The sequence below is a fragment of the Primulina huaijiensis genome, chromosome 7, assembly GCF_012295235.1.
Source record: "Primulina huaijiensis isolate GDHJ02 chromosome 7, ASM1229523v2, whole genome shotgun sequence".
Taxonomy (NCBI): domain Eukaryota; kingdom Viridiplantae; phylum Streptophyta; class Magnoliopsida; order Lamiales; family Gesneriaceae; genus Primulina; species Primulina huaijiensis.
In genome coordinates, this window is record NC_133312.1 from 18,010,163 (window position 1) to 18,082,251 (window position 72,089).

The window sequence follows — 72,089 nt, forward strand, 5'->3', positions numbered from 1 at the left end:
TTTCATTTTTGTCATCATCTTCCAAACTGATATCTGTAAGTCGATCAACTAGCTCAACTTGATCAGTTGGCTTATTAGTTAGTTCAGTTTCATCGAAATCAACATGAGCAGATTCTTCAACATTTAGGGTTTTCTTGTTGAAGACTCTATAGGCTATACTAACTGATGAGTATCCAAGAAATATTCCTTCTGCAGATTTAGCATCAAACGCTTTTAAATAATTTTTACCATTATCAAGAATAAAACATCTGCAGCCGAATATTTTGAAATAAGTAATTATACTTTTTCTTCCATGCCAGATCTCATATGGTGTTTTCATATGATTCTTATTAATCATTGATCTGTTCTGAGTATAACACGCAGTGTTTACTGCCTCTGCCCAAAATCTTTGAGAAATACCAGAATCAGCAAGCATTGTTCTGGCAGCTTCTTTAAGAGTCCGATTTCTTCTCTCAGCTACACCATTTTGCTGAGGAGTTCTGGCTGCTGAGAGCTCATGCTTAATTCCAGCATTTTCTAGGAAATTTGAAATAGTTTGATTGATGAATTCAGTTCCTCAATCAGATCTGATTCGATCAATTCCAACTGATTTTTCATTTAAAAGTCTTTTGAAGAGCTTTATTAGTTGCGAAGCAGTATGATCTTTAGATTTGAGAAAAATAACCCAAGTAAATCTTGAAAAGTTATCTACGACTACCAAGGTGTATTTCATTCTTCCTAAGCTCATGACTGGTATAGGACCAAAGAGATCCATGTGCAACAGTTCTAAGCATCGGGATGAAGATTTACATCCCTTGTTTTTAAAAGAGGATCGTACTTGTTTACCATACTGACATGCTGAGCAAAGTTTTTCTTTTGAAAAGTTTATTTTGGGCAAACCAGTTACAAGTTCATGTTTAATCAGATCGGCAATGGATTTAAAGTTTAAATGATTTAGTCTCTTATGTCACAACCAGTTTTTAGATGATTTGGAAGCAATAAAATAAACTGGTGCATAAGTTTGATCATTCCAACTGACTTTATATGTGTTTCCACAACGTTTGCCAGTTAGTATGATTTCATCAGTTGAAGTTTTGACTAAACATGAGTTTTTGTCAAATTATACTGAGAATCCACTGTCGCATAACTGGCTGATGCTAATCAAGTTATACTTCAGGTTTTCTACTAATAGAACATCTTTAAAAGTAAAGTTACCATGGATAAGCTTACCCTTACCCACAGTTCTACCTTTGGAATTGTCCCCGAAGCTGATGTTTGGACCAGTGTATTTGATCAGTTGGGATTACGCACTTGCATCTCCTGTCATATGTCGCGAGCATCCACTGTCCAAATACCATATTGAGTTCTTGTTTGTACCTGTTACCTGCAATCACACATATAATATAACTTAGTACCCATATCTATTTGGGTCCTGAACTGATTAGTCCTTTAGGAATCCACACTTAGATTAGTCCAACAGACTTTCCAGTAGCTGTATTCCAAATGGTTTTTCTCGGCTTTTGTGTGCTTGGTGTGTAGTGTACAGATGATACAATATTTTTTTTTAGCTTTTTTCAACTGATTGTTCAGTCTATATCTCTTCTGAACTGGCTTGCAGTTATAGTAATTGCAATAGCTATTCGAATAGTTCTTGTGAGACCTCTTTGATGACTGACTTTGTGAATCAGTTGAGAATTTTTGACTAGAACCAATCTCATATCTTCTAGCCTTGTTCATATTCTCAGTAGGTTGCTCAATCAGTTTACTGGGCTCAATTTGTTCTTGTATCACTGTTGTTTTGACAAAATGAATGTATTTTCCTTTGTCTATTTTTGACTTTGGTTGAGTATCATTTGGATATAATTCTCCTTGAGTGTTGAACCCTAAACAAGTTTTATCAGAAACTGATTTTTGTGAATTCTGCATTTCATTCAGTGCAGTAGATGACTTGTTCCAAGACTGAATGAGCTCAGTCTGTTTTGAGTTTGCAAGAATCAATTTCTGGATTAATGACTGATTTTTGTTTCTCTCTACTTTTAACTCAGCAATTTCCCTTTTAGACTCAACCCATCAACTGATTCATCAGTTTTGGTTTTATTGTCTGTGAGATCAGTTTGCTTTGCTTTGATTTTTTCAAATGATGATGCAAGCTTTTGATACTCATTTGCCATGTCATGTAGTGTTAGAATGAGTTCTTCTCGTGTGAAATCAGTTGAGCTGAAATCAAATACCTGTTGGCTATATGATTCTTCTTCTGCATCATTAGCCATTAAGCACTTGACTTCCTCATCATCACTAGAGCTGCATGAGCTTTCTGGTTCTGACTCCTCACTGTCAGTTTCTGCCCATTTAGATTTGTTTTCTTCAGCTAAGAGTACCTCATGTTTCTTTCTGAAGGACTGCTTATCTTCCTTGGGTCTTTTTTTGTGCTCAAATGATTTCTTTCTTCTATCAGTTGAGCTTTGACTGTCCTTCTTGGGTTTAGGAAAGTCAGCCATAAAGTGACCTGATTTGCCACAGTTGTAGCAGGCATTTGATTCATCTTTAAAACTGTTCCTTTGGTATGGCTTCTGGAAGTTTCCTTGATTCTTTCTCATGAACCTTCCAAATTGTTTGATGAACAATGACATAGCATCACTGCTCAACTGATCAGCAGATTTCTCGACTGAACTGATTGATTCTGTTCTGACAGCAGCTAGAGCAGTTGTGGCTGCAGGGTTAGATGGTTCTCCTTCTCTGGTCTGCAGCTCAAATTCATAAGCCTTTAAATCAGCAAACAGATCATGAAGTTCAATCTGGTTCAGATCTTTGGACTCCCTCATAGCCATGGTCTTGACATCCCATTCCTTGGGAAGGCCTCTCATTACCTTCAGTGCAATATCTTTGTTGGTATACACTTTTCCAAGTGCATTTAACTCATTGATGATACTGCTTACTCTTTCATCATACTCGTGCATTGATTATCCTGCTTTCATTTTGATGTTATCAAACTTTTGAACAGCAACAGAAAGTTTATTTTCTTTGGTTTAATCATTTCCTTCACACAGCTGGATTAGCTTTTCCCAATGTATTTGTTTTTAGAATCTTCATGGGTCCATCAGTTATGACATACCACATGTCATCATCTTGTGCACCTAAATGAGCCTGCATTCTGATTTTCCAATCATCAAATTCTTCTCTGGAAAACATAGGAATTTTGTTGAATGAAGTCATGCTAGCAAGTTCATAGATCAAAAGTATTCAAGAACAAGATTCAACCGCTCTGATACCACTTGATAGGATAGATTAACGGAACAAGAGTGTTTAGAAAGGGGGGTTGAATAAACATTCACAATTAAAACTGATCTTTTCGAGTTTTGAGTTCAGTTTGGTGAGAAACTGATTCTCGGAATCTTGCTGGTCAATGACAATCAGTTAAACTGAAGTAGTTGCGGAAATTAACTGACTGAAAGATAGAATACAAAACTGAAAAAAAATACACAAGGATTGTTTCTGGATGTTCGGAGATTTCAATTACTCCTACGTCACCCCTTCTATCTCAAGGATAGGATTTCCACTAAAAGACTTTGATCGAATACAAGACTTGTACTGACCCACTTCAGGTTGGACTTATCACTGCCAAAAACGGAAACTCTTAGTATTACAAAATGTTCTCAGTGCGTAACTGATCTTAGCACTATCGAATTTAACGATTATTACAAAGTGCTAGTGAGCTCAAATTGTAGCCTTGACTGCTACAAATAAATCAAGTAAGGGTGAGCTGAGATTTTGACAGAGTAATTGTGTAATATCCCAACCGTTATCATGTTAATCTCTATGGTTTATTATTGTCATGATCATGTTTTATGATTTAATGGTTGAGATTATGTTAAATGGTTATTGTTTATGGTGTTGTTTATTGAAATGGAATTAGAATGGTTATGGTTATGTGTATTGGAATAGTTGTTGGAGATATGTTATATAATTGTGATTGGGAATGATAATGAATTAGTAGACTAGAAGTTGATCTTGAGCCAAATAGGAAATGGAAGTGCAGAAACGGTATGAAAAATGTGGCAGTAGTTATGGTTTTTAGTCTAATGTTTTGTATATTGATCCAATTTATGTGAGGCTACTTTCATTAGAAAGATAAGATATAAGGCTATAACTTTCATGTTTTGAGTTTTGTTCAAATCATTAAGGAAGACGAGCCAAAAGTGGCCCGAAGTGTGTCATGTGTTTCGTTGTTCCTACACTGACACATGTTGGGAGAATGGGCATAACTTTTTACTCAGACCTCCAAATGACTTGAAACTAGTGGGAGATTCAAGAAAACACATAGGGCTACAACTTTTATGTTGACGACTTTTGCTAGTTCGGAAGAAAAAGTGCAGTTGTGGCCCTTGGACCGAGGGTACACGGCCCTGTACACGGACCCCTACACGGGGTCCGGGTCTTGCCAAGAAAAATGAGTGATTTCCCGTGTGTACACGGACCTCTACACGGAGGGGGGCACGGGGTCCGTGTATATGGCACAGAAAACACGTTTTTGGTGTATTTTGAAGGCTTATTTATGGATTAGTATAAATGTTTCTACCCAAGTCATTCCGTTCTTTTCCTTCTCCCATCGTTTCTTGCCTTCTCCTTTCAAGGTTTTCTTCCCTTCAATCTCTACTTCAAATTCAAGGGTTCTTATAGTGAAATTATTGTATCTCTTACCTATATTTCAAGCTACAAGGTAAGAATTTTATATTCTTAAGTTGATAGAGGGTTTAAGGAATTGAAGGCAATTGATGGTTTGGTTGATGGCTTAATAGTTGAATTCATGTATTATGTTATAGGAACTCCTTCAAGGTGATCATAACAACCAAGTGCTTGTGGGTTGTAAGTAGAAACTTCTCCTTGTGCTCACATGATGAATATATGTATATAAGCCATGTTTATTGATAATTAGCTCCTTTCATTGGTATATAGTTAATCTATATATTGTTATATGTTCATTGTTCAAGCATTTCCATGACAAAGGAGCTAGTAACTCATTGTTCCTACCAAGTGTTTGATGTATTGCCTCAATGAAGTTTCCTATAATTAAAGCCAAGGAATGATAGTAATTCATGCATGTCATTGGCCAATCACATGATTATGAAGTATCTCTCACAGTTTTGATATTTATATCAAAGAGATACTTGCCACAGGTCACATGTCACAGGTCACAGCACTGTCATTTCCTTCATTTAATTCATGACATGATACCCTTTAAATTGATTTGAGACTTATAATTCATTCTTCATTGTCATTGCCAAAAACGCCATTGCCATAGCCATGTTTTAAGCCAAAGCTATATGTATGTAATTGCTACGTTCAGCTTTCTATTTACTGAGTTATTCTCATTCCAGTTAATGTCATGTGATGCAGGTGATAAAAAGGACTGAAATGGATTGTTCGAGGCGGGAGAAGTCATATAAAATGCCATGGGAAAGACTTTTTGGTTATGTCACTTTAAATTGTGGTGGAGTGAACATATGTAAAGTTTTAAAATATCATGTATTTTGGTAATAAATGATGGGAAAACTTTGTATTGGCTTTTGATTATGTATAGATAATATGTTGTGACTAGTAATGTTGCTAGTTTTAAAAAAATGGTTATAATGTAAATGCTATTTAGGAATTTTGCCTTTTTAATGAAATGCTTCCGCATACGTTATTTCTATTAAATGTTATTGTCATGGGAGTGGGTTGTTTCAAATTGCAAGCTTTTAATAGAGTGATCTGTATCTTCTCTTCTCTTCTCTCAGCTGTTCTTATGTCATATTTATAAGCTTCCCTTCCAACGGTAACTAGAGATATGTTTGAATCTTGCCACTTCATCATTCATTGGGCATTGTTTGCTTCATTTATTATAATGCGGAGTCTTAATTGCTTTAGCCGAAATGCGTTGTTCTAAGCTGTATTGATTGAAGTGCGGCGTTTCATATTCAGTTGCAATCTGCTATGTCTCTTTGTCGGTTGAATGTTCTTTCCCGAGACATGTTTTAAGGAAGCATACGGCTGAATATATCAACTGATCGATTTCCAACTGATCAGTTTAGATCTGTTGATTTCAGTTTGCTGAATATAATTGCGTGTATCAGTTGGTTGATCAGTTTGTCAAACTCAGAATTTAGAGTTTGGTTCATATTTTGTCAAACGCCGGAATTTCGTTTCCAACAGATCAGTTTTTTTTATTAGATTTGCTGATTTCAGTTGTTAAGTCCAGTTGCTGAATATAATTGTGCGTATCAGTTGGTTGATCAGTTTGTCAAACTCCAGAATTTAGAGTTTGGTTTATATTTTGTCAAACGCCGGAATTTCGTTTCCAACAGCTAATTCCATAGCATGGAACAAATGGAACTTGGCATGATTGCTAAATAAGGAAGGAGAGTGTAACTGCCTGTTTTGTGAAGGAGTTCACTAAAACTGGCAGCTGCCAAAGATGGTAACTGTCATATTTGGTAAATGAAAATTTTGATCTTCGAAATTTTCGATTTTCATTATATGAACAAGACTTGTATCCTTGATATATCGGCGCTCTCGGATCGTCGATCGGAGTTATAATGAGTTCAGAATCATTTATTTAGTGAATTTGAAATTTACTAATTAAATGATTGTGCTAGTAGTGATGACTACTAACATGCACAAATTCACATAAATATTCTAGAGGAGTCTAGAATTACATTAACCATGGAGTTAGTTTATAAATTAAATAATGGTTATTTAATTTGATATACATATACATGTATATATTTTATATGGTGATATAAAATATGTGTATATAATATTATTATATCATGTATTATTAAAGGTTAATAAATACATTATATATTAATAATATGAGAATTTAATTATAATGAAAATATAGAGTTCTTGTGGGATAGGGACTCCTAATTAGATTAGATTTGCTTAATTATGGATTAAGAATCTATAATATTTTTTAATGATTGATTGAAAATTAATTAGCCAAAAACCCATGATTTTGAATCATGTAACTCTCGGCCAAGACAAATTGATTGGAAAAGGTTTCGCCCAACTCCCTTCTTCCACCGCCGCGCCGCTTCTTTTCTGGATTTTGGAAATTCGGATGCTACAGTCTCAACGCACAAATCGTTTGTGATTTCTAGTGCAATCCAAGAGAGGAACAAAATTTTCGATCGTGGACCTAATTAGGCGATCAAAGGAGAAGATCCGTTCGTAGGAAATTACAAGAAGGGTTATCTCCGCTCATACCGGAATAGTTTGGAGTCCAGCGTTGAGAACGCAAGGTATAATTCTAAAAGCCCTATGAATGAATGTTTTTAAACACATGACACCCAAGAACAAAATTTTTAAACTTCCGCTGCATCTTGGGTGCGAGAATATGATGTCCCAACAGCGGGGACATCAGCGACAGTATGATCCATCCACTGAACCTTGGCCTTATATATCATCGTATTCGTATTAGTCACAACCAACTCTCATCCTTCAAAACATGTCATCATATTCATCACTTATAAAAATCATACATATACGTAAATTTTTCTTAAAATCAAGCATGCAACGTATATTTCATATTAGCATAAAAAGTAATGTTCATGATAATATAAACATTTAAACCATGTCAAATCGTGTTTAGAGCACTGCCAGAACTGCTAACTTGACCCGCGTGCAAAATGACCATTTTACTCCTGGAAACCCTAATTGACCATTTTACCATTGGACCTCAAAATTTCGACCTGAAGCCAACCAAACTCCTTAAAACACCTAAGAACATAATTATAAACATTTCCCAAGGATAACCTCGAGCCCGTTTCGTAACTTATACGATTCGTTTTTAAACTTGTACTGGGGTCCCGGTTTTAACCCGAATCAACCCGAAACTTAACCAATTTTTTCCTAACTTAAACCGTGACTTGAACCTACACAACCAGCCCCTAAATCACTTTTTTCAAACCTCTTAGGACCTACGAACCATGCCTGTAAGTTGCTGGAATTTCCAGCGCGTACAAATCGTAACCATAGTTGCACCAAACCCCCGTTTATTCGATCCAAAACCTAACCATTGAGGACCAGACCTGAGACAACTCTCCCTAGCCCACCTCTGGACCTTCTTGGACTGACCTAACCCAAACCCCCATCCCCATCCACGCTGTGGAGCACAACAACCCGATAGCCCCTCGCACGAGCCAACCGAGCCACCCCTCAACCAAACCCCTTCGATCGGCTTCAAGACCACGTCAGCTATTCACGGCCCTCTCCCAGCCCTGTCACGAACCCAAAAGGGTCAGCTTCCTGGCTGGAATCTAGCCATGCACGGTTGCATCACCCTAATCTCCCGATCTAGCCACATGGACTCTAGGTTCCTCAACACAAAGCCGATCGGCCCTCACCTAAACTGACCAAGCATCAACTCCAGCACTTAACCCCCTTCATTCTCGACATGTTCGGCCCCTTGACACCTAGCCATGGCAGCCTCTTACACAAAATCCAATGAGAACGTGAGTTATGTATGAAACAATGCACATTTCGTGTCAAAACTTTGCAAAAAGAATATTATATGTTAAACCAAATAATTTCTCATGCAAACACACACAAAACAGCATATACATAGCGTGAATGATGAGAAAAAGAGATACACGGCGTGTCTTAACGTTTATACGCTCGAAAACTTGAAGTCACTTGCGAAGAACGTGCACCGGAGGGGCGGGGGATGATTTTCTTGAAAGCCTTGAGAGGATTTTCGAGAGGGCTGCTGGTTTTCTTCAAAAAAAGAGGATGTTGAATGAGGGAGGGGGCGGCCACCTTGAGTGTATTAGGTTTAGGGTTGATAGATTAGGTTTAGGTTAAGATAATAACACACTAATGTGCTCTTAATAATAATTTAAAGAGATTAAAAAGATTTTGGGCCCATCAAGCAATAAAATAAATCCATCGAGCCCAATAACACTCTCGAAAAATATTTTGTTTTGTTACGTTTTAGAAAATATTGCCTGAACCCTCAAAAATTCCTCTGAATCGTTAAAATTTGCGTACCTGTTAAAAATATGACCCACCGAGTAAAAATACCCAACCAAGGTCCAATTTCAAAAATTACACTTAAATACACCTCATATTAATTAATTAAAATTAATTATTCAATAAAAATATTTTTCCCTAAATATCCCCGGTCTCCGTTTCTCGTTCAAGCGCGAAATGCAACTTAAAACCCTAATGCATGAAGCTTTAGTTAAATCATGAAATGACATACATAATCATGTAATACTCACTTCTTTAAAGCTTTAAAATAATTAAACACTGATTTTAGTATAAACACTAGATTGCATGCAGTCAAGTTACGTAGTTCGAATTTCCTAGGCCTTACATCTTGAATTGGAACAACTCGATGTAAAGATCATGTTTTTACATGGTGGCCTCAAGGAGACCATTTATATGGACCAACTAGATTGATATACTATTCCTGAAAGTAAGGAAAAAGTGTGTTTTCTGATGAAGTCGTTATATGATCCAAAGAAAATTCCTAGACAATGGAATAAAATATTAGAGGATTCATGAAGAGCATAAAAGTTATCAAGGAATCACTTTGATATCTGCGTCTGCATAAAAAAAGAAGGACAAGAAGACAAGTCATACCTTGTGCTCTATGTAGATGATATAATTATTGCAAGTATGAATAAATAAGAGATAGTTAAACTTAAAGAACAACTAATCTCAGAGTTTGAAATGAAAGATTTGGGAGAAGCTAGGAGAATTCTCGGAATGTACATAAGGAGAGATTGAGTGAAGAAGAAATTGGTTCTAACTCAGAGTTCACATATGAAGAAGGTTTTAATTAGGTTCAATATACGAGAATACAAGGCCGTTTCAATATCCATTGGACAACACCTGAAATTTTCAGCTGAAGAGGCTCCAAAGTGTGAAAAAAAAAGGGAAGAATGGAAGATATAGTACCATATGCTAGTGGAGTTGGAAGCATGATGTATGGAATGGTCTACATCCACCCGGATTTGGCTTATGCTATAAGTGATATCTCCAGGTTTATGGCTAATCCAGGACAAACACATTGGGAGGCACTAAAATGGACACTAAGATATTTGAAAGGTGCAACCGAGGTAGGACCGATATTTGAAAAACAAAAGGAAGATACATGTCCAGCAGTAGGATTTGTAGATGCAGATTATGCAGGTAATTTGGATACAAGGAAGTCATTGATGAGATATGCATTCACAATGTATGGAACAATAATCAGCTGGAAGGCCACCCTTCAATCGTAATCACGTTATCCATGACGGAAGAAGCATTTATAGCAGTTTTAGAGGCAATCAAGGAGGCCATATGACTTGAGGGAATCATCTCTTAACTGGGATTAAGACAAGAACATGTGAAAGTTCATTGTGATAATCAAAGCTCTATACACTTGGCAAAACATCAAGTGTATCAAGAGAGATAAAAACATGTAGATGTGAAACTAGATTTTGTTAGGGATATCATCTCAAAGGGAGAAATAAAGTTCGAGAAGATAACAACTGAAACGTCTACTACTTAAAATACTGCTAGAAAATTTTTTTTAAAGCTAAATACCGAAAATGTATTTAAATGCATGCATGCAATAACTGCTGTAAAACATACATTTTAAAATAAAAAGATTCCAATACTGAAAAAAATACTGCAGTTAAAAATATGTCAAAAATCATGTCGAACCAACAACATGTAAAAAGAACAGTTCATAAAAAATATCCATGGTTCCTCCTAATTCATAAACGTAATGTACTGAAAGATATAGTCCTCAGGTTAGCGTGCAAACATCCAGCCCCGCCTACTCAGTCTTCGGCGCCTCCAGTATCCTCATCAATATGATCATCTGCATCATTCACACCTAGTGAGTCTAAAGACTCAACACACCGTAATCGTTATAATAAGTACATATACATAACATGCAACATTGAAAAATACTGTAATTAACATACATTTCATGATCTGAACTTAAACATATCGTGTCAAAGAGTAACGTGTTCAAAACATGTATCAACATATCAGCATATACGTATTCATTTTCTTTATTTGAATTCCGTTCATTAGTTGTGAGTTTCGTATCATCGTATTAATCTATGGATCCATCTACGTATAACCACGGTACCCAACGGCGGGGACATCAACGACAGTATTACCCATCCACTGAGCCTTGGCCTTACATGTCATCGTATTATCGTATCATCATATTAGTCACAACCAACTCCATTCCTTCAAAACATGTCATCATATTCATCACTTATAAAAATCATGCATATACATAAATTTTTCTTAAAATCAAGCATGCAACTTATTTTTCATATTTCAAAAAAGGTCATGTTCATGCTAGCATATGCATTAAAAACGTGTGGTTTTGTGATCAGGGCGCTGCCAGGACTACTAACTCGACTCGGGTGCAAAATGACCATTTTGCCCCTAGAAACGCTAATTGATTGTTTTACCCCTGGGCCTAAAAATTTCGACTCGAAGCCAACCGAACACCTTAAAACACCGTAAAACATATTAACAATCGATTCTTAGACGTAAACTCCAGTCCGTTTCATAACTTATTCGATTCGTTTTAAAACTTGGACCGGGGTCCCGATTTTAGCCTGAATCAACCCAAAACTTAACCAAATTTTAACCACGACTTATTCACACCCTACCAGCCCTTAAACAACACGATTCCAGCCATAATGAACTCCTTAAAGCCTGGTGCTACTTGCTGGAATTTTCGGCACCTTGATTCTTACAAACCCTAATGCACCAAGCCCTCGATTATTCGATCATAGGCCTAACCAAGTCGAACCGGCCTTGAACCAACACCAAATAGGACCAATATCAGAGTGTGGACACCCTAATGGATCAGCCCTAACCACGCATACAACCCCAAGCTCGCACAAGGCTCGATCTTGCCAAGGAGTGCCACACCTAGCCTTGCTCCCTTCACGACAGCTCTACGCTCACGACCAGCTGCTCACGGCCCCTTACCTGCCCTGTCATGGTCCCATTAGGGTCTGGTCCATGGTTGGAATCAGGCCATGCACAGCCGCACCAGCCATTTCTCCCAATCTAGCCATGAAAACCCTATACACCACATTTCGGCAGCCCATTACACAAATAGCAACAAAAACCGTGAGTTACATAAAGAAAATATGCATTTTCATAACAAAACCTTTGCAAAAACGAAACAACATAATGTATCTATGCATTCCTCATGCAAACACACACACAACAACATAAAATAGCGTGAATGATGAGAAAGAGTGTTTTAGGAAGTGCCTTTGCGTTATTACTCTCGAAAACATTGAGATATATGCGTAGAACTTGCACCGGAGAGGTGGGGAATGAGTTTTCTTTGAAAGCTTGAGAGGATTTTTGAAGGCTGCTGAATTTTTTAAGGAAAAGCAGCTGCTGATGTGAGGGAGGGGGAGGCCGAGAGGTTAGAGTAAGGTTAGGGTTTGCTAATGAGGAGTTTAAAAACCATAATAAAAGGTCTTAATGGGCTCTTAATTAAAAATAAAGAGATTAAAAGGGTTTTGAGCCCATTAAGCAATAAAATCAATCTATCAAGCCAAATAACACTCCCGAAAAATATTTCGTTTAGGTACGTTTTTGAAAATATTGTCCAAGCTCTCAAAAAGTCATCCGACTCACTAAAATTTGCGTACCGGTTAAAAATATGACACGACGAGTAAAAATACCCAACCAGAGCTCATTTTCAAAAATCACACTTAATTAATCCATATATTAAATAATTAAAAATAATTATTTAATAAAAATATTTTTCCTAAATATCTCCGGTCTCCGTTCCTCGTTCGAGCGCGAATACAACTTAAAGCCATAATGCATGAAACTTTAAATAAACCATGAACCAAACTACATATCCATGCAATAAAATAATTAAACACATATTTTAATAAAACTTTAGATTGCATGCAGTCAGGTTACGTAGCTCGAATTTCCTAGACATTACAACCACGAAGCACAAACCCGAGATATGTTAACAAAAACACTGCCTCAAACCAAATTCATACATTGTTTGAAATTGGTTAAGACAGTACTAGTGAACTAAGAACTTGATAGGAAAGAAGGAAAAACAAGATAGAAAATTCAAAGAAACCACTTACACTTGGAATTATCGTTGTTATTTTATATTGTTTGAATTCGTCGAGAAGACTGCATTTGACACTTTAACAAGAAGTTCAAATTTATCTTTATTTAGGGTTGTCAAAATCAGACCCGACCCACCAATCCGACACGGTTCAATCCGAAAAAAATCATGTATGAGTTTGAGGTTTTCGAGTTCGGGTCAGATCAAGTTGGATCCGATAACTGACCCGAAAAAAATGACCAGGTTGGGTAGGGTTCGGGTTGACACGAAAATTTTAATTTTTTTTTAAAAAAATATAATTAATAAATATTGCCTACATTTTTATATATTATATTTCTGAAAAAATATTTATTGTATATTTATATCATAAATTTTCATAATTTAATATTTATTTTGTAAATTTTTTATTTTTAAACAATTATTTATTTAATTTTGTTAATATACTTTATTTTTCTACCATTAGAATTTTAAATTTTAATCATATATATATGAGAGATTTTGTTATTTTGTGTTTAAATTAAAATATTATTTTTTTTTTGAAATTTATTTAATTTTTTAAAAAAATAAAAAAATCGGGTTAGTCGGGTTAATCTTGAGGTGTCAAAATCAGACACGTCCCACCAACCCGACATGGTTCAACCCAAAAAAAATTAGGTTTGGGTTTGAGATTTTTTGGTTCGGGTCAGATCGGGTTGGACTCGATAGCTGACCTGAAAAAAATGATCAGGTTGGGTTCGGGTCAACCCAAAAATTTTAATTTTTGAAAAAAATATAATTAATAAATATTACCTACATTTTTATACATTGTATGTCTGAAAAAATATTTATTGTATATTTATATCATAAATTTTTATAATTTAATATTTATTTTGAACATTTTTTATTTTTTAAACAATTTTTTATTTGATTTAGTAAATATACTTTATTTTTCTAAGATTAGACTTTCAAATTTAAATCATATATATGAGAGAGATTTTGTTATATGTACTTAAATTAAAATATTATTATTATTATTTTTGAATTTTATTTAATTTTCTTTTAAAAAAAATTTAAAAAATTCAAAATCGGGTTAATCCGGTTGATCGGGTTGATTCGAGGGTTCGAGTTGACTCGGATTCGGGTTGAGCAATTTTTGAATAGTACTATTGCTCAACCCGACCCGATCCACCCAACACATCCGAATTGACACCTCTAGGTTGATCGGATTAGTGGGGTTCGTGCTCGGGTTGGAAGTTTCTTGGTTAGATCGGGTTCGAATTGAGCAATTTTTAAATAGTACTATGCACCAACCGACTCATCCGATCCATCTGAATTAACACCTCTATATTTATTATTCTTTGGAGAGAATCTTTAATAGTTAATTAAGATATAAAAAATATTACTGGTTAAAATACCTCCCCACCATCCCATGACACCTCCACTTTCATACAACTTTGTCCCTTCAAAATCTCACATTCTATATTTAGTCAATGGAATTTATCTATCCAATTATCCACCTGCCCGAACCCGTGTGGGAACCCGGTGGTGTCGACATCCACTTGTATCACGGCATCCGAGGATAAACCTGTCCCAGATGTACAATGTGGTATCAAGAATAATCTGTTGTACACCATGCAAAACAAACTGTCCCCTCCCGAAACGTGGCCACTGACTCGCTTCCATGATTTCAAAAAAAAATAAAGACAGTTTTAAAAATTTTTGAAAAAAATATATATGTTTGAATAAATTAAATTCTAATCGATTTAGATTTTTGAAAAAAAAAAACTTGTATAGTTGTATTAATTAATAGCAAGAGAGGTTTTGAATAAGAATATTTTATTAATCTGATTAACTACTTTTAAATTTAATCAGTATTAAAATTAACATTTAATTATCTTTTTTTTTTTAACAAGATCGTTGTCAAGATGGTTTTATATAGTATATCGACGCACGAGTTACGTTCTTGTACAACATTTTTTATAATTCATTTGGTTTATATTTAAATGAGGATCAAAATATAATAATAAGAAATAGTGAGAGATTACACTGTAGTTTTGATATATAAAATTAAAAAATAAATAAAAAATAAAGAAAAAAAATAGCAAAGTAGGATTTGAACCTAGAACTTGATGCTTAGGAAAAAAAATCTATTCACTAAATTACATATGACTTACAATAAAATTTTAACATTTTATTTCTATATATATAATAATTAAAACATACAATAACATCAAAATTAATTATTATAAGAGTCTCAAATTTAATGATATTAGAAAGACCAAGAATAAAAATATACATACGAAAGCAAGAAAGTCTCTCTTTTCGGGCAGGAATAAACATCATCAGCAAAACTTCCAACTTGTGTCAGTTTCTCTCGGTACGTCATCGTTTTGAAATTCCAATCTCGTCGGTAATTGAGATGAGTCGTGTCGGTTGTGGGGTCAACGATTATTTGGAAGACTTTTCTAACTTGTATTTAACGCATCGACGGGATATCTGGATATGTACCCACGATTGATATGATTGAAGGGCATTGATTTCTGTAGAGAGATGGGTAGTATACTGGAGGCTGCGATACTGCATCATGTGTGCATTGTTTTGGTTCTGCTTTGGTTGCTTAATTCCTTCAACTGTTGCCACCCCGTTGCTTACTTTGTCTCCTTGATTTATTTGTATTTGGTAAGTTTGATTTGATTTGATTTGATTGATTGATTGATTAATCTTTGAGTTTTGTTGATTGTTTTTTTTTCTGAGTGATGGGTTGTTGTAATCGTGAAGGCTCATGAAGTATATGCGACCAAGTTGAGGAAGAAGTTGCAGTTTGAGGAGAAGAGAGAGTCTAATCAAAGACGGGTGAGACGTGAGTTTTATTTTGGTTATTTTTTTTCTTGATATACCTTTTTCGTTTTTGATCATTCGTGTCCGACTTTAGTTGAGCACTGGTAATGGAAAACTAATTGAAGAGTGTTTTCGTGGACCGAAAAAAATTTCTACCTTTTTTACACACTTCGTGTGATGTAAGACTTTAATTCCTCTTTGTGGGCAATTTTTTTTTTTTTTTTTTTTTTTTTTTTTTTTTTTTTTTTTTTNGTTGAATTAAGATTTCTTTCATTTATTTAAATGATGTAATGTTCCAAATCTGTTTAACTTTATTTTGTTCTCTAGGTGCTCGTGGAATCTGAAACTGTAAGATGGTTGAACCATGCTATCGAAAAGATGTGGTCTCTCTGCATGGAGCAGATAGTTTCTCAGAAAATTCTTCTCCCAATGGTTCCATGGTTCTTGCAAAAATATAAACCTTGGACGGTGGTATGGCTTAGTTGAATCCACCTCCCTTTGCTGATTGTATGATTTCGAAATGCATTTGTCGTCATATCTATAAATGGATTTATTAATTGGTTGAAAGTGGGGGACTTGGTTTGCGGTTGCACCAGAGTTTGCACCGTTGGTGATCTCTAATTCCCAGTCTTGGTTCGTATGCAGAAAGATGCGGAGGTTCAGCATCTCTACTTGGGGAGATCCCCGCCCATGTTCACTGAAATTCGGGTTCTTCGACAAACCAATGATGATGATCACTTGGTTAGTGAGACTGTCTTGAAATGGTACTCTGTGCATATTAATCGGCATTGTTACTGTACAAATAAAATATTGAGTTGATCTTCATCACGAATCCTCGTCAGGTTATGGAACTGGGAATGAATTTCCGCACGGCTGATGATATGAGTGCAATACTTGGTGTCAAATTGAGGAAAAGATTAGGTTTTGGAATGCCGGTTAAATTGCATTTATTGGGCATGCATGTTGAAGGGAAGGTAAGTGATAGTTACGTGATGCTGATCTCTAAGCAGATCGTCAGTTTTTAGTTTCTCATTTGAAGTGTTTATGGGTGGTCGTCTATCATAAAGTTTTGTGAAAGTGTTGCTTATGAGGTTGGTTGAATTTTTTTTAGTTTGATGTATCATCCTTATTTTTTTAGCTTTACTCAAATTTAGGCTAATAATGTTGCTGAAGGCTCATTTCATTCTACACTGCCAAAAAAATAAAAAAAATACATCATTTTCTGCACTCTAGCCTGGCTAATTTTGAAAATTTCTTACTATCCAATTAGCTATAATGAGATATCAAACACACATATTATCTTCTTTTATCTAGCAAATGTGAACCAATACTTGGTTTCATTACCAATTGAATGCCTGTCAATATAAGAGCTAAACTCTTACTTTCTTTCAGGTGTTGGTTGGCATAAAGTTCATTCGGAAGTGGCCATTTATTAGTCGTTTGCGTGTATGTTTTACTGGTCCACCATATTTTCAGATGACAGTGAAGCCTATTTTCACTCATGGCCTAGATGTAACAGAACTCCCAGGCATTGCTGGGTGGATAGTAAGCGCAGTCACTTGTTGTTCTTTCTCTGTTTCTCCCAGCACATATGAAATTCCTGCTTACAAGAATAAATGGAACTTAAAAAGAAGAAAGGCAGACAACAACTCTTCACTTTTCTAAACGTCTTTCTAACTATATACGAATATTCTTTATTCTCTAGGATAATCTTCTGGCCCTTGTGTTTGAGCAAACACTGGTGGAGGTGAGATGATTATCTTTGATGCTTTTACACATTATATCCATCCATATGCACTTCAGTTGGCATAAGTGTTCCATAAATTGTTATACTAAACAATTATTATGATTCCGCAGCCCAACATGTTGGTAGTTGATGTTGAAAAATTTGTTTCACCAGAACCAGGTATTGCTTATTCTAACTTTGTGATGAAGTTTTGCTGTTGTTGCTGAAGTTGGTGTTTGTATTTTTTTTGGTCTGGTTAGCTATAATTTTTAAGCCTAATAACGTGTTATCATTCTGCATCAAGTTCTATTGGTGGGATATTTATCCTCTAGAGTCGAAGTATGTCTTTATACAGCAAATCAAGAAGAAAAGAGGTCCTCTTGATAGAACCTTAGCATCCATTTTTTACTGTGTGCTGTTACTTGAAACTAGAAAGACCGATTAAATAGAAAGAATTAAGACAGAATTGTTTAATTTGAAGAAGATTGGAAATCAGGACTTGGTTAAGTAGTCCTTGAAAGATATATTTGTCATTAGTCATTACTAGGCTAAATCTATAATGGAAAGGATGACGGAAGCTCCCACATTACATGTTATGAAGAAATAATTTGTTGTTAAAACTCTTCTACTGACGCCTAATGGTAATTTACTATATTAAAATTATAAAAAATTCCTAGCTCTAATTAAGTAGTTGTTACTTTCTGATGAAATTTTGGATTGTGTCTTATTTCTTTGAACTAACTAATATATCCACTGTGGTTCATATCTCAGTAAGGCAACCAGAAGTTTTTTGAAGTTTGAACCTAGATATTGGGCAACGAAGAAAAAATTCGTTAATTTTTTGCAAGAGCTATGTATACGGGAACTGTGTGTGCCTCAGAAAGAGTTCTATCACATGACGTTGAACTGAAAAACAAACCTAACCAGATGTGCAATAATATTTTTTCATATTGATGACATGTGAATCACTTCCTATTTGCTCCACTCATGAGGTTTTTTGAAGCATTGGGAAGTTTTTTTTGTATATCAGATGTTTTTACTGTAATTTTAGTGAGAGCTATGTATATACTTTTGGACAGGAAGCCTAATTGATGTCTAAATACATAATTGGTGATATATGGACATATAGATCCTCTACTTTATTAAGTGGAGTAATTATGTACCAATTGGGGGGGATTGGTTAAATGGAGCATCAACGTGGAATCAAACATAAAAGGATTTCCTGTTTTTCCTTTTTGAGTTACATTTATTCTCACCATTGTAATGACCGCACATCAGATAATTGGTTTTCCATGGACGTCAAGGATCCTGTTGGCCATGTTAAAGTTGAAGTACTCGAAGGGGCTGATATGAATCCATCGGACTTGAATGGTTAGTTTGAATATACTTTTAACATCATGCACTTGATTCACTGGATTATAACTAGTACTGATTCTCAGGTTTGGCTGATCCATATGTGAAAGGTCGTTTAGGACCTTATAGATTTCTTTCTAAGACAAAGAAGAAAACTTTGGCTCCAAAATGGCAGGAAGAGTTCAAGATTCCTATTGTTACATGGGAATCACAAAATATGCTCTCTCTTGAAGTTCGTGACAAGGATCATATATTTGATGACATGATGGGGTGCGTACTTCCCTCTTTCTGTATTTATTCTACTGAACTGTGGTGGCCATTATCTTAGATGCTTTATTTTTTGCATAATTTTAATATTTCAAAAAATAATATAATCATACTTGCCTTCCCTGTTGATCTATTGTTTAAATCATGTGTATTTTTCTTTCTTTCTTTCTTATTGTTTTTGGTGAGAATTTGGAATTGTTTTCCTGTTTAGCCAGTTGGTTGTAGATGTGCAGCAGATATCATATTTCTGAGCTCATGCTTATTACTGAGGTGTTGAGGCATTCTTTATGAAAACTCGGGATATTTTAACAGAATGATAAATACTTGTTTCAGCTGTGTAATTGTTCAACCCAAGTAACGACGCGTAAGCTTTAGCTTTTATTTAAGTCGAAGAAAGAAGCAATCATACCCCTTAAACTTGATTTCTCTAGTGTGGTTTCTTCTTATTTAGTAATAGAAGGATAAAGCGCTACAATACTGAGTCGTACGGGAAGTCAATTGTATTAGATTTATGGAAGTTCTTTAGAAGAATGGAGGTGCTTTCTTTGCCATATTATTTTTTATTGTTACTGGTCGATAGTTTCTCGGGTGGAAATTCAGTGATCTGCCCGTGTCTAGCAGTCTTCCAATTTGGATCCTGGAGAGCCTCTTGGATTTTTGATGGAATCTGAATCTGGTCTAAATTTGACACAAAAGCTCAATATACAGGTGATAAATGATGATGAGAGACAAGTTACAAATAGGATGTTGAGTACAGGTTCTAACGCCTTTTCTCAATGCACTAGGTCTGTCATCGTGAACAATATGTTCAACTATGGGAAAGTAGAAGAAATAGTATCTTGATCATTTTCGAAAGTATCTGGCTGCGGAGAAGTGCTCTTGATTGGCTGATCCTGTACCGTGGCATGTTGGCTCTCAAGTTGAGGGTGAGTTCTCCAAGAGTAGACACGGGGGCATCACATCAGGGAGAACTGGTTCAGGTTCATTGTTGGGTGATGGAATAGGAGGAGGCTTAGAATAGGAGGAGGCTTAGAAACATTTGGTGGAACGGTGTGAGACGTAGTTGGCGAAATTATAGATGGACCGCAATTCGGAGATTCTTCCAGATTCTCCCCCTGAATCGAGGAATTGGGAAAAAAATGGTTCATATTCTAGGAATGTCACATCCATGGAGGTGTAGAATTTTCGTGACACGGGAGAATAGTATTTGTAAACTTTTTGGTTCGACCAAGAAAGATACATTTTATGGCCCAAGGTTCAAGCTTACCTCTATTTTGGTATTGAATATGGACGAATGCTAAACAACCAAAAGTTTTGAGGGAGATGTGGTGTAGAAGGTGAGAATGTGGGTAGAATTCCAAGAAGGCTTGGATTCGGGTTTTGTAGTTGAGGACACGAGACGACATTCTGTTAACGAGATATGTTACAATAAGAACCGCATCACCCCATAAATGGGGTGGGACATTTTTAGTAAACAATAAGTATCGAGTGACTTCTAGTAAGTGATGTTTTTTTCTTTTAGATAGACCATTTTGCTGAGATATGTCAACACAGAAACTATGGTGAACAACTCCTTGGGCTACTAGGTAATCACCCAAGATTGAGTTGAAGCAATCTTTGGCTAGATCGGTACGTAGGACCTTAATTTTGGTGGAGAATTGGGTTTATATCATTGTATTGAGTTGTTTAAAAATGTTAGGTATTTCAGTTGTCTTTCTTAAAAAATACCCATGAGAGACGCGCATGATCGTCCACAAACAATAAAAACCAGTGCATCCATGTGATATTTTTAACATTCGATAGACAAATATCATTGTGTACGAGGGAAAAAGAATGTGATGGCGCGTAAGGTTGAGATGTAATTGTACTTCGTTTATGTTTGGAAATTTGACAAATATCATAATGAAGATTTTTGGAATATTTATTATTAAATAAAAAAGAAACAACTTTTCCAAATACACGAAATTGGGATGACCCAGACGATTATGGTATAACAAGATGTCATTCATTTTATTAACGATAAATGAATTAGAATACGACGAAAGAGTTGTGTTTAGTGTCATACTTCTCGAAAGATCCTTCATCTTGAAAAGGTACAAACCCACACAAAGATCAGCACTGTCAATAGTTCTTCCCGATGCCAGTACTTGAAATACACATGTATTGGCAAAAATTAGTAGTGCACATCATATCACCGTTCAATTTACTCACCGAAAGTAAATTGCAAGTCAAACCAGGTACATCTGAGCGTAAAGAAATATCAGGAGATACTGGACTAATCCGGAACCTAATACCTTGGAGCAAGATCTATTGGCAATACGAACCGTGTTCAAACTATGACAGGCATATAAGATTTGAACAACGAAAAATTTCCGGTCATATGATCTGATGTGCTGGAGTCAATAATCCATGAGATTGAAAAGTTGTGACGGCAGAAGTATGCGAATGAAAAATCACCTCTATGTGCAGCAATACTTGTGCCAATAATAGACAGGTTTGATGGTGAATTGGCCGGACTAAACAATTTTTTAATAATCTCCAACAGAGGTGCACTAAACGGAGCTGGTTCTCACGGGGTAGCTGTAGCAATGGAATTTGCACGCCTTTCTCGAGCAGGCTTCCAGTCGGCAGTTTTCCCGTGTATTTTCCAACACGTCTCCAAGGAATGATTAGGTTTTTCACACCACAATCGTCCCTGACGCAGCTTGCCATTGTTTGGGAGGCATATTGTGAATCGCACATGCTGTTTGGAGTTCCAAGCATGACTTTACGCTGGCTCTCTTCCTGGCGTACTTCAGAAAATACAGCCTGAGGACTGGGTCAGAGGATTGTGGATCCGGTGGCTGATTTGGAGGATCTGATAGTGGTAGAAGAACCATCGGAAAAGGTCGTCCCCGGAGAGGCCATGCCGTATCTGGTCATTGGCTGTTATGTTTCTGATACCCCATGTTGCATGGATACGGGTACGAGTATCGTATCGAATACGATATGGATACGGCGATATGCCAGACTTTGAAAATATAAGACACGATACGGCTCGAACACGACAATGTATATGTAAATATATACAATGTACATATTCAGAGGTGTGATTGGAGAATAAAAAGAAAAAAATCCAATTTTTTGGTCGAAATGTATCTCCGCCGTGTCCATGCCGTATCCTAGTCGTGTCCAATACATATTTGACTGGCCAAACCTACAAAAAGTCAACGATACGGATTTTACCGTATCTAACACGCCTGTCAGTGTTTTATCCATATCCGCGTCTTATCCATGTCCGATACTTCAGGGAAGAAAAAATTAGGAGTATCCGTGTGCTACAGAACTGATACCATATTGTTATTGATCAAGATAGACATTGGAGGAGAAATCCTTTTTATTTCATGAAAAAAATGATAATGATATGGAAAATACAATCAGAATATATATAAATCCTACCTTCTCACCCCAATCTAGAAACAATCCTATCTATGCTAACTTTAAATTCAAATCAATTATCTACATTATAGATAAGTGCTGATCTAGTCTTCAACACTTTTTAATTTTTATCTCCCTCACCTCCTCATTTTTCAAAATATTTCCATGTTAGGTTTACGTGCTAGCTGTGATAGCTAAACCTCACTCTTTTTCATATCCTATTGGTCATTGTGTGCATCCTCAATTGTTTTGATAATGAGTACGACAAATGTATTGCTGCTGTTCTCATCGATCTTATCTTTCTCATTTTTCTTGACTACGTAGAGATTGTGAAGTAAATATCAATGAACTTAGGGATGGCCAGAGGCATGACATGTGGTTGCCTTTGAAGAACATTAAAATGGGAAGATTGCATCTCGCAATAACTGTGTCTGAAATCTGTGAAAAGGTATCTTTCATTGGTTCTGCATTCGTATTATAATTGGAAATTTTAAGATTCACTGGTTACTCTTTTAAAATCCAGTTTGTTTTCTTTTGATTTTCTCTCTGGTTCTATATCTTTAAAATGGAAGTTCATACATAGCATGAGTTTGTGGGATAGTAAATGTAAATGTATAATCGTTTTAGTTTCTAAACTTGTATGAATATTCTTGAATTCCCAATTATGGTGAGCCAACATGTGTTATTTTTTATGTAGTAATTGTATATTTGTTTATTTTCATGATAAATATTACATTAACATAAAGCTCGATTTGAATTAAATTGATATGATTGCTCGTTTTAAGGCCTTAGGAGTACTTAATTCAGTTATATATATTCTTAAAAACACACTTGGTATGAATTCTGAAATGCTGAAACTGTTTATAATTAAACCAGGTTGTAGGAGTTGCATGCGATACAGAAGGTCCTGATGGTGTTGTTGATAAGAGAATCTCCTTTGCAGCGGATTCTATTAAAAAAGGCTCTTTTTCATCATTGCCATCAGAAAAATCCCCAAAAGTACTCGCTGATGAGTTTGAGCCAATTAATATTGAAGGCTATCCAGAAACTGGGATCTGGATCCATCACCCTGGTAGTGAGGTTTTACAGGTTTGGGAACCAAGAAAGGGGAAGCTTCGACACCTTGACAGTCAACGTATTGAAGGGCAAGCTCGAGTTGATGGTGGTGATGCTTATCAAAGCTTGAAATCAACGGGGTCGAATGGTAGCCAGAATGATGGCACTAGCACAGATGAAAGTGTCGATACTAACAAGTCCCATTCAACCAATCCAGTTCGAAAGGGTCTTAGGAAGATTGGTTCGGTATTTCGTAGGAGTCCAAGAACCGAGGACAAACCAGTCTCTCTCGAGGTGCTAGACCCATCTCCACGCTATAACATTACGGAATCACATGACAAGAAAGTTGGGGTCAGGCTTGTTGTAGATGACGCCTTTGTTGCTTCATCTGCAAAGACTCCAAAAGGTGAGAATTCACAAGAACACTGTGAGATCGAAAGTCCAAATCAAGGGCATATAAAGGATAGGGCCAAGAGTATTCTGAAACATGCTGGTCATGGATTAAAGCGTGGCTTTTCGAGGAAAGCATCGAGAAAGTACAAAGCTGAGTCGGGATTGTCGCCCACTGGAAAAAACGACAGTTTGGATCAGTCGTCATCTGATGACGAGTCTCGTACATTGTCAGCTGATGTTCCACTTCCAGAATCTGTTTTTGTGGGTTCAGATGTTTCTAGTCCAGCATCAAATACCGGCAATAATTCTTTCAAGTCAAATGACCCAGTAGTTGAGAAGGCAACCCTCTCTGGTATTCGTGATTCAAATCCCCCGAAAACAGAATTTTGATCGATAGGACGTGCCGCCGAAGTTCATACAGAATCTGTCAGATTGCCCGTCTGAATTTCTTGTTTTATTTTCTCATAGAAGATGATCCAAGTTTGTCATATGTGTGAGTTTTTTATACCTTGTTTCTTCTGATGGTTTTCTTTCAATAATAATCTTTGCTCATGTAGAGGTTCGTGAATATATAAATATTTGGGGTGTCCATGTACATTTAGGGACCAATATATTAGTACATCTTAAAAATTTTACCAAACAATCTTGTTATATTTCACATTTTCTTTACGTATACAGAAGATTCCTTTCTTTCAACAAGTTAATTTTATAGATGGTTTGTTATCTTTGATTCTTAATTGCAGATGAGTATCCTTATTAAGATAGCACGGCTTTGTATGTTAGTCTTCTTCTCATCTATGCAATCTGTATATTATTAAGGTTGACGTTAAGTGTATAAGTGAACCAAATTCGAAGCTTAAAAATTTTAAAATGTTTTTCTCGAATTTGGTTCGAATTAAAGCTTAAGTTCGGTTTGAACATATTCGTGAAATATTCGAACTATTACTCTAAAATAAGTACTTGAAAAGTTCGAATTATTTGTTTAATATATAATTAATTATATTATAAAATATTAAAATCACAAGCGACTCGGGAACTATTGAATAAAATAATTTGGGTTTGAGTTTGGATTAAAAAAAAAAGTTGAACATGTTCGAGTTCAGCTCGAATGGGAATCAAATATTTTCGAGTCAACTCGAAAAATTCGTAAAAGAGTTCGATTCGTTTACTCTTTTACTCCCTCGATAGGTTTAGATTAAGTAATTATGATGTCATGATGAATATATATTATTATCTTATTAAGGTTGAATAGGCTAAAATAACTAATTTTGATTCATTGATAATTTTTAAAATATATCAAAAAATTCCCATGTTGATTTATTAAAAATGCTCCGTTTTTATTTAATAACAATATTAATAAACATATTTTAGCAAAATTTTAATTTATTTATAATTAACATGACTTATCAAAATGTTTCGAATTATTAAAAATATTTATTGATACTTTTAAATTTTCACATGACTATACCTTACCAAATAAAAAAATACGAAAACAACAAAACCATCATATTTAAATATTGTACACGCACACAAATATACGTATTATTGATTTTTCTATTCATGAAATTGAAATATAAAAAATAAGAATATTTAACCCAATGAATACAATATTTGAAATTCTTATATACATAGTCTATTATCTAATATCTTGTTTTCTTTTCATTTATGTTTATGAATTTTATGAGATGAATTTTTGATCCGATTCAATTCATAAGAATATTATTTTGTATGTTAAATTTTTTTTTCTTATTGATTATAAGAGTAGGTCTCTTGTGAGACGATCTCACGAATCTTTATCTGTGAGACATGTCAACCCTACCGATATACACAATAAAAAATAATACTCTTAGGATAAAAAATAATATTTTTTCATGGATAAGTCAAATAAGAGATCTGTCTCACAAAATATAAATATGTAAAATTTAAATTTTGTTTTCGAATTAAGACCCTACATTTGTACTGTCATATAATGAAAATTGTTCAAAAAATCCCGTCTCTTTATTATGGAAAACAAACAAGGGAAGCATGGTAGTGTGCATGAAACCAAATCCCATGCTTTATTTCCATAGATCTCTCTGTTTACTCACTATAACCACTTTGCCAGAAATTAATCTCAACCTCTATTCGACTTTCTCTACTCGAGCTCTCTCTAAACAGCCTACCAGAACCAGCAAGTTTGTCGTTTACTGCAACACCCAGATAACGAAACATGGCCAGAACGGCGACATCTTTGAGGCGGAGTCGATATTCCATCGCATGCCTGCAAAAAATGTGGTTTCTTACACCGCTTTGCTTTCAGCTTATGCGAACAACGGTAAAATCACCGACGCCCGGTGGGTGTTTGATGAAATGCCCCATAGAACTGTTGCCGCATGGAATGCGATGATAACTGCGTATGTGAGGAATGTGAAAGGATTTAATGGGATTGAAGAGGCCTATAGATTGTTTTTGCGGATGCCAAATAGAAACGCGGTGTCTTATGCTGTGATGATCAAAGGTTTTGTCAAGGCAGGTAAGTTGGACGAGGCTGGAAGGTTGTATGGCGAGACACCAAGAAGTTATCAGGATCCGTTTTGCTCCAACGTTATGATAAATGGATTTTTGAAAAGTGGGAAGTTGAAGGAGGCTGTCAAAATTTTTAAGGGTATGTCGGAGAAGAATGCCGTGACTTGGAGCTCAATGGTGGATGGTTATTGCAAGAATGGTAGAGTTGGTGCGGCCAAAAAATTGTTTGATTTGGTGGAAGAATGTAGAAATGAGTTTACTTGGTGTGCGATGATCGATGGATATATGAAAGCGGGATGTTTTGAGGACGGTTTTGAATTGTTCTTGCGAATGAGAAGGGAAGATAACGTGGGAGTTGAGCCTACTGTTGTGACAGTAGTTTTTGAGTCTTGCGGCAAAATGAATAGATTCAGAGAAGGATGTCAATTGCATGGGTTGTTCAGCCGTTTGGGATTTGAGTTTGATGTGTTCTTGGGCAATTCTATTCTGACAATGTATACGAGATTGGGTTGTATGGGTGCCGCAAGAAAAATGTTTGTTACAATGAATAAAAGAGATGTGGTTTCCTGGAATTCTCTTCTTTACGGTTATGTTCAAGCTGGAAGACTTGAAGAGGCTTGTGAAATTTTTGAGAAGGCAGATGTCAAAGATTCAGTCACTTGGACGACCATGATTACAGGATTCTCTAGTAAAGGTTTAATGGAAAAATGCATTGATTTATTCAATAAGATGCCTGAGTGGGATGATGTTGCTTGGACTGCTATTATTTCAGGATTTGTTCATAATGGAAAACATGAAGAGGCTATCTGTTGGTTCATTCAGATGCTTAGGACTGCTGTAAGGCCAAATTCTCTTACTTTGAGTAGCTTACTTTGTGCTTCAGCTGGTTTAGCATATTTGAACCACGGTCTGCAAATGCATGCTCTTACCTTTAAAATGAATATGGAACATGATTTGTCTATCCAAAACTCTCTTGCCTCAATGTATTCAAGATGTGGAAGCATAAATGATGCCTACTTGATATTCAAATCCATTACTGCACCCAACATTGTTTCATTCAATTCTATGATAAACGGATTTGCCCATAACGGATATGGAGAAGAAGCATTCGAGTTATTTAGGCAATTGATTGATGATGAGCTGAAGCCTAATGAAGTTACATTACTTGGTGTTTTGTCTGCTTGTACCCATATGGGACTTGTAGATGAGGGATGGGAGTACTTCAGATCTATGAGCACGTTCTATGGGATGACTCCAGGTCCTGATCATTATGCTTGCATGGTTGATCTCCTTGGCAGAGCTGGGTTACTTGATGAAGCCATAAAACTGATAAAGTCAATGCCATTCAAGGCACATTCAGGAATATGGGGGGCCCTTCTTGGTGCTAGCAGGACTCACCTACGTATTGATCTTGCAAACCTGGCAGCCCAGCGCATTTTAGAACTTGAACCAAATAATGTGGTTCCATATGTGGTATTGTCAGATATTTATAGCATTTTAGGGAAGAGGAGGGAGGAAGAACAGATGAGATTGTCCAAAAGATTAAGTGGCATAAAAAAAAGTCCGGGTTACAGTTGGATTACTGTGAAGGATAAGGTTAAGTTGTTCCTTTCAGGAGATATCTCTGATGTATATTTTGAACACATGAAAGCCACATTGAGGACATTTCTGTCTGAGACCACACAACTACATAGTCTTCACACTGATTGGATTCCACCATAAAAATTCAGATTCCTGAAAGTACTTGCATTGTCTTGATTATTATCGGTGTCCTGTGGTTCTCAGTTACTCATCAAACGTCACTCAGTTACTATCTTTAAGTTCAATTCATAAATGGTGGACTACTGATAAAGAATCGATTCCAAACCACCATGCTAGCAGATGAAAACTAAAACCTGCTTTTCTTCTCTCCAGCACTCCTGTGAGGAGTAGTAGTCTTGGTTAGGACGGGTTAATCCCAGTAAGTACCACATGTGTTTACAGGAGCTAAAACCATTCCTTAATGTGTCTGAGGCATTGTCCTTTACCCTTTTTAATGCAGTTGTGTTACATGGTATTCAGCTGTAGGAGGAGAGGAACTTATTCAGATGATCATCTTCCATTTGTTTGTAGATCTGCTATTTGAGGTCACTTTAAGGTTGCTGTCTCCATCTGTCATTCAATATTTAATTGATCTGAATATCTTTTGATATTAAGTTGAACTGCTTCTGAATTGTTACCAATTTTCTGTTTCAGAGACATTTTTGTTCCTCCTGAATCCATCGTCAGATAGATAACACTTGTTGAGTGAACGAAGTGGTATCTCATCAATAAACCTGATGGAGAAAGGCTGTTGCTGGGCTAGAGGTTTGGTATGCTTACTCTTCTGCTATTTCTAATCGCATATGTCTTATTTCAGCACTTTTAAGTTGAAAAAACAAGTCTATTGGGACAACAATCTTTGCCTAACTAATAACAACGCACCAAGCTTCTAAAGATCGGACTTTGCCTTGTAAGTTGAACTGCTTCTGATAGAAAAGCATGGAAAATGCAAACGCATTTTAATCATTTGTGGTTTTGAAATATTTCAGCACATAAAAAATGGAGCATAATGTTTTATCTTTAACCTTTTGCTCCATAGGTACCCATTTATGCAGAACAACTGAGCTATTGTTGGATCTGAAAATTTCCTCTCGAGGATCAGTATTTTCCCGGGAGCATCTCTTCCTTGCTAACCGGTGTTAAGACTGATAAACTCACCAGAATTTACTTGCTATTGCATTCTGAAACATGTTTATCTTGGCTCGTGTAATGTGTAATCTATACAAGCCATGAAAAAGTGCATAAAGAATAGCACTTGGTTGCATTTGGATTGAAATCCATTATTTCGAATTTATTTTCATTGTTAATTAACTTAAGTAGAAGAAACTCAAATCCTCTTTTTACTTAATACACTGTAATTATATTAATCACAGTATATTTCAAATGACTCCAATATTATAAAGATTTGAAATCTATTGAGATTGATATAATTGTATTGTAAATTGATAGGTAGATGGACTTGAATTTCTTATGCATTTTATCTAATAAATGAAAATATATTTAAATCTATGGACTTCAAATCTTTAATTCAAACACAATTTTTTTCAAATCTTTTCATTCAAAAACAATTTTAGTGACATGTATTTTTGGTCTTGTATATCTGATTTTTTTTGAAATTTTGGTCATCTAATTATCGAATTTAAGATTAGATCCAATATCTTCCAATTTGGCAAATTCAATCATTTTTTAATCTGATGTGTCATCATAAACGTCAATGTCGCATTGTATCAAATCAGTTTCACGTCGGAAAAAAAATTAAAATAGTCAAAAAATAAAAATAACTAGCTAAAACTGAAATTTGACAATATAAATGATCAAAATAAAAAAAATTAATATATAAAATCAAAAATGCAGTTTTTCGTAACACTTATTTATCCATAAACTTTTCCAAATAGACAACGTGTGATTATGTTTATATTGTTATCGTTCTTTTTATGAAAAAAAATGTGGATTTTATCAATACTATTTTTTGCTTGGATAGATCGTAGGTATGACAATTTTCCCACAAGAAAAACCCGAAATATGGTGGACTTGGGGATTTGAAATCTTCGAAGTAAATTGAGGACGAATATGAGAATGTTATCCTCATTTTTGAACTCATCCCGAGTCACCCAATAATAACATTCAAAGTTTGTATTGATCAAGTAATATTAGTATTTATATATGTAATTAAAATATTTTATCAATATTCTTCAAGTGTGAAGACCTTTTTTGATCAATTCAACCGACATTTGAAACGGTGATAAGGATAATTATTTAATTCAAGTTAGGTCAAACATGATGATGACAAATTTTACCATTTTTAGATTATTTGAAGTAAGGAATATTTAATGTCCGCAAAATCGAGATTAGAATTTTCAAGCCAATTAGATAAAACCGGATATGGTGGTCCGATGAGTACTTGATCCACGCAATGATTAAATGAAGAATCCCCCATTAGAAAAATGAAAATTTCCACTCCGTTGCCATATCTAATAGAGCGTGAAACATTCGTTGACGAATAATTTTTTTATTTTCAAGATCGTTAATTATCAAAATTAAAACCGCTTTTTATTTTTAAGTCTTACCAAGTTAAATTCAAAATAGAAAATATTTAATTTGGTTGGTTTTAGTAATTATTTTGACAACAAATGATTACATCCCAAGACTAAAAGACTACGTGGACCAATGTATTATGAGAGACGTGAAAATAGTGAGCAAATAGATTGCATCTATTATTCAGCAACCAGAACAAGATTATGATCAAAACCTGCCACAGCTCCCAACACCTGAAAACCTTTCAAACTTTCAACCAACATAGGTTCAAATTCATCGGCAGAGCTCCCCAGTCCGAGTCTACCATTTCTGCCACATCCCCAACTCCAGACCTCTTGCTTGGCTGTGCTTGCTATAGAATGCACCCGTCCTCCAGAAACCAAAATTGGCTTTTCACCAACCAAAGTCTCAACCACCATCGGTACATTCTCTGACCCTTTCCTCCCAAGTTGACAATTTTGGTTCCAGCCCCATGTAACGACACTTGGTGCCTGTTTAGTTGCTTCTGATGATATATGTTCACAAATTGCCAATGAATGCCCAACTCCTGATGCTATACTGATAGGCCTGAGCTGAATGTCGACAGGATGTAATCCTAAATCACTTTTTTCTCTACCCAACTGACCATACACATTGCTTCCCCCGCTTAAAAGAGTACCATCACCTAAAACATTCACATATATTTTAGAGAACTGGAGTGAAATTAGCTTTATAGTCGTCATATTCACTGAGAATAGAGTTTCTGCCACCATATTAAAAACCATATATGAGTACGACAGTGCAACTCAAATTCTTTCTAAAAGATGTCACAGTGAAAGTACAATATATGATCATTGAGACATATGGACGGCCACACATAACAGTAATGATAATTGTTTCTCCCAACAGAAAGGGCATCAGAAGCCTTTCCAAAGTGCGTGTCAGTGATTACTTGCTGATGTACACAATCAGTGAATAATAAAATAATAAATAGCTCCTTTTCATGCAGTCGATCCATGTTTTTTCATGGTGATTTCAGGCATATGTAGTAGTTCATAACTAGGACTTACTGCAAAGTACTAAAGAATGATCAAGGCCACATGCTACATCAGCAACATCTACATTCTGCAAATCTTCAACCAAAGTAGGTTCCCATATGATTGGCATATCATCTTCCTTCTCTATTGCCTCTAAGACCAATTTCTCAGCAGCTTCAAACATCGATTTTGAATCTTTGTTTGTTGATTTTATTTTATCAGCAATCAAATCTAGAGGAGAGGCCTCTAAAGTTTTTCCAATGTTCCCCATTCTACCATCCGCATAATAACCCCAGCCATATAGTTTTCCATCTTTTGTTAGTGCAAGGGCATGGCCCCAACCTAGCGAAACCTGACAATTCATATATATATGAGAGGCATCACTTACCAGTATCCATATAGCAGTCAACCACATCAAATAAAAACAACAATCGTATCAAAATAACATAAAATGAGTGCATTTGGATATGAAAACAAGTGTTTGGATGTGATTTGTTTGTTTGTTTCTGTTTTTTCTCTCCAAATAAATCTTTATAAAACTAGATGCTAAAACCCAGATATCTTGTTACTGGCCTTCTGGTTCTAGTTTAAAAATGCAAAAAAACTATTTCAGTACACCATCTAAATGCATAGCAGCATTTGGTTTTTCCAAAAACCACTTAAAAAGTCCGTTTAACAAAGCACATTTATAAGCCAAATGGTTTTGCATCCAAACTGGTCCAATATGTGTAACCATCTGTTTTTGCTCCCTCCACCCCAAACAACTATATTTTCTTGAACATAAAGCAAAACAAATGTTCCTCTCCCCGAATTTTTTATTCATTCAAACTGAAAAGTGGCTTCCAAGATGCTGTCTCGTATGCATGTTTAACTTGGGTAGCTGCAAAAAAACATCAAATATCTTTCAATCCTAAACCTTTTCTCCTTTAACATGATATTGAGACCACCTTAATTATCTCCTGATCCAAAAGTGCTTCAACTCTTGTCGGCAATACAGCCTCAGTGATATCTTTTCCGAGACCTAGCTGCCCACGCTTGGACTTTCCCCATACCCACAAAGAGCCATCATTTCCAATTGCAGAAGATACAACACCAGATGCAAATGCAGCTCGAACCCTCACTTCATTTAGTCCTTCCACTCTCCGTGGTTCATTCCAACTCTCTCTGAAAAAACAAATTCGAGATGTACATCATCAAAAACAACGACGAAAAATTGAATGATTGTTTTTCTTAGGCCCTGTTCATACAGATGGATTGGATTTGATAATGAATTTCGAATGAAACAGTTTGAAAATCAATTGATTTCAAACGACATCTCAAAAATATTCATATGCCCAAACAAGGCCTAAAGATTCTTTTATTTCAAAGATTAATTCTAAACTCTAGACGTATTTTGATAGTCTAACTTTAACTTACATAGTGAATCTAGAAGACGGATTTTAAATGTATGAAACTCTAATCTATTAATTGAAACACAGATTTTAGACAAGGCAAATCGCGGAGCATATTATCATAAAGCAAACATCATCTGGCATTGCAGAATTCCAGTTCTTAATCTTTCACAATTATTTCCGAAACGCATACTAATAACCCACGTTAACTCGTACATGATACAGCAAAATCCAACAAATGCAAAAATTGAAATGAGAATCTAAAGTGGGAGCACACCTAGAAGAAAGCGTGCCGCGGCCAAGCTGAGCTTCGGAATTGCGGCCCCATGCCCAGAGATGACCGAAAGAAGTGACGGCGAGGGAGTGGTAGTGACCGGCGGCGATGCTGGAGACATCGGGCGGGAGGCCAGAGACTGGAGTGGGCTCGAACGCGTCGAATCCCAGGCCCATTTTGGAAGCGGGCAAGCCCAGAGCACCCTGGGATCCGTCCCCGAAGCTCATCACCGTCGTCTTCGCGGACATCCATCTCCGGGTCAACCCGGTCAGGAGGTCCGATTGAGACCGACTCTGGATCTGGAGGAATCGTAGCATATAGTTGAGTTTCACAATTCCCGAGTTAGTATATATATTATTATATATACTCTGATAATTTGATTTAAAATAAAATTAATTAATTCAATAAATTAAAAAGTGTAAATTTTAAATGAAAACAGTAATAATAATTAGTAATTAAATGTAATTATTATGTCTTTCAATCATACTAGTACTTTTTTTTAAAAAAATATGATTATCATGTTAGGTTGTCTAGAGCATTATAATATTGTTTTAAATCTATATTTTGTAAATAAAAAAAAACATATTTATTATAAATGTGAATTTTACCATGATTATTATATTATCTCAATAGTTAATAAAAATTAAAGCTATATATTTCAATAATTTTAGTATTTTTTACTTCGTTGCTATCTTTATACAATTCATACTATTGACTACATATGTTTCTTTAGCAATTATCTCAAATAACACATAATCACTGATTTGAATTCACTATAATTTCTTTTATCTATTGATATTTATTGGTTGTAATTAAGGGTGTCAATTCGGGTGAGTTGTGTCGGGTTGATCAATAATATTATTCAAAACTTACAAAACCCGAACCCGAGTCAACCCGAAAACACTCAATCCGAACCCAAATCCGAGCCAACCCGATCAACCTGATTTCGAATTTTTTTTAAAGAAAAATAAATAAAATTCAAAAAAATTAATATTTTACTTTAAATACATAATAACAAAATCTCCTTGATATATATGATTTAAATTTGAAAGTCTAATTGTAGAAAAATAAAATATATTTACTCAATCAAATAAACAATTGTTTAGAAATAAAAAAATATTCAAAATAAATATTAAATTATGAAAATTTATGATATAAATATATAATAAATATTTTTTCAGACATACAATATATAAAAATGTAGGCAATACTTATTAATTATATTTTTTAAAAAAAATTTAAAATTTTCAGGTCAACCCGGGTTGACCTAAACCCAAACCAACCCAATTATTTTTTTCGGGTCAGCTATCGGGTCCAACCCGATTTGACCCGAACCTAAAACCTCAAGCCCAAACCTGATTTTTTTTGGGTTGAATCGTGTCTGATTGGTGGGTCGTGTCTGATTTTGACATCCCTAATTGTAATAGCTTAACATTGAATCATAGTGCATCAAAATAACATGAAATTTAGTTTAATAAAAGATCATTTTTACATGATATTATAACTTACAGGTATCAATATTGTTGAGAATAATATTTAGTCCTTATAGTTACCATTAAGATATTTTTTGTCTTTGTATCAAGAACCAACACTCAAGTCGTCATATTTTTTTTTACAGATTTTAAAACTTCAACATTTAATAATAAAATAAAATAACTATGATAGTATAAACTGTAATAGTCAAATCCATGATGGAATATGAGTTTATAGTTCTCAACAAATGTGCTGAAGAGGCTGAATGAATGAGTCAATTCTTAGAAGATGTTTCATGATGAGAAAAACATGTGTCGACTATATGTATACATTGTGATAGTCAATCTGTGATTGGAAGAGCACAAAACAATATGTATAATGGTAAGTCTAGGCATATACGTCGTAAACACAATACCATTAAACAACTATTTTCAACGGAGTTATCTCTTTTGACTACATAAAGTCAAAGGATAATGTAGCAGATCCGCTAACCAAATTATTGAACAAGGAGTTAGTTGCGAAGTCGTCAAAAAGAATGGGGCTTAGGCCTATAAAGTAAACTGATACGAAGGAAAACTCAATATACGCTGACTGGAGATCGCAAGAACTAGGTTCAATGGGATAACCTAATCGCACTAATTTTGAGAATCACTGTGGGCGTTATCTCTAGCTCATTCATATTACAGTGAATGTTGAGTATAAGCTTATGACTTTTAATGATTCTCATGAGATGCAATGTAGAATCACATATGTGAAAGAGAAGTGAGGCCGCTTCGAAGGAATTGCTAGGCTCAATTCTAGACCCTCTTCAAGAACCAGGAATGTGTTCACGATCAAAACGAACACAATCATGAGAATTTAATAGTATCAGGGAGAGTTTTGGGTGAAGTATATCCTAATTTACACAAACGGCTATACAGTTCAAAGACATCACATCTATTGTCAACCAGTGAAATAATGTGCTTTCACAAAAGAAAGCTCAAAAGGTAATACCTATCTATCATATGCAAAACTCAACTGTTGAACTTTGTAATAAAATTCTTTCGTATATCTTTCAATTTCCATGAATGTGGGATTGTTGGATTANAATTGAGTAATGATAGGTTTATACCACATAGGAAAATTAAGGTGGTATAAAAGAGCTTATTTTGTGTTACATTTTATGGAAGTGTAAGAATGATTGGTGAAGAGGCTCTCTCTCGCGCACGCCGGTGTAGGGGTGCAAATCAAGGGCCCGATTTGAACTGGAAAGACTTGAATTATGTGCAAGTGTGCGAGAGCGACCTGTATACGTCGAATGTCGGATCGATCAAGGGCAAAATCGCATAGCTAGGTTATGCCACTTTTTACATTTTTTCCCTCAGAAGAGACCTTCCACATGCCCTGTGAGACCTTTCACATGCTTGACCATTGGTGCTCCATCTGACTGGCTGTTTGTACTCCGGCTGCCTATTAATGGCAGCTTTTGGCCTTTCGTAAGGATGCTATCAGATTGAATAAATAGAGGATGTTCCAATCTTGAAAACAAACCAGAAAACAACTACTTTCTCCCTCGTTCTTGCATTCTACCTCCTGCTTGCTCCCTGCGCAAACTTGTGTTCCTGCATGTTCTGCTCATAGAGTTCATGTACTCTTTCGTTCACTAGTGTGATGATTTTTGCAACATCACTGTGGGTTTTTCCGTTGTATCCTGGGAAACAGCCGTCCGGTTAAATCCTCGAAACACATACCAGAGGGGACGATTATGTTTTAAGGAAACATGTACTTGCTATAGGCTTCGGTTTGGTTTTGTTCTTACATACACGATACTCATACTTTCAATAGTATACTCTTTCCGTTTATTGCCTTGACTTTACATTCTTGCTTCTATAACTCTGTGATTAGTAATTTCTCTAACAGTCTTAAAACATATTTAATCATTACATGGTTTCTTTCAGATATGGTCACTAAAACTAACGTGCAAAGGGAAACTGGTCATGTTGTCCCTACTATGACGCCTCAAGTCGTCCCTCACGTTACCCCACGTGCTGCTGTGATTGTTGTGACAGCCAGTCACGGTGAAAAACCTTAGAAGTTCATTGGTGTGGACTTCAAGAGATGGCAGCAGAAAATGCTACTTTATTTGACGACATTGAACCTGGCCAGATTCCTATCCGAGGATGCTCCTAAAATAAAAGAGGGTGAGGGAAATGTTGAATCCGTAAGTGCTTTGGAGGCATGTAATCATTCCAATTTCCTACGCCGAAATGTTGAATTCCAATTTCTTGTAAGCTGTTTTTTAGATTTTAAAATAGTAGATTCTAAGCCGGTTATCAGTCAAGTTCAAGAAATCCAAGTGATTCTTCACGAGATTCACGCTGAGGGGATGACTTTGAGCAAATCTTTCCAAGTGGCTGCTATTGTTGAGATGCTGCCACCAGCTTGGAATGATTTCAAAAACTATTTGAAACACAAGCATAAGAAGATGAATGTTGAAGAACTTATTGTTCGACTTTGCATTGAGGAAGACAACAAGAGTTTTAAAAGGCGTTGTTTTCTCCAGTTGATGCCAAGGTAAATGTTGTCAAGCATGGTCAAAGCTCGAAAAAGAGAGCATTTTCTTCTTCCAGAAAAAAGGTCAACGTCATACCCAAAGGAGGCATTTTAAAGAAGAAGCTCTTTGGAAAATGCTACAACTGTGATGGTATGGGTCACAAGGCCTCTGAGTGTAAGAAGCCGAAGAGAAACCGAGAGGCGAATGTGGTAGAGAACATTTCTTATGAGGTTTGAACATGAATCTTTGTGCTGTAATATTAGAAGTTAATCTGGTGGGTGGGTTCAAACCCAAGAGAGTGGTGGATCGACACTAGTGCCACTCGCTTGTTTGCTCGGACAAGGATATGTTTGCAAATCTTGAGGAATCTGAGAATGGGGAAAAACTATTAACGGGAAATTTCACTACTTCTGAAATCAAGGGTCAATGAAAAGTTGTTCTAAAGATAACGTCTGAAAAAAACCCGACTCTGAACAATGTGTTGTATGTACCAGACATCCGTAAGAACTTGGTGTCTGAGTCGCTTCTTAACAGGCATGGTTTCTGCATTGTCTTTGATTGAGATAATGTTATCTTGTCTAAAAATAGAATGTTTGTTTGCAAAAGTTATGTTTGTAATGGTCTATCCAAACTCAATGTAATGGCTATTAAGCATGTGATTAATAAAGTTAATACTTTTACTTGCTCGAGTCTTCTTGTTTGTGTCATGGTAGACTTGGACACATTAGTTATGATACAATTCGTAGAATAATTAACATGAAAATCATTCATCCATTCCAAATTGATAAACGACACAAAAGTGAAACTTGTGTGGAGGCAAAATTAACAAGATCATTTTTTTGAACAATTGAAAGAAATAGTGAACCACTTGATCTAATTCACAGTGATATGTGATTTAAAAGGTGTGCAAACATGTGGTGGAAATAAATACTTTATTGCTTTTGTTGAAGATAGCACAAAATTTTGTTATGTCTATCTTCTTAAAATTAAAGATGAAGCAATTGAAAAATTTGTCAACTACAAGAGTTAAGTTGAAAACCAACTTAGCAAAAAAATTAAGGTACTAAGAAGTGATCGTGGAGGTTAATGTGAATCACCATTTGCTGAGTTTTGTGCTCGACATAGTATCCAACACGAAAGAACTGCACCTTATTCACCTCAGAAAAATTGCATTGTAGAGAGAAAGAATCGCTACCTTAAAAGAAATGATGAAAGTATTGTTATTAAGTTCTGGTTTACAACAGAACATGTGGGGGGGAAGCTGTTCTAGCAGAAAATTTCCTTTTAAATAAGGTGTCCCGAAAGAAGTAAGATAAAAGTCTATATGAGTTATGGAAAAGAAAAATTCCTTCCTACCAATACTTGCGAGGGTGGGGGTTTCTTGCCAATGTAGCAGTACCCACTCCGAAGAAAATAAAGATAGGACCAAAAACTATTATTGCATTTTCATTGGATATGCTCAAAATAGTAGCGCTTATCGCTTTCTTATACATGAATCTCAAATACCTTATATGAGAATTAGTGGATCTTCATCCGGGAAGCAAACCACTAGGTTGTAAATGCATTTTCAAACAGAAAATAAAATCAGATAGAATTATAGATAAGTATAAAGCCAGATTGGTAATCAAGGGTTATCATCAACGTGAAGGGCTTTATTACTTTGACACTTATTCTCCTGTAACGAGAATAACCTCTATTCCCGTGATACTTGTAATTGCTGCCTTCCGGATTTTTGAAGTACACCAAATGGATGTAAATACAGCTTTTTTACATAGAGATTTAGAATAGGAAATTTACATGGAACAACCTGGGAGATTTTCTGCAACAGGTGCAAGAAAATATGGTTTGTAAACTAGTAAAGTATCTATATGGCTTAAAAAAAATACCAATGCAATGACACAAAAAAATTGATAAATTCATGATAGAAAGTGAATTTAATTCAGGTGAATGCGACAAATGTGTATACGTAAAGAATATTGGAAATGGTTATGTCATTTTATGTCTTTACATAGATGACATACTTGTAATTGGTAGCAATGATAAAATGATTAAATCCACCAAGAAGTTGTTAAACTCAAGACTCGACATGAAAAATTTGGGCATAACCGATGTGATCTTTGAAATTAAAATTAATAGAATATCAGAAGGGCTAGTTCTAAGTCAGTCACATTATGTGGACAAAATCCTTGAGAAATTCAATAAAGATGACTCTGCATTAGCTATAACCCCGATAGATATCAGTCAACATCTCTTAAAGAATCAAGGTGAGTATATATCTCAATTAGTATACTTGTAACGTCCAAAAGTCAACTCACGCAAACCACATGCATGGAAATGATTTAAATTACTTAATTGTTTCATTTAATTGATTTTAAATGCTTAAATGATACATAACATATGATGGAAGGTCTAATTGCATGATTTCATGAAAACTGAGGATTTTATCCTAATATTCGATAATATACCGTGGAAAGAAGACCGTGGACGACCAAGATAAAATATTTTCAAGGCTTATTAATATGATTAAATTTTTTTAAAAATAATGGAGTCCAAATTATTTTACGAGATGAGCACGATTTTATTCGGGAAGCCGATTTTGGGCAAATGAGGGATTTTTAAAGAACCAAAAATATTATTTTTGAAAACTAATTTTTATAAACTTTTATTTTTCAATTAAATAGGTGTTATAGGGCCTAACTTACCTAAAATTAGTAGTCCCAATAGCTCCTAAACCCATAGGCCCAAAATCTAAGCCCATTAGCATCCAAATTTTAAATCTATAAAATAGAAACATAGGGTCTTTCTTGAGCTCATATCAGCCGAAAATTTCACACACAACACACACACACACACACACACACACCATATTTTTGAAAATTTGAGGAGGAAAAACAAGGAGTCTTCGTCGCCCGCTCGTCTCCCTTCGCAACCCACGCCAACGATCGCATGTTCGAGCGTTCTAAAACACAAAGGCATGCTTCTAAACTTCTTTGACGCACCATTGAAATCATATTATGCTTGTTTTAATTATTTTTGCATGAAAAATATTTAAACACGATTCGTTTTATCGATAGAACAAATATTTTCAAAGTTTTGATGATTTTACGTTTGTTTGAAAAATATTATGATTCCTAAGGACACGCTGCCAATAGGATGTGTTTATGGGCTAGGAAAAGAGTCGTTAAGGGACAACATGAGGGCTGGAGTCGAGCTTGGTAAACGAGGGACGAACCTAGGGTTTGCTTGGGATACAAGGCTCGGCCATGGGGGGGAGGAGGGTTCGAGCGAGGGGCTGCGCGTAAGGGCTAGGGCTGATTGGGGATGGCTCATCAGGGTCCGGTGCAGTCGTGGAAGGGTTCATTGAGTGCTGGACCTGGCTGCCCCAGGAGATGGGAGAGTCCACAACCTAGGACTCTCCACGTGCATGCGCGCGGCTAGGTCCAGGAGAGGGGAGGCTCGCGGCTGGTCTAGGGGTCTAGGCTAGTCCAGTAGGGTCTAGGGAAGAGGGCTCGATGTCAGGGTAGGGTCCGGTACAGCAGCGGTCCGAGGCGGCTTGGGTAGCATGGGTCGCGACTTTGATGATAGGAGGGAACTCGAGTGGCTGGCTGCTGGAACTAGGGGCTAGGTGCGTTGTTCAGGGCGAGTTCAGGAGAGTCCAGAAGGGTCAGCGTCAGGTCTTGTCAAGGGTGGCTCGGTGGTGGCTTGTGGTTTGGGTGAGGCCGAGGGTTTCTAGGAGAGTTAGGGCTCGTTTTGGAGGCCAGGAAAGAATTGGTTCGAACAATGGTCCATAGAGGTCGATTCATGGTTCACGAGGGTATTTGAAGTATGGAATATTTATGTTTAAAATAAAATATTAATTTGAATTAATCCAGAAATTAAACCCTTCACTGTTTACTAATTAAGGAATTAAATCAAAAAGCTCGAGTTTACTTTAAATAAAAATATTAGAAGTCAAATTTAAGTTTAAATAATTATTTGTGATAGTCTCGAGTCAACAAAGTGAGAAAAAGTAAAAATCGGGAATTTTTGGGTCCAGAGGAAAAACGGTTATTTTCGAGCAATAGTCCGAATAGTTCGCGAACATGTTCGAATCTTTCGAGACAAACTCGAACTCGAATAGAATTCGAGCTATTTTTTTTTAAAAATTTTCGAACTTCGAATCGAGCTCGAACTCGACTAGTACCAATTCGATCCGAATTTGAACCTTCAAATTTTCGTCATATTCGTCTCGATTCGATTCGTTTACATCTCTAGACCCAATCTTAAATAGGTCGAAATATTAATTATTCACACATATGAACGAATATCTAAGCTCAAAGGCAATTTCCTTTCCTTATATAGAAAATATCTTATAAATAAGGAAGAAAAGTGGATAAAAGACAAGATCAATAGTTATTAAAGATTACAATAACATAATTAAGGTAGAATCTTGTATCAAATTGTTTAGTTTCTCTCATCTATACATACCTCTTAGGTACAAATTTTGACACAACTTTTTGATATACAAACTCTTGCTTATATTATCTTGCCAAAATTTTAACTTGAGCATAAGAAGAGTCGCGTTGAAAGTACTTCTTGACATTGACACCCTCAATTATAAAAAGTGCATTGGCTTGTCAAGTTTTATAATGGCACAAGTACATCTATTTAAAACAAGAAAAATTAGAAATTATGATATTTTTGGAATTTTGACATTCAAAAAGAATATCCCCAACTGCATTAAATGCAACCACCAAAGCTTCAAATACTTTCAATTAGAAAGATTGCATTAAAAGGTAAGGATTGAATAAAATAACAACAATATCTTATTATATTCAAAATTATTTTCGATTTTAAAGTTTTATATTTCTATTTAATTTTATTTAAACATGTAATCACAATTTGAAAACTGAGAATTTACGAATTTTTTATGGGAACATTTATAGTTAAATAAGTGTAATTTACATGGTTTGTCTAAGCTTCTCGGAGGATCGCCCCACACTCAGGTGGAGTGCGCGTCCGACCCTAAAAGAAAGAAATCTCAACTATACCATTACGAGACCACTAGAGGGGCATTCCTTGGGATCAGAAGGAAGATTACGTAGCTTGTTGACCGTAACTACTTAAATTAATCAATCTTCCACTTCTAAAAATAAAATCAAATTTGATAATAATATTTATAAAAAAAATTATTTTATTTTCCACTCCGTCAGTCTAAATAAAAGTGTTTCAATAGTTGGTCTCTTTTGAGAAGATCTCACGAATCTTTATGTGTGAGACGAGTCAACCATATCGATATTCACAATAAAAAGTAATACTATTTCGTGAATGACCCAAATAAGAGATATGTCTCACAAAATACGACTTGTGAGACCGTTTCACACAAGTTTTTGCCGTGTTCCAAAAAACGATAGGCGGTCAGTGGCAGCACCTAGGAGATCTCAAGATGGTTTTTTTTTTAAATCTATTTTTTCTTGTTTACCTATGTATTTCTCCAATAATTTCTCTATATTGGATTCAAACTCAAAATCGATAAGATATTCTTCATCTTTGTAATATACAAATTGATTGAAAAATATGTCAAACAATATTTTTTAAAAAATTATATATATATTACATTCTAGATGGATTCTAAAAATCGGGATATAAGCGAACGCTAAGTGCATGAGTACCACTTAGGCGATCCGCGCATTTTAGCCCACTGTAAATGGTATAAATACTAAAATGGGTCCAGTCCATCCATAATTAATTAATTATTTATAATTGAGCTAATTTTCAAACTAGCCGTTGCGAATTACGGCCACAGGTCAGAGTTCGGCTCATCCTCTACGCTCTCTTTTTTGTCTGCAGGCTCTTCTTCTCGTATACCCAAACTTCACAGACAAACTCTCTTCTTCATTCTGTCAATATTATTACTCGTTTTGTGCCATTGATTCATCATGTTTACCGAAGGTTTAGATGCCAGTGCCATAAACTGGATCAAGAAGGTAACTTTTCGATGACCCACCAAAATTGCAGCGTTTCTTGTTTGTTTGTTGGAGAAGTATGCCTTTTCTTTTGGAATGAGAGATTTTTTGTACGTTTCTATGTGTATTAAGCTACATATTTTCAGCCCAGTAAAGGAAAAAAATTGCATTTGAAGAGGACTGTGTTAATAAATTTGACTTAGTGTGAGAGTTGAATTTGGTTTTGAAGTTTCATCTCTGTACTCAATTGCCCGCAGGGATCGGATGTGGAGCAACGTGAAACAAGATCGCCTTTGATTGAAAAGCTAGACCAAAAGTACCATCTTCCCAGATCACCACTAGCCTTTAGTTCAAGTAGTTTCGCATCTTCCCATTCTCTGCCTCCGCTGAAATTTCATTCTGATCTTATTAAACCTGTCAATACGGTCACTCTAACTGTTGACAGCAATGAAGATGACTCTGATTATTACAAGGATAACGATGAAACCGAGAGTGTTGGTTCTGCCCCGGAGCACTCTGATGAAGATGGCTTGGATAAGCCAGTGCTTGAGGATTCCGATGAAGAGATGTTCAATCCCAAGTTGAGGAAAAAATTAAATGATGGAAAAAATGCATCTACTATAAATAGAGGGTTGTTGAAAGAGAATCTTTGTATTGAAATTCCAGGGAGTGTGCGAGGATATACGGTTCGGTCGAACAACAAAGTCCAACCTCACAGTGCTTATGTAAGCATTAGTTACCATTTTTTCTTTTAATAGCAATTGCTAACAATCAGAAACAGATAAAGAACATGGTGTAAGATTCTCTATGGACAGAAAAATGAGCCATTGATTTGAATCTTACCAGTTAATGGGTTCACATATTAGTAAAAACAAATGCAGGGTACACCAGTTGGTAAACTAACTGATGCCTTGGACTTGGGAACACCCAGTGCGCCGCCTGTTTTGGACAATAATATTGACTTACATTCTGAAGCTGGAAGTGAGAAACATAATGATGATCTACATGAAGGATGTGAACAGTGTTTCTCTGGCAATACGGTAAAGTTTTCGGGTCCAGGAGACGGATCTGTGAACAGTGAGGTGGATAAAAGGTATGGTACTTTAGCAGGAGAGATATTAAAGAGTTTTTGTTTATCACTCATGCCCATTGTATTTCGTTGTCACACTTCCCAGGAATGATGAAGAAAAGCTTTCGGAAAGAGAACGTCCAGCCTCTGGCTATCTTGCAAACTCATTTACTCCATATTATGATGCAAGGTTATAGATTTACTCGTTTATTCATTTTTATATGTGATCTTACCTATTAGATGTTGTGCTTGCAGTTGCTCCATGTTCATTTTTTCTTTAAATCTGAAATAGGAAAGACTATAGATTTAAAATTGGTTTTGGTCCGAGTAGGACTAGTGAATGCAAGCTGCCCAACAACTGATTCAACACTTGAATTTGCAGAGACATGCTTCTAGTTGAAGCAGAAGTTGGCATAATTGATTGACCAATATCTCTTTGGGCTATGGTTCTTACCACCTGTATTTAGATGGCCTTGCCGTGCTCCTCCCATTTTTTTTCTCGGTCTCTTAATTTCATCATGGATATTAGATACCAGTTTGACTAAGACATTAAGATTTCTGAGAAGGTACTGCCTTTTTTTTTCAATGACAGTGGGCAAAATGCATGGCAAGCTCTTGTAGCTTATGATGCCTGCATTCGCCTATGCTTAAATTCATGGGCAAGAGGCTTTGTAGAGGCGCCAGAATTTCTGCGTGATGAATGCCTGCTTCTTCGGAATGCCTTTGGGTAAGTCTACAGATTTCGTACTTACTGTTTCTGGTGTCTGTAAATTCGCCAGTTACATTATGTAAGAGAGTATGAAGCATTTTTTCCTTGCTCAGACTGCACAAGCTACTGTTACAACCTCGAGGCGCACAAGCAGCAGAAAGCATCAGTAAGACCACAGAACAAACAATACCTTCGAAAGTGAAAAGGATAGTCGGGAAGATTCGCGTGGAAGGTTTGGACTTTTCTACACTATTACTAGAAGAAAAATTTGCAGTTACTGTAAAGCTTTAATTGGTATATAAATTAGTATGAGGGGGCTTTACTTTCTTATGCCAAGATTGTCCTATGTGTAGAGTTCTAATTCCCAAAATAGTTGCATCTGCTATATTTTATGTACAAAGCATGAGAATTTGTGACTTTTTTATCCTTCTCTAATGTAAAAGATATGAGAGGCTGGAGATGATTTTAACGTTGATATACATTTTTTGTTCCCTGAAAAGTTGCAATACAACGTAATGACAACTAATTATCAGTATGCTAATTATTCTAGTGAAAAAGCTCCGAGTTATACCAAGACGAAAGTTGAAGGACACAAATTCAATGAGAAGTGCACTATACATGCCAGCTGGGGCAGATTATGTCCGACATGTTTCATCAGTGGTCAAGCATAAAATTAATTCTCTCAAGCTCAGTCCATTCTCAATGTCATCTGAAGGTCTGTCCTCCTTTAATGTTTATTTGTGAATTCTTTTTACCAAGAATTATAGTTGTTTAGAATTTAGTTATCATACCTGGTTTAAGAAATAAAGTCCCCCCTTCAGGGATGCAAAAGAGCAAATAAGTATATACTATACCTATTGCAGTGGAAGAAATAACTGATGAAGCCTAAAAATGAGCTTGTCTTTGCTTGAGAAGGATGCAAATAAACCTTCAACATAAGATACAGTTTAAACCTTTAGAGGGGAGGGAAGTCTTAGAGATGCTTCTAGAATATGTACACGTTTAAGAGAGAATATCTAAAAGGAAGACATGGACTGTAAACGCGTGTCAGTGGAACTCCTTAAACATAATCAGATTTTATCTTATGTGATAGAAGTTCAACTATATAGTACCCGCTCATGCACCGCACTATTAAATTTATAAAAATGGATTTTGTTGTGTCACATTATCTTAATGACTATTTTGTCAAATTTATCCACAGAATCAATGGTGTGCTTGGTTCACCTGAAAAGTTTAGTTGAGGAGAATGAAATGGAACAAAGCTCTGTCATCTCATTGAGGCCTGGGAGTGGTGAATATCATGATTTGTAAGTTGCCAATTACGTTCTTATATGATGATTTATATTTAGAATGGATTCCTAGAGAAACTAATCACAGATAGATTGGATTTCAGTTTTCCGGATAGCCAAGCAGATGCGCTTCTACTTGAAGTCCAAGATGTCAAGAGAAATACTCAAGGTTTTGCCACAATTCCAATTTCATCCTTGACCGACAACCCCGTAAGTGCTGTTGCAGCGTAGGCGTCATTATTATCATTAAAGTTCCAGTGGCAATCTAATACTAACTAACATCATGCAGAATGATAGAATTCGATGGTGGCCTATTCATCTTAATGATAATGAATGCGCGGGCAAAGTTTTGCTCTCTATGGGTAGCACATTTACGAGTGACGAGACAGTGGCTCTGAAGGTAACATATTGTTTGATAATGAAAATGCAATGCATTATCAACACTTAATTCAAGCAGTTCCTGGAAAAAGTGACAATCTTTTGCATTCATTAACATATATAAATTCAGCAATGTGATCTAAAATTTATAGTTGCCCATTGAAATGTAATAGAGTGGATCTGTAGTAGAGACTCTAGCATACGATCTGTTGCTTGAGGCTGCTATGCGTGCCGAACAGTTTCATGCACGAAATTTAAGAGTAGGAGGGCCATGGAAGTGGATTTTGAAAGAATTTGCTGAGTATTATGGAGTTTCAGATTCATATACTAAACTAAGGTACTGATTTGTTTGGTACATTGTGAATTTCAGTTCCCTAACAGTGTTATAAAATTCTCGTATATCCATTTACATTAATTTACACAGATATCTCTCTTATGTGATGAATGTTGCCACTCCCACAAAAGATTGCTTAGAGCTTGTTCATGAGTTGCTTGTGCCTGTCACGAAGGCCAGGAATGAGAGAATCCTAACGAGACAAGAAGTAAGTACCTCAAGAAGCTCAATAATCACATCCTTCATGAATTATCATAGATCCAGGAAATGTTTAATCAATTTTGTCGAATTTTTCCGAGAGTGAATGCAATAAAACCCGTGCTAGATTAGAGCTGGCCATAAGATTATAATACAAAGTTTAACACNTCACAGAAAAGTATTTTGTTGGATTGTGAGACGCAAGTTGAGAGTCTTCTCTCAGCAACATTTTGGAATTACAAGTCACTAGATGAAAAATCTCCAACTGGATTGGTTGACGTATCAGGTCCAATATTAGAAACTGCAGCACCGGCACTAGTTCCTGCTGTTCAAGTGTATACGCTTCTTCACGATATTCTTGCTCAAGATTCTCAGACTATGCTGAGAAAATATTTACAGGTATATTTTACCAAATTGGAAATATATCTGGCTTTGCTGCATTTTTTATATCTTTTTGGAACCAGACAACTAAGGTAAATGGCAACTTTTCCAGATGGCAGCAACAAAACGATGTCGAAAACACATGTTTGAGACTGATGAGCTTGTATCAAGCAACTCAGATGGCTTTGTCATGGATTCTGGTTCAATCTGCACAGCCTACTCCAAAATGAAGAATCTCTGTATCAACATAAGCAAAGAAATCCAGGCTGACATCAAGATACACAATCAACACATATTTCCTAGGTATCAAATTTGATGTTAGACAATTTCAACTATTGATTTATTTGTGTGCCACATATATAAGCTGCTAATATGAAGCAAAATCATCTGCCATTTTTAGTTCCATAGACCTGTCGAGCATAACCTCATCAGTGTATAGCACAGAATTGTGCAAAAGGCTCAAAAGTTTCTTAGCTACATGGCCTCCATCAAGTCCCATGCCACACGTGAACGATCTTCTGATAGCAATGTCAGAATTCGAGAGGAGCCTTGAGTTGTGGAATATCAGGTTTACAATCTCATTACCCCTAGTTTTGGCCTGAGATTTTCAATAATTTCAGCTTTAGAAAATACTTTACTGAAACTTTTACACTGATAATTTGTAAACATGTAAATTTATAAATTCAGCCCAGTCCAAGGCGGTGTCAACTCCCGAGAGTTGTATGACAATTACATAATGGTCTGGATACAAGATTTACAACTGACCTTTCTTGATCTTTGCAAAGCTGAAAAGGTACCTCTTCTTACTTATTAGACTATCGTCTGTGCATCATATTCTCAGCTGATTTTTTGTGCAGCTTTCTGCCTTTAGGAGTTTAGGTCTATAATATTGCTACTTATTGAACTTTCAATTGCAGGTACCTTGGTCTGGGGTAGTTACAATTTATTCAACCTCTCCCTTTGCTGAGGATATGTTTGAGAAAATGACAAAAATGCTCGTGGAGTATGAAGTTGTGATCAACCGATGGCCTCAGTACACATTGATTTTGGAGAATGTGAGGTTCTATCTTTAGTACACAGGCGTTTTTTTTCCTGACATTCACATACACATTCTATTATCATTTTTTGTGCCCACAAAGTTGTATTTACATTTCATTGGTTCATATTTTATAGGCTGCTGCAAATGTTGAAAGAGCAATAATCAAGGCAATGGAAAGGCAATATAATGACATTTTGACTCCTTTAAAAGATAGCATCCCAAAAAGACTTGGCATGCAAGTTCAGAAATTGGCAAGAAGGCAATCAACCACTTACTATTCCATTCCTAGCCAGGTGAGTTGAGCTTCTGCAATTTATTTTCACCTCAGAATTGATAGAAGAAAGAATAGATTTGACCGTTCCTTTTATTTGTGTTTGGCAGCTCGGAATATTTCTGAACACAATGAAGAGAATTCTAGACGTGCTTCACTGTACGATTGAGGACAAACTGAAGTCATGGGCATCCTATTTGCCAATGAATGGAGACAGTAGGTCAACTTTTGGGGAACAAATGAATGCTATTACTGTCCTCTTAAGGACAAAGTACAAGAATTATGTCCAAGCTATTGTGGTCAAGCTTGCAGCGAACGTAAGCCATTTTTTTATCTCTGAATTTGTTTAGTTTTAGAGATGGACAAATATGCTAAAGATTAGATTTCATCTCTCGATTTTCAACTTTATAGGCTTCAACTTTAAAGTAAGATCAAACTTTATTCCATATAGTGACTTAGAGTTTCACCACAAAGCTTCTTCAACCTCATAACTGCAGAGAATGCTTTGAAAACTTGAAATTGTTTATGCTTAGAGAATTGTACATGTGATCCTTATTTCCAAAAAACTGTAACCCTTACCCAAGTATCCAAATGCATTATGCCAATGTTTTCATGCCCTCCTTTTGTATTGTGTAAGTGGTAAGGTAACACATATTCGAGTAAATTATTACAGTTGCAAGCTAATAGAAGTACAAGGCTTCAAAGGATCTTGGAAGATACAAAGGAAGCAGATGGGGAATCTGAAATCCGTGAGAGGATGCAACTGCTGAGCACACAACTCTCTGACTCCATATGCCATTTACACGAATCTTTTACAAGTCAAATATTTGTTGCAGCCACTCGTGCTTTTTGGGATAAAATGGGACAGGTAACCTAAGAAGTATGCTTCTTTTTATGATTTTCATTTTATTGTGATTTAGTTTTAAAAGAGATTTCCTACCCCATATACCAATAAATTTTCCGCTTTACAAATAGAGATTATTCTATTCTAAAGCATGAGAGATTTGTGAAGTTTTAGCCCTCTGAGAGCATTTCAACGTGTACTTAGTTAGACCTCTTGATGCTCGAATCATGAGAATCCTATATTATACTACATTCTCTCTTCATCATTAGTTCCTCCATTTTAAGTTCAAGAAATTTCCTGATTCCTGTTATTAGATTGTATTGAAGTTTCTGGAGGGCAGGAAAGAGAATCGAGTTTGGTATACCGGATCATATCATGCTCTTGTTGTAAGTAATCCGAAAGACATTGTACATAAACAAGGAAATATTACTATCTTTATGAAAACACAATCATTCATTTGTATTGCTCTCTTTGACTTATTTCTTTTTAGATTCTGGATGACATATATGCATCTGAGATGCAGAGATTGCTTGGCAATGCTTTGCAAGAAAAGGACTTGGAACCCCCTCGATCGATCACCGAAGCTCGGTCGATTTTGTCCAGAGACACCACAAACAGATTGGACTCATCTTCTTACCTGTATTTTTAGATGAATTTCTTTGCTATACCAATAATAAGTACAAGTACTGTGCATATAAGATTTTGATTCATTATATAATTCTTTTTTGTATGTAAAATTACAATAATTCTTTTAATAGAATTGAATATATAATGTTTGGCAATGTTATTGCACGACTTTGAATTAAATAATTTACTTTTATATTATGAACTGGAATCTCATTTATTATTCAAGACTTAACTTGAAGTTTTCTGTGTTTGGCCATTTTCTTTAAGTCTCAAATAGTATCCCAGAAAATTTTGTTTTTTGAAGTATTTATTTGGGCTAATATCTTTAAAAAATTATCGTGCCTTATAGGACTTACATTCTTAGTAATTGAAAAAATTGAGCGGACGAGAAACAGTAAGATACTAAATTTAAAATTCGGAAGAATTGATTATTAAATAAGGGCATTTGATATCTTTTAATAAAAATTCTAATTATTTGACAAAATGTAAGTATGAAACTATAATATAGTAGTGATTTATTAAAATAAAGAAAATAAAATAAAAAATAGCAGCTAAGTCACAAATATAATATAATATTAAACTTCAACATTGTGTGCCCAAATATTTATAAATACAAAATATTATTTATTAATTATAAAATTTTGATAATATATAATTAATTTAATTTAAATGAAAAACTATAAATATAAAAATATTTATAATTATGTTAAGAAGTAGGTAGAATTTAGAAAATTATAAAATATAAAAGTGATAGATTTCCGTTTCACTAACATACCAAAATATTTAATGCGAGAGGTTCAAAATTAACATAGCACTATTCACAATGCACGTGATACATGCACTTAAAATTTTAAACGAAGATACAAAAAAAAAAAAAAATTAGTACTTTTGCCAACAAAACGATATAAATCGATATTTTGATCCTGAGCTGAATAAATCGATAAATCGATAAATATTTTGATCAATTATTTTGATCCTGGGCTGAATAAATCGATAAACAACATTAAATAATATAAATCAAATATTTAAAAATTAACTATTAATATTACAGAGTAATACAAATCAGATATAAACTACTGAAGATGTGCCATGCGGTTTTTCATTCAGTAGAACTCATCAATTATTGAATCAATGTCAATCCTTGCAGTAAACTCTCTTTCAATATAGACAATCATAGAATCTGCCAATAACTCTTCTTCCATCTTATTTCGGAGAGATGTTTTAAGAAGTTTCATAGTTGAGAATGATCGTTCTGTTGTCGCAGGAGAAACATGAAGCGTTAAAACAAGAAGGATCAATATGTCAATTAAGTGATAATGACCTGCCTTTTCAGTCTCTAGTAATCATCGACATAATTCAGAAATAATACAAATATTCTGAAACCTTTCATGATGAATTATATCAAACTTATAATGATCCAACTGACTTTTCAGATAATGTAGTTCTTCTTTATTGAAATCACTAGGATAGAATTTCTGTGCAAGATTGTAAATATTATTAGCATTAAACAACTTAAAGTTGTCTCGAGGTTCCAAAGCATAACTAAGTCTAAGAAGTTATACAGCCCCATCATTGAATCTGCTATTGAGTTCTTCCACTTGAAAATCTATTGCAACATTAAATACATCAAAATGGTAATGATGTTCAAATTTAATAGAATCCCTTTGCTGGCTCGAACGTCCTGTAACATATCTATACCAAGCATTCATATCTGGTATCTCAATACCATTATTTTCACAAACTGATTGCACGATCATTAGAAGAATATAATAACCTTCTACTCTCAAAGTATGAAGTAAATCTTTTGTAGTTGAGACAAAATCCATTGCATTTAAAATGTCCAAAGACTTCTCTTGAAAAGCTCGACAAAGCAAATCTGTGATCCCCATAATCTTATGCATTAAATATAGGGTAAATATGAAATCAAATGATCTCAATGCAATCAAAAAACCTGTAGCTTCCCCTCGTATAGAATTCGAAGATGTTTCCTCCACCATGTGCTCAAGCACAATAATCACAGAGCTGTACATATCTATCATACTGCAAATCGACTCAAAATGAGAACTCCAACGCGTCTTTCCAGCTCGTTACAAAGTACCAATCTGATTAAGGCCAGTACTTGTGTCGCAAACAAATAAGAAGTGAAATGATTAATGAGAATAAAATGAGAACTCGATTTTATTAATAAAAAATCATATGATTAAGTTTAGTACCTGTCTCGCGAATACCAGTAGCTACCATAGTTGCAATTTCAATAGCTTGGGCAGATTGCAACTCAATGTGACGTTTTGGACATGTCTTAATAAGATTACAAATAGAATTCAATTTTGAAAAAAATAGCCAAATAGAACTCTCCTTTTCAGTAGCAGTCACCAATACTAATAGAAGTCTATGTGCAAAACAATGAACATAATATGCTTGAGGAGAATCTCTCAGAAAAAGAGCTTGTAGTCCGTTCCATGAGCCACGCATATTACTAGTTCCATCATATCCTTGACCCCGAATATCTTTGATATGCAAATCATGTCGACCAAGCACATTACATATTTCTTTTTTAAGTGTTACCGCAGTGGTGTCAAAAACATGCACAATATCAAAGAAACGCTCCATTAAGAACCCTTTACGATCAACAAATCTCAACACAATAGCCATATGCTCTTTGTTTGATATGTCCTCATAAATCAAAATACAAAATTTTGCACTCCCAACCTCTTCACGTATTTTTTTCCTTACTCTCTCAGGAAGAATATGCAAAATTTCTTTTTGAATATCTGGTGATATATATTTTGCATTTTTTGGTGCTTTTTCTAAAACAACATTATTAATGTGAACATCCATTTTTCCCATAAGCTTTATCATTTCTATAAGATTACCTTGATTTTTGGAATATGAAGATTCATCATTTCCTCTCAATGCACATCTTTGCAAACAAAGCCAACGAATGCTTTCAATTGTGGCCGTAAGCCTCAAAAGGTTTTTCTTCACTTCTTCTAATGTTTGTTCATTCATCACTTTATCAATGTGACTACTTACATTCATCAAAGCACTCATAGATTCCACGACATTGTTATGTGGTGAAGTGGGACTTCCTGTGTACATCAATAAAGCACATCTTTTCCCATCATTAACTCTTTTCCAACCTCTAAAACCATCAACTGTAAATGCAGCATAACGAGCCTCTTTTTCTTGGAAAAGGAAACATGGGAAGCAAAATGCTGCATCTTTATTAGGAGAGTACTCCAACCAAGGAAATTGCTCAAACCAACTTTTTTGAAATCGCCGGTATTGTTCTCCTAATTTGGTTCGCGGATACTCCATAACAGATTGATATGGCCCCCTTAAGATATAAGTTCGTCTGATTGCTTCTCTTTCATTGACAGGACATTGCCAAATTGGAGTACGCTTGGCCGGATATAGTTGAACATAACCGCAATCATCACTATCAACTCTTTGATACTTGACCGGGTGTTGTTCATCATGGTTTGAGATCTCATTATTAGTTGGAGAATGCTCATCTCTAGTCGATGTACTAGTTGTAGGTTTAAAATATGAAACATATTTTTCCTCTTGCCTCTTTGAGCTTCCATTGAAAGCTACACCATCAGATAAAAAATAACATTGAACATGCAAACCAAAGTTGCAAAAATAAAAAATAACAAACTAATAATGGTTGATACATAATAACTATGTATATATTTATATAGGTATATGAAAACTACTTAACCTTACATCCAGCCAGATTGTTCATTATGTAGCTAAATATGGTTCCATTAATTCCACTTCACAATTAGAAGTTAAGTGTGCTTACTGGAAAAATGATAAATTGATCAAAGAAAAGCTTATTTTAACTTGAAAGGAAACACAATGCAATAAGTTTGAAATATTGTTGGTGATGCCACAAAACCCCATACTCATAAAACCTAAACAGAGATCTACAATCAAGTTCAGTAAAAAATTAGAAAATCCCAAATACTAGTGGGAAACTTCAAAAGAGTACTGATTACACATGCTTCACGTTTCTCGACGTATAAATCACCTCAAAACTCCTTATTTTCAAAAATATGAAAAACCATCAACCATATTTTAAATAATTAAAAATAATTATTAAATAAAAATATTTTACGTTTTTTAGCCCTCGGTCTCCATTCCTCGATCGTAACTCGAATAACATTTAAAAATACATTTTAATGCAACCATGAAAAAAATATAATTTAAATATGTCAACATGCACAACATAATTAATTTATGCAATTAAAACAATTAATTGAAATATACAAGGAATCTAATAATTTATATGTATGTGGTTCGCGTGGACCTTCGAATATTCGGGACGTTACAATCTTTCCCCCTTAAATTGAATTTCGTACTCGAATTTCGCTTATCCTTGATAGTCACAAGTTTAGACTTAGATCTAGTATCCAAAAAATCCACGCTTCCGATGCGCAACTCTGATAAAACTTAAGTTCTAGAATGTCATTACGCCTCTTTGATCTCAATTAAATTTTCCTTCTAAATCTTTATTTGCGAGTTGCAACTTTAAAAGATCCATAATGGCTTAGTGCTGTTACTATCATAACCTCGAATTTCAACTTTTCTTACAATTCCTAAGATTAAAAGATGGATGACCATACTTATCGTATATTACTTTCCTTATTTTATACCCAAAATATTCGTCAACTTATCATATTTCAACCTTAAAATCCCAAACACATCCGCTAACGCTTAGATTTTCAAGCTTAATATTGATTCACCCTACAAAATCCTTGATTACCATTCCTTATAACATTATAACAAAGATATCCCAAGGTTTTACATATGCTTACAAGCCTAAATCATCGAAAATTATTATCATTTAACCCATTCAATTCTCACATATTGTTAAACTAGTCCCCAAATTCCTTAAAAATTACAAAATCAATTCTTAATTTCCTCAAAATTTATCCAATTGTTCCTAAATTTCGAAAATCCTACGATTAACCCATAAGTTCTTGGCATTCTTAATTCCCTTTATAGGTTTCCCATAACATAAATTTCGATAATTTCAAACTTATTTACCCAAAATCAATTCCTATAACCAATCTTACCTTTCATCAAACTTAAAATCCCAATTTATACATTTTCTTACTTTCAAATATCATCGCAGTCTTCGAATCATTATTCCTTATATCTAATTCCCAAAAATTAATTCAACTAGTAACCACGAATCATAAATAGTTTCTTAGAAAATCTACGTGTCCCAAAGACATTCATAATATTCATGATTAACTTATGGCCCAAAAAGTAGAACGTCAATACTAAAACTCAAAATCAACATAGTCCAATTCCACCACAAAGCCAACATGCGTTGAAATCAAATAATTTCTTATTTCATGTCATATCACGTATAAAAATTCTAAAGCATATAAATCATATATTCCCATAGAGCTTAAACATGTGACGTAAACATATAATTCATATAATTATGCAGGTAACACGATAAAATCATATAAAGCATTTAAACTTACATATTTGAGGCTTGACGATTGAGCTTCCCGTCACTGATGGTGACACAACCCTTTACAGGACCATTGCTCTGAAACGTTTGCTACTCGTTTTCTTAAAACGTGCTAGAAATTTTTTTTTTCTCTCCTTAATCTCCATGATTCAAAATATACATATATATACTTTAAAATACCTTGACACCATTTTTAAATAAAACAACAAACTAACATTTAAAAATCAAAGGAAAATAGTTTGAATCGTAAAGTCGTTAATCGTTTTACCAAATCCAAAAACCTTATTTGAAAAGTATAGCCCATACTATAACCTCTCAAAAATCTCTCAAACATAAATAAATAGTCGTAAAAATATTCTTGACATAAATCATAATCATAAACTAGTGCGGAAAACCGTATGAGCCGTGTTTCGATTTATTTTGACTTTAAAAACCTTAACTAGACCTATATAGTTCGCCCCTGACCCATGGTTCGATTTTCTCGAGCCACCCTCGAGCCATGTTGGACCAAACCCTGAACAACCCCTTAGGCCACCCCCCTTGGACCCTTGGAACTCACGGACATGACCCCTAGGATCGAACCGAAGCTTCCCAACCCGGCACACCAGTTGGCCGAGAACCCTCTTGTACATGTACTCTATGTTTTGGTGCCTAGGACTCTAGCCGACCAAGCCACCCTTGAACCAACATGTTGTACACTCACCTAGGACCCCAAGGAGTCCCCATATCCCAGCTCGTTGTCCTCCAGACCGAGCCCTTGTCCCTGCGCAAGCACTGAACCCTGCACGATACTTTCTTTGGCTCTCGGGTGCTAGTCCTAGCAAGCTAGGACTCCTTCCCCAGCCCATGACTCGAGTCCTAGCATGGCTAGGACTCTACCCCTAACCCTTCACAGACCCTAGCTAAGCCCTGACCCAACCGAGCCCCTATGACCCAACACCGAACCACATGATCACTTTCTGCCAGATTTGGTTCCAGCTTATGTCTGTTTGTTTTGCAGTGTTTGTGCGTGATCTTAGGACTCTAAAATCGTGTAAAATCATGCTTAATCATAATCTATATCGTGGAAGCCCCTTAGAACATATTAAACATGAATTGGAAGCAAAAATCGAGGCTTAAGACATCCATGCTCATGAAAAACGAAATTTAACCAAAAGTTTCACTTTTTTTCAAAAATTTTCATGTATAAAAACCTATTATGGTGTGATGATGTTTTAAAGGAAAGAAATATGCGTGCCTTTGCGTTTTAAATGCACGAATTCTTGTTGACGATTGCGAAGAACGGGGCAAGAACCTTGGCTTGACACTTCCTTGAACCTTTGAAATTTTCTTCAATTTGTTGTGTGTGTGAGTTCGTGTATTTGGAGTGTTTTGGGAGAGAAAAATTCAGATTGAGGCGTGGGGTGATGTTGTTAATGGGGTGGATTTACGTATTATACAGTTAAATATTTTACTAACAATGCTTTAGGCCTATTAAGCATAATTTAGGCCCATTAATGATTAATTAAAATTTAATTAAAATATTTAAAATAGCTTTGTTTAAGTAAGTTTGTGAATTTAATAGCCGGGTTGTCAAAAATTTCGTATTTTTGTTGAAAAATCAACACCGATAAAATTTACGTCCCGGCGTATAAATCACCTCAAAACTACTTATTTTCAAAAATATGAAAATCCATCAACCATATTTTAAACAATTAAAAATAATTATTAAATAAAAACATTTTACGTTTTTCAGCCCTCGGTCTCTGTTTCTCGATAGCAACTCGAATAACCTTTAAAAATACATTTTAATGCAACCATGAAAAAAAATTTAAATATGTCAACATGCACAACATAATTAATTTATGCAATTAAAATAAATAATTGAAATACGCAAGGAATTTAATAATTTATATGCATGTGGTTCGCGTGGACCTTCGAATATTCGGGGCGTTACAGTACTGTCTGCCTCGATCCACTCAAGCGTCAGCGCCTACTCACTAACATCATCACATGCAGCATTCAAACCTAGTGAGTCTAATGACTCAGCACATTCTAAACAGTAGTAGCTAACAATACATATACAAGCACATGCATTAAAATCATACTTTTATTTAAAATATTTTAAGCATAAATAAACTTGTAAGCATAAATAAATCATAAATCATCAAATTGTAAAATCGTAAAGCTGTCAGTCATTTATCATTTTGGGTGAAGTTTGATACTTGAAAGTGACTAGTCTTTATCCTCTGGTTGACTGATCAGTCTTAACTCACCATTGTGCATGGGGAAGGGCACTAGTCACCGACGTAAAAATAGAAATACGATTGTTGGGCTCCCTCTGGGCCTTTTCCCGTATCCGGGCTCCCTCTGGGGTCATTTCTCTCACGATATTCCCGAAAATCATATATCATATCCTCTTTGTCACAGTCAATTCACATCCTTCAAAAAAATTTTCCTTTCCTTTTAATTTATAAAATTTCACGACTTTCCAAAAATAGCATTTTTACAGTACAAAATTGCACAACTTTACCATAAATAATAAAATCTCGTTTTTTAATCATAAACATCATAATATATCATTTAACATGCGTTATGACCCTTCGGCACGCTACCAACCCTTTTCGTACTACCCATGTGTAAAATGATCGTTTTGTCCCTGGACGTAAAATTTCTTGATTTTGACTTTTTCTTACTTTTATTAACTCTAGACTATCCCAAATAATTATTTAAACTTAGATTAAATTTTTAATATTTATATTTAGCTTAAATTAAAGGCTTTTGATTTAATTTCGTAGTTACTAATTCGTAAAGCGTTTAATTCCAGGATTAATTCAAACTTTAATATTTTAATTCCAAACTTTTATCATGAACTTTTTATACCTAAATTACCCTTGTGAACCATGCACCATGGTTCGACCCCTTAACCATTAAAATTCAATATCACGAACCCTAGTTAGTTCCCTCGAGCCATCTCACGTTTCACTCGAACCACACCCGAGCCACCTCAAGCCAACCCCTGACCAGACAAACTAGGGACCCTACTGACCAGCCCTGGCCCATTTAACCAGCCCCTAGCCCATGCCACACGTTCTAGCATGAGCCGAGACCGAAGACTTGCGTGCTAGGACTCCTCACTTGACTAAGACTCTTCACTCGAGCCACCACCGTGTCCGAACCCTCCTGACCCTCACTGGACCACCCTCAGACCTAGCCTAAACCAGTCCCCAACCGCCGTGATCCCCCTTGCCCGTGGCTTCTTAATCGCACATGGTGAAGAGTTCATGCGGTTGTGGACTCTTCCCCTACGGCAGCCTTTGGCTAGGACACTTCCTAGACCTTAGTCAGGTCCCTCACCGAGCCTTAGACGAACCTTGGCCGAGCCACACACAGCCAAGCCCCTAGCCGAGCCCTTGATCACCTAGTACACGTAGCAAACCCTAGGTTTCTACCCTCCCACGTGCACAGCCCCTTCTAGCTTGTGTCCAGACCTCGTTTCATTCCTAAAACGTCCATGTTCTATCCATAAATTGTCTCAAGTTGTCAGCCTATCCCTTGAAAATCAGAAAGTTTAATAACCAAGCGTAAAATCATCAAAAATTTTGAAATAGTCGTTCTATCGTTAAACTAATCGAACATAAATATTTTTCATGCAAAAATAATCAAAACATGCATAATATTGTTTGAATGATAAATCAAATGGATTTAGAAACGTGCCTTTGCATTTTAGAACGCTCGAAAATACGATCGTCGGCGTGGGGTGCAAGGAAGAACGAACGGACGACGAAGACTCCTTGTTTTCTTCCCTTGGAATTTTCGAAATATGTGTGTGTGGTGTGTCTAAATTTCGGTTGGTATGTGTGCTCCAAAGCCTAGGTTTCTATTTTAAAGTTTTTAATTTGCATGATAATGGGCTTGGGTTTTGGGCTTTCAAGTTTAGGGGTAATTGGGCCTACTCATCCTAGGTAAATTAGGTTCAATAACACCTATTTAATTGAAAAATAAAAGTTTATAAAAATTAGTTTTCAATGATAATACATTTGATATTTTAAAAGTCCCTCGTTTGCCCAAAACCGGCTTCCCGGATAAAATCGATCTCGTCTCGTAAAGGAATTTGAACTTTATCATTTTTAGAAAAATTTAATCATATTTAATCATATTAATAAGCCTCGAAAATATTTATTTTGTCTTGTTCGTTCCAGTCTTCTTTCCCCCAGCCTATTATCGAATATTCGGGTAAAATCTTATAATTTAATGATCATGCACTTTAAACATTTAAAAATGTAAAATATATCATTTAATTTTTTAAAATCAATTAAGTAAAATAAATATGCAATTTAAATAATTTGCATGCATGCGCTTTACGTGGGTTAGGGGTGTTCAAACTTCGGATAAAACCGAAAATACAAACCAAAAAAACCGAACACTGAATCGAACCGAAAACCGAATTTTTTAATTCAGATATAAATGTTAAAACCGAAATTTATTTGGTTCGATTTCGGATTATATATGTCAAAATTGAACCGATCGAAAAAACCGAAAATTCATTAAATTAATAATTTTATTTTTATTATATATTTTTTGAGATGATATCAGTGATTAATGAATTATTTTGAATAATATTTAGTAAATTGTTGTTTATGTAATTCATTTAGACTTTATATTTAAATTTATATAATTCATTTAGACTTTATATTTAAATGTTTTACTAAAAAATCATGTAAAAAAATAACATATTATATTTTTAAAAAAAATTTATCTTATTAATTTTAATAATTGTATCAAAACCGAAAAACCGACCGAAATAACTGAATTATTTCGGTAGAAAACCGAACCGAAGAAAAATGGTTTGGATATCGAATTATATATTTGTAAAACTGAAAATCGAAAAACTCGAAATAAAAAACCGAAAATCGAACCAAACCAACCGATGAACACCCCTAACGTGGGTTGGCTTTTGGACGTTACGTAGTCTTTTACGATAATCTGTAGACTACACTAGTGACATCCTTTTTTTGGGTACTATATATAAGAGGATGTTCCTATTTGTTATAGTTGTTCTGTACAATAGTATACTTTATTTAAAAAGCGATTAAATGAATTGTACAGAGCATTTATTGATCACTACCGTTTTGGGTACAAGAACAAATAGCAAGTCTATTCTTGGATTCGAATACTCATAACGGAAAAAAGATTCGTTCTCATTCGAATGTTGATGATAGTTTATAAAAAGGCTTCATATTGTATTCACAAACACTGACCTTTTTGTGAAACCACGAAATCACTAACAGCTTCCAGCTTATTATACTGAAAGTATACAAAAACTAGCACACGCTATAAAGTTTTTTTTTTAAAATTCCTAAGATCATCTGTGTTATCATTGTTTACTCACTCTTTCATTGTGTTTAGCTACTGAAAAGTATGAAGTGGTTGTAATATGTGGAAATCGTCTTTCCCAGAATCAAAATTCATCAAGTGTTGAGTTGTAACACTAGGAGTTTCAGTAAGTAAGGGTAAGTCCTATTGAAGTGGGTTTGTACAAGTGTGTACTGATCAAAATCTTTTTGTGACGAATCGTATTTTAAAATACTAATACTTTAATATTTGCAGAAAAATTTAAAATTTTCTTATTAAATAATTTGTTATCAATATAACTCGTAAAATAAATCACGGCCACCACTCGTACTAAAATAAAATTAACATTAAAACTCTATCATTTAAAATACCACAACCATCAAAATCCCAAGTTTAAAACCACCACCATAATTTGAAAAAGTCTAACATAATATAAAAATTTCAGCATACTAGTCACCAAAACCAGTGCAATAAAAGCAGAGTAAATAGTTTTAAAATGTGCATAATAAAACTCGTGAACTACAAGGTCTTTGGATTTGCACCGCCATTGGCCCAAGCCTGCTCACTGGTCACCACCTCCCTTCTCCTCAACAACATCATCTGCATCAATCAAGTCTAGTGATTCTAATGACTCAGCATGCATAAACCGTGAATAGAAAGTAATACGTAAAAAAATTCATACAAATTTAAAATTGCTCGTACATAACATAATATAAGCATAAATATGTGTAGCGTGACTTTCGTGCATAAACATTTTCATAAAATCATATTTTCATGCTCGTCATAATAACCGTTATCGTAAATAATTTTGCTTAGAGTTATGTTCAATGCAAGTGACTCATAACATAAATCGTTTGATCAAACTAAACCATAGTACTGGGCCTGCAGGGATCACCACAGCCCTTAGACTGGATGTCCACTCTCTAACATAACATAATTCCTCCGAAGAGGTTGGAGAAGTCCCCGAACAAGTTCTCTAGCTTCCAAACACGTAACATAATTTGGCCACAAGAAAAATCGCATAACTAAAAAATAATTATTTTGCACGTCATACATACTTATGAACATCGTGAACCTCATTGGATCGTCATCGGACATGCTGTCCTAACATACAAAAATTTATAGCCAAAATAGCCCCTAAGGTTCATACGGACACGTGCGACTTCCCGAATTAAATAGAACTACTTAGGACGTACCGATTGACTCGGAACTCGACCCATAATTAAAATACATAACCTACTGCCCAAGGCCCTAGACCAGCCCCAAACCATGCCCGAACCTCGTAGCATGCACAATAAACAATCTATACACAAGCTGCCCAATGAGTGACACTATGACACTTATGCGTTCCATATGACTACCTATCGATTCTAACTCGAACCAAACCCGAACCAAGCCCTAGACTCGACCCTTAGACATATCTTAAGCCTCTGGTCCAAAACCGCATCCCAAAACTTGACTATACATAGCAACAAGCCATAGGATCGGTCCAACAAAGACGACGATTAAAAAATTGATAAAACGAAGAAGTTCATGCTTAATATGTATCGAAACGAGTTTTAATCAAGTTCTAGCATATATATAATTAAACAATGACTTTTCATGCATATTTTATATCAAAATACAGTATATAACATGATCGGTGCATAAAAGAAAGGTTTAGACATGCTTTTACGTTAAAACGCACGAAATATCGACAAACGAACGCGTGGGAAACCGGAGGTCGAACGGAGAAGGATTGCTGTGTTTAATGGCTTGAAAAGTGACTAAATTAATCAAGGATTATAGTGTGGTGGTTGGCTTAAGATGCTGACGGAAGAAAATTGAAAAACTATTAGCCCAATGAGGTGAAACTCTCGGCCAATGTGTGTGTGAGTTTAGTGTGTGTTTTTGGTGTGTGTTGTGCGCGCGCGTGAGTTTTGAGTGAATTTGGGTAGGACTCTACCTCTTATCTAAATAAAGTAATGGATAGGTAATCAGGTGGATTAAATCTCAATTTAAATTACTAATTAAGTCCTCAAATTTTAAATTACTTATTAAGCCCTCCAATTTTAAATTAAAAGTCCTACAATTTTAAAATTTTCTCATAATTAAATACTAACTAATTTATTTGATTAAGTCATAAAAATAATTATTAAAAAATTTTATTTCGAGTGGGCATATTTAAATTCTTTATTTTTGGATTTCGTTAAATAAAATACTTAACGTCTCTTTTTCACTCGATAATTTAATTTTAGCCCTTAAATGCTAATATTTTTAAATATTTTAAAATATTTAATTTCTTGACTTTAAATAAAAATTATAACTTTAAATTTTTAACATCTTAATCGTCTCTGGTCCCCTTTTCCGGTTCGGTATCGAACATTAGTCTGAAAAACTAAAACTCATGAAAACATCTTAAATATAATAAAATTACGTACTAAAATAAATATATACCTTTAAAATAATTTAACACATAGCATGCATTACTTAGATTATTAACTAAATAAATAAATTAATTCAATCATGCATGAGGTTTACATGTATTAGTTTTTGGGCACTACAATTCCTTTCCCTTGAATAAATTTTGTCCTAGAAAATAAGGCTTACCGAACAGCTCTAGTTAGCGACTTCTCATATCAGCTTCAGTCTCCCAAGTAGCTTCCTCGTCGGAATGGTTCAACCACTTGACCTTGACCAACTTGGTAACTTTGTTCTGTAATCTTCTCTCATGTCGGTCTAAAATCTGAATAGGTCTCTCCTTGTATGACATGTTTGGTGATAGCTATAACGGCTCAAAGCTTAGTACATGTGAAGGATTCGCCATGTACTTCCTTAGCACAGAAACACGGAACACATTTTGTACACCTGCCTGATTCTGCGGCATTGCTACTCGATATGCTAGTGTTCCCACTTTCTCGAGGATCTTGAATTGTCCTATGAATCTCGCACTTAACTTGCCTTTCTTCTCAAATCTCATAACACCCTTCATAGGTGTTATCTTTACGAAGACGTGATCTCCTACGGCAAATTCAATGTCTCTTCTTATCTTGTTAGTGTAGCTCTTTTGACAACTCTGAGCAGTCTTCATCATGTCCTGGATTTTGACTACTACATCTACAGTCTGCTGAACAATCTTTGGATCATGTCTGATCTATCGCCGACCTCATCACAATGAATTTGCGATCTGCACTTCTGTAACGCCCGAAAATCAGTCCATACAGACCGTATGCGTGAAAATTATTAAATTGCTAAGATATTTTAATTAAATGATTTTGGATGCATGAATGATATATTTCGATTAACTAAATGATTAATTGTGTAATTTTTCTTGATTCCATAATTTAAAGATTTTCAGGCGAATATCGGTGGTTGGCGGAGGACGGAGGACCGAAAATGATTAAGGTGTTAAAGATTTAAAAGCTAAGTTTTTATTTTTAGTTAAGAAAATATTTATTTTAAATAATTTAAGAATTATTGTATTTTTAATGTCCAATTTAAATTAATTAATGGAAGCAAGAAAATTATGTATTTTATAAAGGATTTTTTTTTGGAAATAGATATTTTTAAATCTTTTAATTTAAAGCCTAATGATTTTATTAATCTTAATGAGCATAATTTATTAATTAAAAATTTGATTTGATTAAGCTCATTAAATAAGTAATTAAGAAATCTTTTTTTTTTAAATAATAAGCCCTAAACCCTAAAAACACACACACACTTACACTTTCTTCCGACAACGATCACCATATTTCCTTGCATCCCAAGGTGGGTTTTCGGTGGGGTTTTGACGAGAAAAAATGGTATAAATCGTCCTCCGTTCGTCACCGACGTTCCACCGCTTTGATATTCGTATTTCGAGCGTTTTAAACACAAATGCGCGTTCTAAACCTTTCTTTTTGCATCATTAAACCATATTAGGCATGTTTATGATATTTTGAATGAAAAACATGATGATCAAGTTTATATAACGTTTGAGCGAATTATTTCAAAACTTGGACATTTTAATATTTGGTAATTTCTTCTAAACTTTCGAGTGATTTAGAATATAAATTGTTTGATATGCCTAAAAGACATAAAAATGATATTGTTTCGACAATAAAAAATATCAAGGGCATTAATCCACTAATTTGAACTCATAAAATTTATTTAGAATAAAATGCTAAGACATCCAAAGAAGACTAAACTCACATATGAAAGATTTTTTGAAAATTGATGTTCTCAAACTACTTGATGTTGAAATTATCTACCCTATTTATGATAGTAAGTGGGTAAGCCCAACACAAGTAGTTCAAAAAAATCTTGCATTACAGTTATAAAAAATGACGAAGGTAAATTGTCAACAAATTGAGTCCCTTCTAGTTGACGTATGTGTATTGATACAGAAAATTGAATGACGCCACGAAAAAAAATCATTTTCCTTCACCATTTTTTGGATCAAATTTTAGAAAGAGTAACAGTGAAACGACAATTTTTTTTAAAACTAATAAACTCGAAAATACTTAATAAAATAACTTAACATTTCTAACAATCATAATAATTTAACATTTGAAATCTCAAGTGCACCAAATAAAATCTTAAATCATCAACTAACCAAAACTTCTAAATCGACCTTTAAAAAGATCGATTAACAATAAAATAAAGCAAAAAAAATATCTCTAATAAAATCATTAGCATAAATCTTTTATCTATCTAGCTAGTGCGGAAACATAAAGGCTCTCGGGTGTGTACTGCTGAACTCGATCCATTCAATCGTCAGCGCCTCTCATAAAATCATCAAATCCTGCATCATACAAACTTAGTGAGTCTAAAGACTCAGCACGTTCTAAACTTGAGTAGCAAATAATACATATATATTCACATGCATTTAAAATTCATATTTTTATTTAAAATATCTTTTGAAAATAAATAAATCATTTAAAATCATTCAAAAATCATTAAATCATTTAAAAATAATTTAAGAATAAATCCTATATCATAAATCATTTTAATCGTAAAGCTTTCAATCCTTTATCATTTTGGGTGAAGTTTGATTCTTGAAATTGAATAGCTTTTATCCTTTGGTCGACTGCAGTCTTAACTCCACATGGTCCATGGGGGTGGGTACTAGGCTCCACCATGGAAATACGATCGTCGGGGCTCCCTCGGGGGCCTTCTCCCATAGACGGGCTCCCTCTGGGGTCTTTTCCCATAAATGGGCTCCCTCGGAGGTCTTCTCCTGTAAATGGAATCCTTCTGGGGCCTTTTCCCCTCACGACATCCCCACAAAATCATATATCATTTGTCACAGTCAATTCACGTTCCTTAAAACATTTTTCATTTTCTTTTAAAAATCATAAATCATCATAACTTTTCAAAAATAGCATTTTAGATAGTGAAAATTGCACATCTTTACCACAAATCATAAAATATCCATAAATAATAGAATATCATATTTACATCAAAATCATCATTTTAAATCATAAAATATGATTTAACATGCATTATGATCCTTTAGGATGCCGCCAAACGTTTACGTATTTTTCAGGTGTAAAATTATCGTTTTGCCTCTAGACGTAAAAATTCTCGATTTTTTTTTTCTCGCTTTTGATGGCATGGGTTTATTCTTAATAATCATTTAAGCTTAAATATAATTTTTCCATAATTTATTCTGCTTAATTCGAGGCTTTTCGATTAATTCTTTAATTAAGGTTCGAGAGGTGATTAAATCCCGGATAAATTCAAAACTCATTATTTTGATCTCAAATTTTAAACCTAAAATTTTTATCACATATTCTACCCTTGTGAGCCATGAACCATACCCGTGGACCCATGGTTCCAATTTTATTCAATTAATTCGAAATATGACCCTTGCTTGAACCACCCGAGCCAACTCACAATTTACTCGAGCCATGGTCAAGCCACGTGAAGCCAAACCCAAGCCAACCCACCTAGAAACCCTACTAACCAGCCTTGACCCTTAGAACCTAGCCCTAGCTCGCTCACCAGCCGTGCAACCGAGCTTCAAAATTCTGTGCGTGAACCCTTCCTTGCCCAAGACTCCTAGCCAACTAGGACACCTCCAGCCCTCTAACACCAGACCACCCATGACCTTTACTGACCCTAGACAAGTTCCAAACCTATCTTGGACAACCACCGAGCCCCTACCCCGCGCAGCAAGCCACGCGAACAGCCCTAACACCCCAGCAGCAACATGCGCACAAGCTTCTTCTTCGCCCAAGACTCCTAGTGGCACTAAGGCTCTTCCAGCCGAGCCACCACCAAGCCCACCTGACCCTAACCATCCTTGGACCACGCCCAGACTCAACCTAGACCAGCCCAGACCCTGGAACCCACGCAGCGAGCCATCTGAACCCAGAGACAACAGCCACGCGCGTCCAAGCTATCCCACGTTTTCTCAAGCCACCTGCCAACCCAGTCGCTCCAGCCCCTGCCCCATCCCTGAAACACCTTCCTTAGACTCTAAAGGACCCACCGAGAGCCTCCCTGCCCTAGTCGCAAGCCACCATGGCCGTTGCTATCCTCCCTTACTCACGCGAGGAGTCCTTGCTCCGCAGGACTCTTCCAAAGCTGCAACCGAAGAGTCCTAGCATCTTCGTAGCCCTAACCCACGTCCAGTAAGAGCCTTCCTTGAGACCTGGTCGAGCCTCATGACCCCATGCACCCTAGCCAACCCCATGACTCAAGTGCAGCCCCAAGCAACGTTCGGTTCTTTTCTCTCTATAATCCCACGGTTTTCAGCTTGTTTTCTATTGAATTTTTTTCATGTTTCAGTCACAATTCATTCATATTTTATCATGTATTGGCAGCGTGTCCATTGGGTTCATAACGTTCTTCATATAAACGTAAAATTGTCGTGTTTTTGAAAATATATGATCTACCGTAAAAATAATCGAACAATTATATTTTTCATGCGTAAAAATTAAATCATGCATATTATGATTTGTATGATATTTTAAAAAGTTAAGAGAACGTGCTTTTGAACGCTCGAATATACGATCGTTGGCGAGGGTGCGACGTTGGACGATCGGACGACGAAGAACACAAGTCTTTCTTCCTTCCTATTTTTCGAAAATTGTAGGTGTGTGCAAGGTCTGATTTCAGCTGCTGATGGCTGATTTGTGAGGTTTAAAAGGCCTATGTAGCATATTTATAATTTAATTAACATGCTAATGGGCTTTGGTTTTGGGTTTGCATGCTTAGGAGCAATTGAGCCTACTTAATATAATTAAATTGGGCCCAATAACACTTAATTAATTAAATAATAAAAGTTTATAAAATTAGACTCCCAAAAATAATATTTTTGATCTTTTTAAACTCCTTGTTTGTCCAAAATCGGCTTCCTGGGAAAAATCGAGCTCGAATCATAAAATAATTTGAACTCCCACATGTTTTAGAAAAATTAAATCATTTTTAATCATATTAGGAAGCCTTGTAATTATTTATTGAAAAATACATATTCTTGTCTTGGTCTTCCCTGGTCTCCTTTCCCCTGCCTATTATCGAATATTCGGGTAAAATCCTTTAATTTCATGAAATCATGTCATATAATCATGTAGTCATACTTTAATCATATAATAAATATCACGCAAGCATTTAAAATCAATGAAATAAAAAATTTAATAATTTTCATACATATGGTTTACGTAGGTTGGTTTTTCGGACAGATCATCCCCACTACTATTTTCTTGACAGATATTCAGGCCATTATCAAATTCTTATTACACTTGAAGATCAAGAAAAAACCACATTCATATGTCTTTTTGGTACATTCGCATTTAGAAAGATGTCATTTGGTTTATGCAATACCCCATTCACATTTTAGTTTTATGATTGAAAATTGTTTGGAAATTTTCATTGATGATTTGACTGTTTTTGAGAATACATTTGATAACTGTCTTGAAAATCTTGAAAAGTTTTAAAAACATGTGTGGAAAATTTCTTATTTTAAATTGAGAAAAATGCCATGGTTATTTCTGAAATTGTTTTAGGACATATTGTGTCATCTCATGGAATTGAAGTTGATAAAGAAAAAATTGATGTCATCGTCAATCTACCTAAACCCAAGATCATTAAAGAAATTCGTTCATTTTTAGGACATGCTGGATTTTTTGTAGGAGGTTTATAAAGAATTTTAGTTTATTCTCTAAATTTGAATATATTTGTAGTCTCTTTACAAAAGACACTGCATTTGAGTGGACTCAAGAATGTCAAAATGATTTTGATAAAATATTTAGATATTTAACATCAGTTCTTATCATGCAACCTTCTGATTAGTATTTACCATTTGAAATCATGTGTGACGCAAGTGATTTTGCAATTGGTGTAGTATTGGGTCAAAGAAGAAACGGTAAGTCTTATGTAATATATTATGCAAGTATAACTTTAAACAATGCTTAAATGAATTATTCCACAACTGAAAAAAACTACTTGCTGTAATATTTGAATTAGATAAATTTCGTTCCTATTTTATTTGATCAACGACAATTGTTTTTACTTATCATTCTGTTGTTAGATATTTATTGACAAAACAAGATGCGAAGCTATGATAGATCCGATGGATTTTGTTGTTCTAAGAATTTGACATTTCTATCAAAGATTAAAAAAAAGAATCGAGAATGTTGTAGCTGATTATTTAACGAGACTAGTAACAAGATCATCTTGTGAAATCACATCAATCAATGATAATTTTCTCGATGAAAAATTATTTTTCTGTTGCTACTACACTTTGGCTTGCTAACATAGTCAATTTTCTTATGACAGGAAAAATATCACCACAAAGGAATTCTCAAGATAAAAGAAATTTTTTGAATGAGGTAAAAAAAATATTATTGGGATGATCCATATTTGTTCAAGTATTATCTAAATCAAAAATTTCAACGTTTCATGCCCGACAATGATGTAAGTAGTGTCATAAAATTTTGTCATTCAGAATCATGTGAATAACATTTTTCTTCAAAGAAAACGGCCAAAAATCTTGCAATGTAGATTTTATTTTCCCACTTTATTTAAAGACACTCGCGAAATCTGTAAGATCAGTGAAAATTGTCAAAAATTGAGTGTAATTTCAAAAATTAATATGATGTATTTGAATTCTATCCTTGAAATTGAAATATTTGATTGTTGGAAAATTGATTTTATGGGACTTTTTCCACCGTTATTTGGATACTTGCATATTTTAGTTGTAGTTGATTATGTTTCCATATGTATATAGGCAATTTCATGTCGAACAAATGATCGTAAAATAATCATCAAATTTTTGAAAGAAAACATTTTCAGTAGATTTGGAATTCTATAATAAGTGGTGGAGGAACTCACTTTGTTAATAAATCATTTGCTTCATTAATGAAAAAATATGGTATTACTCACAAAGTTATTAATCCTTATAATTCTTAAACAAATGGACAAGTTGAATTAGCCAACAGAAAGATAAAACAAATTTTGAAAAAAAAAATGTTAACTCAAATTCTAAAAATTGGACTTTAAGACTTAATGATGCACTTTTGGCATATCGAACAACTTTTAAAACATCATTAAATATGTTTTCTTATAGTTTGGTTTATAGAAAACATTGCTTGTTGGAATTTAGAAGTTTAAGAATATCACAAAAAAATCCGTAAAAGAACTGAAGAAAAAAACTGAACTATCATAAATTAGAGGTCATAACTGAAAGGAGACTTACTGGACTTAAATGGATTAAAAACTGAAATTAACAGGCTAAAGTTCTTATAGAATAAATAAGTATCAAAGCTCTGTAAACAAAATAAAGATCAGAATTGAAGACTTCATAAAATTGGACTGAAATTACCTATCTCAACTGAAGTATTCAAACTGAAAAGACACCAGTTAGAATTGATGTAGTCCAGCTGAACTAATCAGTCGACCAGGAGTCAGTTGGCCATGTCATCAGCTGTATTTTGAAATCCTCAGCAGACATACTGACAGTCCGTAGCGAAGCAGAACAGTCTGATATATCGTACCTTTGTCATAATAAAGTCGTCTGTATGGACTAGAAGACAATTCAATGGATATTAACCATTAAATGCATTCAATGTGACCGTTGGAATCAAAGACTATTTATAGCCTATGAGTTCAGTTGAATAAAGGTTACAAGACAAAAACGGAACTATCAGTTAACTACGATCTATTCTCAAGATTATTCAGTTTACAAATCGCATATTTTAACTCTTACTGCATTGTTGTATTCGTAGCATTTAGGCTACTTACTAGAGCTATTAAGTTATCAAACTGTTAAGAAAAGAAGTTAGGCTAAGAATTTTAGTTTGACATTATATAAGTCCAACTGAAATGGGTTATTACAAATCCTTGTAATCAATCAAAGTTTTTTAATAAAATCATATTTTTGATATATAAGGGGTGCAATAAAAGTAGCTAAAGACTCCGAACATCCATAAAATTCTTTGTGTTCATCATTCTATTCGTTCTGTTTTCAATACTTTATCTAAACTTATTCAATCTATCTTTCAGTTTATTTCCGCACTACAATCATTAGTTAACTGATTGATATCGACACACAAGATTTCTGAATAAGTTCTTTAAAGAACTGATTTATATATGAAATAGTTTACAAAAATCGAAGTGTTTATTTACCCCCCCCTTCTAAACACATCTTCATCCTTAACCGATCCTAACAAGTTATATCAGAGCGGTTAAAATCTTGTCTTGAATATTCCATACGCTCAAACTGATAGCCATGTCTTCATTCAACAAAATCCCTATGTTCTCTGGAGAGAAGTTTGATAATTGGAAA

General features: G+C 35.0%; 4 protein-coding genes across 11 annotated transcripts; 3 read left to right on the forward strand and 1 right to left on the reverse strand.

Moving 5' to 3' along the window:
* Positions 1-15,441: 15,441 nt before the first annotated feature.
* On the forward strand, positions 15,442-24,830 carry LOC140980200 (C2 domain-containing protein At1g53590-like). 2 transcript variants are annotated; one of them, XM_073445910.1, is made up of 12 exons: positions 15,442-15,748; positions 15,848-15,922; positions 16,235-16,378; positions 16,553-16,648; positions 16,750-16,881; positions 17,300-17,452; positions 17,613-17,654; positions 17,765-17,813; positions 18,912-19,004; positions 19,073-19,256; positions 22,995-23,118; positions 23,547-24,830. In XM_073445910.1, the coding sequence occupies exons 1-12, from the start codon at positions 15,620-15,622 to the stop codon at positions 24,507-24,509; spliced, it is 2,184 nt and encodes a 727-aa protein (XP_073302011.1). In that variant the 5' UTR covers positions 15,442-15,619; the 3' UTR covers positions 24,510-24,830. The 2 variants fall into 2 exon arrangements, with proteins under 2 accessions (XP_073302011.1, XP_073302012.1); XM_073445911.1 differs by having other exon boundaries at positions 15,584-15,748; positions 15,848-15,929.
* Positions 24,831-26,099: 1,269 nt separating this feature from the next.
* On the forward strand, positions 26,100-29,498 carry LOC140981429 (pentatricopeptide repeat-containing protein At1g53600, mitochondrial). 6 transcript variants are annotated; one of them, XM_073447828.1, is made up of 4 exons: positions 26,100-28,584; positions 28,666-28,761; positions 28,860-28,970; positions 29,245-29,498. In XM_073447828.1, the coding sequence occupies exon 1, from the start codon at positions 26,145-26,147 to the stop codon at positions 28,344-28,346; it is 2,202 nt and encodes a 733-aa protein (XP_073303929.1). In that variant the 5' UTR covers positions 26,100-26,144; the 3' UTR covers positions 28,347-28,584; positions 28,666-28,761; positions 28,860-28,970; positions 29,245-29,498. The 6 variants fall into 6 exon arrangements, with proteins under 6 accessions (XP_073303929.1, XP_073303928.1, XP_073303931.1 ...); XM_073447827.1 differs by having other exon boundaries at positions 28,666-28,750; XM_073447830.1 differs by having other exon boundaries at positions 28,686-28,761.
* Positions 29,499-30,796: 1,298 nt separating this feature from the next.
* On the reverse strand, positions 30,797-33,776 carry LOC140981394 (ultraviolet-B receptor UVR8). 2 transcript variants are annotated; one of them, XM_073447783.1, is made up of 4 exons: positions 33,425-33,776; positions 32,704-32,920; positions 31,790-32,108; positions 30,797-31,404 (listed from the first exon to the last, which is right to left on the reverse strand). In XM_073447783.1, the coding sequence occupies exons 1-4, from the start codon at positions 33,736-33,738 to the stop codon at positions 30,920-30,922; spliced, it is 1,335 nt and encodes a 444-aa protein (XP_073303884.1). In that variant the 5' UTR covers positions 33,739-33,776; the 3' UTR covers positions 30,797-30,919. The 2 variants fall into 2 exon arrangements, with proteins under 2 accessions (XP_073303884.1, XP_073303882.1); XM_073447781.1 differs by having other exon boundaries at positions 30,797-31,482.
* Positions 33,777-43,205: 9,429 nt separating this feature from the next.
* Positions 43,206-50,607, forward strand: LOC140980341 (uncharacterized). Its single transcript, XM_073446106.1, has 22 exons — positions 43,206-43,393; positions 43,630-44,097; positions 44,254-44,465; positions 44,548-44,631; positions 45,034-45,168; positions 45,264-45,382; positions 45,701-45,865; positions 46,352-46,457; positions 46,544-46,649; positions 46,729-46,839; positions 46,991-47,154; positions 47,242-47,359; positions 47,524-47,748; positions 47,843-48,033; positions 48,131-48,298; positions 48,418-48,523; positions 48,648-48,785; positions 48,904-49,062; positions 49,151-49,357; positions 49,714-49,908; positions 50,199-50,270; positions 50,375-50,607. Exons 1-22 carry the CDS (start codon positions 43,346-43,348, stop codon positions 50,531-50,533), a joined length of 3,456 nt encoding a protein of 1,151 aa, XP_073302207.1. The 5' UTR covers positions 43,206-43,345; the 3' UTR covers positions 50,534-50,607.
* The last annotated feature ends 21,482 nt before the right edge of the window (positions 50,608-72,089 follow it).

Excerpts from the sequence above, each read along its gene's own strand:
- LOC140981429 (XM_073447826.1), top strand. The coding sequence starts at position 26,145 with ATGGTAGTGTGCATGAAACCAAATCCCATGCTTTATTTCCATAGATCT.
- LOC140980341 (XM_073446106.1), top strand. The coding sequence starts at position 43,346 with ATGTTTACCGAAGGTTTAGATGCCAGTGCCATAAACTGGATCAAGAAG. Across the intron at positions 46,650-46,728 it reads CATCCTTGACCGACAACCCC|AATGATAGAATTCGATGGTG; the intron begins GTAAGTGCTGTT and ends AACATCATGCAG. Across the intron at positions 47,155-47,241 it reads GATTCATATACTAAACTAAG|ATATCTCTCTTATGTGATGA; the intron begins GTACTGATTTGT and ends TAATTTACACAG.
- LOC140981394 (XM_073447781.1), bottom strand. The coding sequence starts at position 33,738 with ATGCTACGATTCCTCCAGATCCAGAGTCGGTCTCAATCGGACCTCCTG. Across the intron at positions 32,921-33,424 it reads CGCGGCACGCTTTCTTCTAG|AGAGAGTTGGAATGAACCAC; the intron begins GTGTGCTCCCAC and ends TTGTTTTTTCAG. Across the intron at positions 31,483-31,789 it reads TCATTCTTTAGTACTTTGCA|AAACTCTATTCTCAGTGAAT; the intron begins GTAAGTCCTAGT and ends ATATGGTGGCAG.
- LOC140980200 (XM_073445910.1), top strand. The coding sequence starts at position 15,620 with ATGGGTAGTATACTGGAGGCTGCGATACTGCATCATGTGTGCATTGTT. Across the intron at positions 15,923-16,234 it reads GAGAGTCTAATCAAAGACGG|GTGCTCGTGGAATCTGAAAC; the intron begins GTGAGACGTGAG and ends TTTGTTCTCTAG. Across the intron at positions 17,814-18,911 it reads ATTTGTTTCACCAGAACCAG|ATAATTGGTTTTCCATGGAC; the intron begins GTATTGCTTATT and ends ACCGCACATCAG.